The sequence below is a fragment of the Lissotriton vulgaris genome, chromosome 1_2, assembly GCF_964263255.1.
Source record: "Lissotriton vulgaris chromosome 1_2, aLisVul1.2, whole genome shotgun sequence".
NCBI classification, from domain to species: Eukaryota; Metazoa; Chordata; class Amphibia; order Caudata; family Salamandridae; genus Lissotriton; species Lissotriton vulgaris.
In genome coordinates this window covers 231,449,236-231,521,324 of record NC_141686.1, presented here as the reverse complement: position 1 = coordinate 231,521,324, position 72,089 = coordinate 231,449,236, and positions in this window count along the sequence as shown.

The following is a 72,089-nucleotide window of genomic DNA, read 5'->3' as shown; positions in this document are numbered from 1 at the left end:
CAGGAAATACTGGATCAGTTCCCCCTTTTAGTCCCCAACCTCCCAAAATCATGAAGTTCTGTTCACATTCAGTAGAACCAAAAAATATGTTATTGAGGAAATATAAATTTTTGGTCATGTTATGTTCCCTAGCGCGTACCCCACCGACTCCATGTACCAGCTTAAAGTGCATGTAACTTCCCTCCTGTGTCAGCTATGAAGACGCAAATACATTTGCGTCTAACGTTAACTTGTCCTCTTTCAGATCCACCCTGAATGGATTATATAGTCCGTTCCTTGCCATGCCAACGTCTTTTTGTGGTGTACTTCTACGTTTTTCTGCTCTGGCAAAGTAGGCCCTGAATTTCTGCCATCGAGCCTCTTTTCTGGCTTTCGACTCTGACAGCCTCTGGCCAGGCTGCCTCTGTACCCGTGAACTCTGACTTACTTCTAGCGCGGCCCCTCGTGCTCAGTTCAGCCTGCTTTCTGCCAAGACTGACTATAACCTTCGAGTTATCTGTTCCGCTCCTCGAAAATGCATTCCTGCCTACTAGCTTCAGTAAACATCCTCCCCAGCTGCAGAGCCAAAGGGCCGACCTGTCCCAGTGCAAGTAATTCATAGCTTCTGTTACGATGCTTCCATGGAAGGCCCCGTGCCCCCACGCTACTCATACAGACACTTAGGCGCTTATACACGCATCCACAGTTAGCATGGAATAGCTTCTGCCCTAGAGACCTTTCCGTCCAGATAATATGGTTCCTAAACATCAGATATCAGATATGATAGAAGTACAAGTTGATCTGACATGCCAGACTTCTGTCTCTTTCCGTCAGTGTAAATGTCAAGTCCCCTGCACCCCTCCAATCACACGTCATGCAGCTGCGCGCGCATCCAAGCTTCCGATTTCTGCTGACATTGCCACATTTCTGCTTAGTGCCACCCACCTGTGACACCTATCAGTGACGTTTCTAGCACACACCTCCAGTTCACGCCTCTTGATTACGTACTAGTACCACGTGTATACTGTTATCTTGTCTTCTCTCAGCTGTTACGCCTCCTGCACTGTTGCTTATGATATGAATTAAGTATATAAGCTATGTATTGTCAATAAAATGTAGCGCTCTATCCCTTCTGACACCCCTGTGGTGGTCAGAATCCGATATCCTGGTCATGACCATTCCTTTTTAAGGAATAAAACCCCTAAGAACTCTAACACCACGGACTCTGGTTTTTTCTTTCCGAGTTGAGTTATTATTGATTAAGTACTTACCTGCATAGAAATTAAGAGAGTAAATTAATTATTTACGTCATTTTGGCGCCCGAATAGGGACCCCTCCCCCACCTCACGCGCCGGTTGGCGCATTGCAAGCTCTGTCCCCTGCCATCAGTTAGATGGAACCTACGCGTACCGGCAGGATTTCCTGCATCTCCCTCTGACCCACGGAGGTGACGAAGACTGCGATCAGTGCCCAGACGAGGCGGTGAGGAGTGCGGAGGATCCCGACCAGAGCCTAGCCGAAAGAAGCAAGGTCCGAGGTGTCAAGAGGCCCACCAGGTTTCCGAAGTTTTCCGAAGTTTTCCGAAGTGTCGAATCGAGTCCAGTCGAGTTTTCTGAGGCCTTCTGTTTCCGTGCTTCCCGGTGAGTACCATTGCTGGGTCGTATCTAGACGGGTTTGGGTACACAAGTCCGGTCTGCACTGTTTTTAGGCAGTGTATCTGTACTGTTTAGCAGTATATCTAGTATTCTGAATTTCTGCACTGTTACACCAGTGTATCTGTACTGTTGAGCAGTACATCCAGTATAGGGGATAGTCATCTATGTCTCAAATGTCTTTTTATGTGATTAATGTCGTGGTATGAATGTGACCGTTTAATGTGCATTATTGTGTTTCTCGTATAAACTAGCTGTAACCAGTATTAAGGAGTAAGGATTGAGTATTCAGTAACAAGTAAACAAGATGCCGTTTTTCAACAAGTTAAAGCAGATAGGAACTAGGAAAGGGATACTGGAGGAAGAAATTCCTATTCCCCCTAGGGACACTCCAGGTAACTTTATGTATCATAAACATGGCATAGATGCCATATTGTATCTAGACTTATGGGCCGACTATACCAAGCATCTAGACGAAAGACACAGATGGCCCACTACCGGAACATGGGATGCCGAGTGCATCATGAAAGTAGAAGAAGCATTATGGAAAAAGAAAGCTAGACAATCTCAGAAAGACGCCATAGAATTTTGGCGTAAGGAATCCCATAAGCGTGCTGAGAAAGTACTCCGTAGAGAAGACAGACTTAAAGAATCAGAAAAAGCCCAAGAAAACAAATTAGTTATTGAAGGGATCCGAGTAAAAACAGAACAAATAGACCGTGCCCGAAACAATCTCGTAAACGGTATGTATCTCGCGGCCGAGGGCACATCTGAAGCACTATCAGAAATACCGAAAAACTTACCACCGCCATTAGTTCCAACTAAAGTAATACATAAGACTACTAAAGACATATTCCTAAATTCTTATCTAGAGGATGTAGCACCAGCTTACGCTTACGCCAATCTGCCTGTTCGTGCCCTGCCTACTGACAGGGACGGGGGTGGCACTCCGCCCCCAGATCATGTTCCGCCGGTACCGCGACAGACCTCCCCCGCTCCGCCAGCTCCGCCACTTCCCGCACCCAAAACTGGCCTACCGAAACAAAGTCTACCTGATCCTACTAAACGACAAATTCAAGTTCAGATACAGACTCCGCAGGGAGATAATGCCCAAGCATCCGCTTCAGGAGGTGCGACCGCGGGTCTCCGGACCCCGCCATTAACACGCAGATTCAATATCAGGGATACGCAGAGTCCTCTCACGTTCCAGTCTCCCCGCCTTGACGCACTCAGAGAAAACATTTCCGTTTGTAGATATGATCCAGTACCCGGTAAAGACGATCTAATGATATTGGCATCACTACGGTTGAGATCTGCTACTGATATCTTGCTATGCTATGTAGGAATGAAGGACCGTCTAGATAGAATATATGAGTTTCTTCAGACAGGGAAAGACCCTGACAGTATCAAGGATGCAATGGAGAAACAGAAAGTTGACATTCAAGCACAGATACTACGATTTTTCATAAATTGTCTAATAAGAGAACGAGACAGGCCTGGAACAGATCAGAGTGAATTAGATGCACTGAACAAGTGGGGTCAAAATATAGCCGAAGGAAAACATGACAAGGGGACTTGCATAGCCAGTATGTATAAGAAAATTAGAAAAGCAGTGATAACGGTACACCAGAAAGGGAAAGACAAAGCTTCCTCCGAGGAGGAAGAAGAACTTGAAGAACCAGAACGAGCTACAGATACTATAGCATATGTGGGTAAGGGAATTTACCTTAGGAAGGGCATCCGTCCGGAAAACAAGAGAGTTTTTCTCTCTGCTTTAACAAACCCGAATTCTTCTGAACATCAGTTCCAGGAGACTGATAAAAGACTACGAGAAAGAATGGGGTACCATGTACTCAATTCGATGGATGAACAAGAACTAGCCCGATCGGCCATCTTATGGGCCGAAAATCCAGACATATATAATGATGATACCTTAGCACAGACGTTTCTAAACCTTTCCCCAGATGAACAGAAATTAGCAGGTGTATACATGATTCAGCACCTCCTCACGAAATACAGAAATCAACATTCCGATCCAGGTCTCTTACACGAAACATTAGAAGCACTACTCATGGATAGATGGAGAGGTTTCAGTACCAAGTTGATACAAATAATTCTAGAACAACGACATAAATATAACACCTTCATAAGCTCTGAATATGTTCCCGCCCCGCCTCCAGAAAGAAAAACGTACCACATGCAATGCGGAAGTGGCATTGAAAGCCAGAACCCTTTACGAGAAGTACACCCAGTTATGGGTACGGATCATGTCTTGAAACGTGTATATGTACACACGCCACTGACTAAGTTAGAACTGTTAGAAATGAAGAAACTAGTTCCGTGTCATGATAAAGACCCTGCAGGTTTTCACAGAGAACTTAAAGACATGTTACTAATGGGGGATTACACGTATGATGATATCATGAAAATGTTGAAGGTGCTGTTGCCCACGGGCATTTACGAGAAATTAAAGGAAAAAGAATGGGAGGTGGGGGACACAAAGATTGCATGGGCAGAAATAGAAGATGAAGAAAGCAAACGGGTTCCAGGGGTAGGCCTTGGGGACAAGACTAAAGCATTACCCGGATTAATAGTACAGGTTCTGCCAAGATTATTGACAACTAGAAAGGAAGATTGGGACGCCATCTCGTCCTGTAAACAGAAACATGATGAAGACACTAGTGACTTCTATTCAAGATTCGAGAAATGTTTCATTATAAATAGTGGCCTACAACCAAGCAGCGAGTCATATCCACACCTTTTCGTATCAAAACTAGTCGAGAACTCCCTACCATTAGTTAAAAACCGAGTGTACAAAGTTGAAAGTACTTGGCAGGCAAATACGCCATCCCAGATGTTACAGATGCTGCAATATCACCAGAACAGAATTAGAGAAGAACAAGATCAGGAACAGAAGCGCATGAAAGACACCAAGATGAAAATGTTAGTAGCTCAGACGGTCCCAGCCGACGGTCAGAGAAAGGGTGGGGCCCAGACAAGTCACACTACAGCTCTCGTTAAAGGAACGTGCAATTATTGTAAACAACCAGGTCACTACGTACATGAATGCCCAGTCCTGAAACATAACATTTTAACAGGTAAAACTAAAGAAAGACCGCATCCACCTAGACAAGATCAGGCCCAGCAACAGACCTCGCAAAATGTACAGCCAATGCAGAATACACAGCCTATGCATGCTCCATCTCCATCTCATACAGCACAGACAGTAGCAGGACCACAGCCCATTGCCGCGACTCAGCAAGTCTCACAACAGATGTACCAGTATGCCCAATCTGCATATCCAGATTACCCCCGATATACATGAAACAGCCTAGAGAGGGAAGGTGGCGTGCCTCTTATTGAAATTCCTGTAGATCAAGAAGGTCCTTATGTACACAGTCACGTATTGGGAAAAGACAGAAAGTTTTTAATTGATACAGGGGCCAGCCGCACCACAATCAGTCATAATGAAGTCCCAGGGGCACCCCTCTCAGGCTCACAGAATGTTTCCCTTGGTTTTTCAGGACAGCCTATTGTAAATGAAGTATCGGAACCAGTACCCTTGGCTGTGGGTCCATTATCACGAGTTACAGATTTATTACTTACGAACTCATGCCCAGAAAACTTGTTAGGAATTAAAACTCTGAAGGCTCTAGGAGCTATAATATGCTGTTCCCCGGAGGGAGTTAGACTCTTTCTACGGGATTTCAAGGGTCATTATGTTTTGCGAGAATTTGATGTCAGATTGAAAAATGTACCAGATCACCTATGGGCAAAAGGCCCAGCTGACGTAGGTTGTATGCATATCACTCCATACCGTGTTACACTCAAGACAGGAGTTGTTCTACCCAGAATCAGACAATACAAGTTACCACCCGATGCTGTAGTGGCTTTACTGAAAATCATTGAAGAGCTCATTGCCCAGGGAGTGGTCGTAGAGACCGACTCCAATATCTGTAATTCACCCATCATTCCAATTCTTAAACGTACTGACCCCAATGCACCGCCAGTATATCGGCTGGTGATTGATTTAAAAGAATTGAATAAATGTATTGTACCACAGTACCCTGTGGTCCCCGATATCTCTTCCCTATTGACTGCTATTGATTCAGAAGCAACGTTCTTTACCGTAATTGACCTTAAGAACGCTTTCTTCAGTGTACCTATTGATCCGGAGAGCCAATATCTCTTCGGATTCAGTTTGAATGGACGAAGCTTCAAATTTTCCCGCGCACCTCAAGGATTCACAGAAAGCCTCAGCATCTATAGTCAAGCACTGAAAAGACAACTAGATTGTATTCAAATGCCAGTTAACACCGCTTTACTGCAATACGTCGATGATCTACTGATCACCGCACGAAGTGAGCCCGAATGTGAACAAGCATCACTGACAGTTTTACATTTCCTGGCCGACAAGGGACACAAGGTGTCTCCTTCGAAGCTACAATTATGTGTTCAGCAAGTTGTGTACTTGGGTCACTTGCTGTCCAAAGTGGGGAGACAGCTCACTCCCGATCGCATTCAGTTAATTGTACATATGCCACAACCTCAGACACAAAAGGAAGTGCGGGCCTTCATAGGCCTCACCTCGTACTGCAGACAATGGATTCCTCAATATGCATTTCTAGCTAAACCACTCATCCAGTTAACGACGCAGGAGGCAGCCACTTCGACTGCCTTCCCTTGGACTCAGGAACACACACAAGCCTTTGAGGAATTAAAGAAAGCATTATGTCAAGCACCAGTTTTAGCGACACCATGTTACAACAAACCGTTTACACTTTTTGTTACAGAACGTGACGGTACAGCATTGTCTGTCCTCACTCAAGATCAGGCAGGTTCACATAAGCCTTGCGCTTATTTTTCAAGTACATTGGATTCCGTAGCCCAGGCACTCCCTGCATGCTTAAAGTCAGTAGCAGCAACAGCACTAGCAATTAGACAGAGCGATTCAATTGTTTTAGGACACCAGTTAACAGTACAAGTTCCACACTCTGTAGAGGTTCTTTTAAACAGAACCCAAACTCAGCACCTGACTATAGCACGACTGACAGGTTACGAATTAACACTATTCCAGCCACACATAGAAATCAGACGCTGCAGCATCCTGAACCCAGCAACATTGTTACCTACAATTACGACAGATCCAGCCCCGCACGATTGCATAGAGATCATTAATGCAGTAACAAAGCCTCGACGAGACTTAACAGATGTTCCATTGACAAATCCAGACCTGACACTTTATGTGGATGGTTCATGTATGAGAACAAGTACAGGAGAATTAGTGGCCGCGTATGCCGTGACCACTGAAAATGAAGTTAAAGAAACACATCGTATTGATACACTGTCTGCTCAAGCGGCAGAGCTCATCGCTCTGACCCGAGCCTGTATTCTAGCCAAGAACAGAAATGTCAACATATACACTGATTCCCGTTATGCGTTCGGAGTTGTACACGACTTCGGCATGTTATGGCAAGAACGAGGTTTCCTGACTCTCATGGTGCCAAGATCCAACATGGTCCCCTCATTCAAGCACTGTTAGAAGCAATACATCTACCTTCAGGCATATCCGTCATGAAGTGTAAAGCACATACTAAGGTCACAGATTCTGTTTCCCAGGGTAACGACCTGGCAGACCAGACAGCAAAACATACAGCACTGACTCACACTCAGACAACTGATATGACAAAGACAACAGGACCGACACACTGTATGACAGTCAGGGATCCCACACTAGATGTTATCGATATTCAGACACATGCTACCCCAGAGGAAATAAAGAAATGGATTGAACTAGGAGGGATCCAAACAGATCAAGGTTGGGTGACGAAGGGAAAATCTACATGGTTTCTCCCTGACTCTATGGTTCAAGTCATGATAAATACAGCACATAGCCCAGCACACCTAGGAGAGAAAGCGATGTTAGACAGTTTACAAAATCTTTGGAACAATAAACACTTACGAGCAGCAGCGAAACAGAAAGTGCGTACTTGCATGATCTGTTGTCAGTTCAATCCAGGTAAAAGCGTCCCTGTAGAGCAAGGTGGATTTCATCCTCCCGATCACCCTTTTGAAGTCCTCCAGATGGATTATATCCAGATGGACCGTTGTCGAGGATTTAAATATGTTCTCGTAGTTGTCTGTGCTCTGTCCCGCTGGACCGAAGCATACCCAGTCCCAGATTACACTGCTCCGACCACTGCCAAGCAGCTGGTTCGTGAATTCTTCCCACGATACGGCTTGCCTCGTGTCGTGTACTCAGATAACGGTCAGCCATTCTCATCAGCATTAATGAAAGAAGTTTCTTTATTGCTGGGATACCAGTGGAAATTCCATTGTGTCCGACATCCTGAAGCCGCAGGCCTGGTAGAAAGGCATAACCAGACACTAAAGATACGCCTTGCAAAAATATGTCAGGAGAAAGGGGTCGACTGGATAGTCGCCCTGCCAGTGGCACTATTCTACATGAGAATGGTTGCCCATTCGAGATCAGGGCTATCCCCGTACGAGGTGGTCTTTGGCAGACCACCGAATATGTGGGGGACGCCCATTCCGAAGAAGATTACTGATGTTGATTGTAACATGTTGACAGATTACCTTGCCTCCTTGATGTCTGCACTCCAATCATGTCGTTCACAGGTTGCCGCAGCCTTCCCTGACAACACTGATGTAAAGCCACATGATGTCCGTCCTGGGGACCTCGTATTAGTGCGCAATTTTGATAGAAAGAGTCCGTTGGAGCCCCGCTGGAAATCACCGAAGACCGTCCTTCTCACCACGAGGACCACCGTGAAGATCGAAGGGAGAAAGGGGTGGGTTCACACGAGTCATGTGAAAAAATGTTTTGAACTGAAACCTGATCGAGACTCGTCCACCCCCACCAAAGACTGTGTCGAGCCAAAAGACTTTACAGAATCTGAACGAGAAAGAACTCCCCAAGAGGAGTATCGTATGAAACTCCGATCTAGCAAGTCAGACAGTTTAATTGTTTAAGTCCTCCCCTAGGTGAATCGGTTAAATAGTTTCTGACATGTATCCCCTAGATCGAGATAGAGAGAGAGAATACAAGAAACGTACATATTGTAAATCACTTCGTAGTCACTGTATAGTGACACTATTAATCATGTTTATTTTGAGTATTCTAATTATTGTTGCTAGCATCTTATTACCTATCTACTACCCTATTTTCAAGCGTGAACAATCTGCCTACAATGTATCTGCTGAACACACTTTTAGTGAGTTACCTCCACATGAACTTTCCTACAGACTTGCGCTGCGCAACAACACATTCATTAGTATGCTACACCATTCTCATCAAACTAACAATGCTACAGATTGCTGGATATGTGGCCGACTCCCTCCCTACCAGAATTACAAGGGAGCTCTGCCCCTCTTTCCGTACCCGTTCACTCACAATGGCTCTTGCGGTGCATGGTTTAAAATAATGAATTCCTTAGATCCTGATATTGCTGTTTTCGATGGGGGCTGGGTTTGGGGAAACCTGAACTTAGTCCTGCTCGACGTCTGTTACCCTGATAAGGAGGGACTCCCCACTAGAATAGGAACTGATCTAGAAAATGAAGTGTATGGATTAGGTAACTATACAATTAGCCTTATGATTCTTACTGTTGAATACGAAGCCGCACCTGTTATACCCACTATGTCAGTACTGCCAGTTACTGGTGAATTATGTATCAAGAAGAAAGGTTCAGTACACTTAGGTCATAGTAAATGTACTACTGTGATCGAATTCAGTGATCATGGAAAATCGTCCTTTAAAGCTATTCGTCATTCTTACTTTGTTTGTGGTCATACCGCATACATACGTCTACCTTCAGATTGGGATGGTACCTGTTACATTGCATTCCTTCTGCCACCTGTTTTCCTAGCTCCCCCTGATTACCATAGAAATACCAATCTAGTAAAGAATAGACCCAGAAGAGATATCCCACTTGTCGACTACACAGAAACAGCATGGGAGCAGTACACCGATTTTAATAAAGGATTCTTTTTCTTTTTAGGACCTGTTCAGAATAGTAAATTAATACGTAGATTAACTAGAACACTTGAAGCAGTAGTGAATGAAACTGCCTCCGCCTTAGGTAACCTAACAGAAGAGCAGTCCGCCATGCGGGTTGTTGTCCTTCAGAACCGTCTTGTTATTGACGTCATCTTGGCAGATAGAGGTGGAGCCTGTAAGGTCATCGGGTCAAGTTGCTGTGTTTTCATACCACAAAACGCACCATCTGTATATCAAGCTATTACACGTCTCCATAAAATTGCAAATCAGATACATCAGAATCCAGGCACCTGGACTTGGTCCGGTTGGTTCTGGACAACGTTAACCGCTTGGGGATGGAAGATCCTATCCTTCCTAGGCATTGGCCTAGTCCTAGTATTCAGTTGCTGCCTGTGCCTGCAGTGTGGGCCAGCGATTTGTGGACTGTGTGCCACCTCTTGTATTGAACATTCCAGTTTCCTCTCAAAACGTAAACGAAAGAAAGAAGAACAAATGATGTTACAAGAACAAACTGATCGATTCATGAGGATCGATATATCATGAAGGGTCCGTAGGGAACAAGGAGGGAATGAGGAAATATAAATTTTTGGTCATGTTATGTTCCCTAGCGCGTACCCCACCGACTCCATGTACCAGCTTAAAGTGCATGTAACTTCCCTCCTGTGTCAGCTATGAAGACGCAAATACATTTGCGTCTAACGTTAACTTGTCCTCTTTCAGATCCACCCTGAATGGATTATATAGTCCGTTCCTAAGTATGCCATGCCAACGTCTTTTTGTGGTGTACTTCTACGTTTTTCTGCTCTGGCAAAGTAGGCCCTGAATTTCTGCCATCGAGCCTCTTTTCTGGCTTTCGACTCTGACAGCCTCTGGCCAGGCTGCCTCTGTACCCGTGAACTCTGACTTACTTCTAGCGCGGCCCCTCGTGCTCAGCTCAGCCTGCTTTCTGCCAAGACTGACTATAACCTTCGAGTTATCTGTTCCGCTCCTCGAAAATGCATTCCTGCCTACTAGCTTCAGTAAACATCCTCCCCAGCTGCAGAGCCAAAGGGCCGACCTGTCCCAGTGCAAGTAATTCATAGCTTCTGTTACCATGCTTCCATGGAAGGCCCCATGCCCCCACGCTACTCATACAGACACTTAGGCGCTTATACACGCATCCACAGTTAGCATAGAATAGCTTCTGCCCTAGAGACCTTTCCGTCCAGATAATATGGTTCCTAAACATCAGATATCAGATATGATAGAAGTACAAGTTGATCTGACATGCCAGACTTCTGTCTCTTTCCGTCAGTGTAAATGTCAAGTCCCCTGCACCCCTCCAATCACACGTCATGCAGCTGCGCGCGCATCCAAGCTTCCAATTTCTGCTGACATTGCCACATTTCTGCTTAGTGCCACCCACCTGTGACACCTATCAGTGACGTTTCTAGCACACACCTCCAGTTCACGCCTCTTGATTACGTACTAGTACCACGTGTATACTGTTATCTTGTCTTCTCTCAGCTGTTACGCCTCCTGCACTGTTGCTTATGATATGAATTAAGTATATAAGCTATGTATTGTCAATAAAATGTAGCGCTCTATCCCTTCTGACACCCCTGTGGTGGTCAGAATCCGATATCCTGGTCATGACCATTCCTTTTTAAGGAATAAAACCCCTAAGAACTCTAACACCACGGACTCTGGTTTTTTCTTTCCGAGTTGAGTTATTATTGATTAAGTACTTACCTGCATAGAAATTAAGAGAGTAAATTAATTATTTACGTCATTTTGGCGCCCGAATAGGGACCCCTCCCCCACCTCACGCGCCGGTTGGCGCATTGCAAGCTCTGTCCCCTGCCATCAGTTAGATGGAACCTACGCGTACCGGCAGGATTTCCTGCATCTCCCTCTGACCCACGGAGGTGACAAAGACTGCGATCAGTGCCCAGACGAGGCGGTGAGGAGTGCGGAGGATCCCGACCAGAGCCTAGCCGAAAGAAGCAAGGTCACAGAAGCAAGGTCACAGAAGTGGTCACACTGTATACCACCCTCCTCTACTCTATTCCTCCTTACTTATTAATACTCTTCCCCCATTAACGTTAGTAAAATAGCTTGTTTTCTTTTCAGCAAAGCAGATGCCATCCACTTGAGCCATATTAGTGCCTTTTGCTCAAGCGCAAGAATTTCCCTCCAAGCGATAGCTCGTCATACTACGTAGATGCAGTTGACACATGAGCAGTAAAGATTCCCCATTTAGAACGGTTTTAAAATTTCATTCATGTCAGTTACGTTAGTAAACACATAAACAAGCTATACTAACCCGCGTGTGGTGCACATTAATTTTAAACAAATGTATTAACTGGTTAGTGAGTTAAAGGAGCGGATTGCATACAAGCACGTCTCTTATCTATGAGTCCTTGCTCCATCAATCCCCTCTCGGATGGCATTTTAAAGCCATCCTAAAATTCCCCATACCGAACCAGATGCCAACTTTCAGCACTTCTCATTATCTTCCTTTGCTTTCTCATTTTCATCTTCTAAATCTCTAATTTTCTTAGATATCCTTCCTTTCATTTCCTCCATCTGTATCTCATTGTATTCCCTCTTTCTTTTCTTTCCCTTTCCATTAACTTCATATTTCCTTCCTCTTCCTATGTTTCTGCCACATTTATACCAAATCATTATTGTTAAAAGCATTAATGATCTTCAACCCCCCGAGGCACACCCGCCCAAACCCCTCATTGAATGGAACCCCGTAGAGCGAGTCAAGACCTTTATATACCTGGGGGTGACTTTGACTGAGCACTTTACATGGGACCATCGAGTCTCTAAATCCTCCCTGAGACTTGCACAGATTATGGGTGGCGTAGGCAGACTCCATAGTGCCTCAACCTTCAAACCTGCTACCCCTGCCCTAGAGATATACATAACACAGGTTAGGTCTGCAGCTTTGTATGCTGCGAACTCTGGGGACACACTAATGCATGTAATTTAATGAAAGTCGAGCAGTCCTTTATGCGACATCTGTTTGGTCTTCCACAAAGTACGCCCCTCGTACCATTACGTTTGGATCTGGGCCTGGAACCTATTATTGACTTGGTGGCTGCACGACCCCTGCTCTATTGGAGAAGGCTCTGGTCTGTGCCGGAGCTTGAACCCTTTAGAGCAGAATTCAATACTATTTGGGGGCAGCTAAAGAACAAGAATATACCTTGTCTGGTACATGTTAAGACTCTCCTTTATCAAATTGGCCTTCCCCAACTTTGGGACACACCAGAGGACAGCTGCATGAGGATGCAAAGGACTGTACTGGTGGCAGCTGTAAAATCGCATAATCTTAAATTGCTACATTGTTCTACTTCCCTGGGCAGACTGTCCACTGAGTTCCTCTCAACAAAACTCGAATACAGGACGGAGGTGTTCCTGGAACTGGTGCAGCCTCCATTAGCAAGAAAACTATATATCCAATTGAGGCACGGCTCTCTATCGATTAGGGCATTGACATCCAGATGGGTAAAAACGACGAAGGCCAACTGCCCTGCCTGCAATTTACGCCAGGGAAGACATTGTTCATATCCTCTTTTTTTGTCCAGCATACAATGAAATTCGGAAATGCTGGATCATCCCATTATGCAAAAAACCTGGGCTTCAGACACTGTGTAGACGCTTGTAGAGTGCTAACTTATGACACCGCCCCTCTCATTGTTTTTGCCGTCTCCCGGTTTTTACTTGGCATGTGGCGGAGAAGAACTGTTTTTATTCACAAGAAATTATGGACTATTGCTTTTCCCTCTACCATTTCTTTGATTACCAAAGTTTAATAACTTTTTAACTCCAATGTAGTTATGTTTTATCATTGTGCCTGTATATATTTTTTTTCACTTTTATGGTCTTTGACCGAAATAAAGTTATCAAATGAATGAATGAATGTTATTCCAACTATTGGAAGAATTATTTATGTGACCTAAAATACTTTTCCCTAAATTAGAAAACCAAGTTCCTATTGAAGAAATACTTTTTGTTAGTCTTTCCCATACATTGTCAATCTCCAGTTGTTTCAAATATTCATGAAGTTTTTTAATATTCTTAAGATACCCTCTAATTTCCTTACTTTTATCAGGTATGTAAGTGCACTTTCAACATTCTACAGACTCCACCCTCTTTTGCTAGTAAGAGATCCAGCGCAAGTCGCAAAACCATAGATCTAATTGCAACCATCTCTTTATTAATCATCAAGAAACCTCCAGCAGTAACAGTCGAGAGACGATCAACTACTGTCGACAATTTACAAATTCTGTGTGAATTCAGAATGACTCCCAATGAAGGTACCAATGCACCAAACATATCACCTATTTTTTCTGTAAAACTAGCTCTCTTTCTTCGTGTTAGTCTATTAGTGTTTTCATTGCTTCCAGTGATTCTTTTTACATGATAAATTTTTGGAAATACTATCCCAAAGTAGCAGCTTCCGTACCACCATGCAGGTAATGTATAGTAAGCATTATTCCCACACACGTAGTAAACCCCAGGAAATACTGGATCAGTTCCCCCTTTTAGTCCCCAACCTCCCAAAATCATGAAGTTCTGTTCACATTCAGTAGAACCAAAAAATATGTTATTATAATTTGTTTTTAACCTATGGAGGCAGGTTTTCCCTTTCTTCACAAAGTCTAGGGACATTGCAGCATGAGCTTTGCAGCTGTAAAAATTTCCTCTTTTTCAGCCCATGGCGGTACATGAGTTTACTGTTCAGCAGCTTTCTTTTAGAAATCATGTCTCCTTTCCTCAACTAAATAAAAAAAAATACCTTCTCTTCTTCGCATGATATACATGTTAAATTATTCTTGTGTGCTTTTACAATATCTATTGATTTCATTGTTTAGACGAATTCACCCATAACTTGTGCATCTTGACTACTAAGTACTGGATTCATATTCTTTTGAATCGGAAGTTCTGAAAATACTACATCTAAGTTTGAATAATAATACTGTAGTTTTTCTGTTCTATAAAACAGACTTGTGAGAAAAACTACTTGATATAACATAATGTAAAGGTGAATGAGGATATGTAACTCCCTCTGACACTGACGCTGGTAATTTCCTACAAACATAACAATCACTAATCTCCATTGTATCTACATACTGAAATAACCGTTTTGTAAATGCATTTGAAGATGTATCATTCATTATCTAATGCCGTGTGATGTCAATCTGCCTCATCTGGTGCTTCTAATTCTACTCTGTCTCCTTTTACTGTATCTGCTTTTCCATTAGTAACTGCTACATTCTTCTTACTTATTAACATAAAATAAGGCATGCTACTGTTAGTAATAACCCTCCTGAAATCACTAATAAGGTACTACATATACAAGCTCCACAGCATTTTTGCTTTAAACTTCGTTTCGGTTGCTCAGTGACTTCATTTTGATCTAAGAAGATTTCTCTTCTTTTCCTTTCTTCACTTGGAATTTCAAACTCTTGTTTTTCAAGGGGGCCTCACTTTTCCCTCATCAATCTGTGCAGCATCTACTTCTTCAGACTCTTTATGCAAGTCTAAATTTTCAAACTCTGCCAATATTATATAGGTCCACTCCGGGGTCTTGTATTTGTTGTTCAAAATTCTCAGTCTTGGGTTTCTTTGTGTGTTTCTCACAATTGACTGTGACAAAATAACTCCAGAGCCAGTGTTAGACTCTGAATTACTAACATTGACATGTGTGAGATGCTAGGCATAAATAAATGGTGTTAGAGAGATTAATTACATCAATACATCTATGCATCTGTGCAATTAGCCATGTCTGAATTGCTCTTGGCCAGCTGTTCTCCAGAACGGCTCCTGCTGGAGCCTCGTACGAAGAGTAGCGACGAGAGGGACCTCCCCCACATGCTTCTCTGCAAATCTTGGAGAGTCTGAACAGTTCACTTTGGACCATTGTTCTGGCAACGCTTCACTTTTATAGTTTTCAGAATCTGGCTCTCCCATTTGCTAACCATTAGCCTAATTTTGTCATGTCAACAAATGAAATATATATGTACAGAGTTCTTGTTTGGTTGTGACACCCATTTATAATCAAGACAGCAATAAGAAAGGAACGAACAGCCTTATATATTAAAGGGTTTGCCCATTCAGTGAAGGAATGCATTGATACATCATGCATCGAAAAAAAACTCTGTCGCCACAGACCGAGCCAAAAACTCAACACAGCAAATATCTTAAAAAAACAGCCAAGGTTATTCACAACATTTCACAAATGTAGCTTCTAAGAACAAGAGATCCGTTGCACAAGCAGTGGGAGGAGCTGGGGAGGGGGGTTCTTGGTAGGCCAATTGTGGGACAGGAAGAACTCTTTGCGATGGACACCCAAAAGCATTACTAGGCTAATACTGCAGGGGAGGAGCAAGACACATCTGCCACTCCCACCCAAACACACTAGCCTATGCCCAACAATCACAAATTTGCTAGCATTCGCGACAAGAATTTGCAATTCTATTAAGGACACGGAGGCGAGGATTATGCTTCTCAATCTTTACTAGAAGCTCACAGCAGCCAATGAAAATGCTTGCTTTTCATTCAAAAATAACGTTAAACTACATATCCCATTATGTCTCACACATAGGCACGCCCCCCTAGTCCATAAGAGGCCTCAGCCTGCCGCCATCTTCCTCTTTCTTTCGGCGAACAGCTCCAATGAAAACTTGGAAAAACTTCTTAACTCTTCCAACGGGAAGTAACAACATCTTCAGGCGAAATATCCTGGCATTCTTAGAGTGTCAGTCGCTCTTTTTATCAGAACCTGAAAGAAAGGATATGAGACCGTAACCACCGTAACCACTGGGTGGGCAAGCATTTATATATACATATACATGCCGGTGGGATAATCCTCGCCTCCGTGTCCTTAATAGAATTGCAAATTCTTGTCGCGAATGCTAGCAAATTTGTGATTCAATGTCAGGACCGGAGGCTTCTGATTATGCTAGTTTAACGCTTATTAAAAACTACAGAGGTAATATCCTCCACCGGCTTATAATAAAATGTTTTGAAGGTCGATTCCGACGACCAATCTGCACTATGCATGATATCATGAATGCTGGAACCCAACATGAACGACTTTGATGCCATGGCACCCCTGACAGAATGCGCACCAAACATGGTGATGTCAATGCCTGCTTCTTTCATAACATAACGAAGCCATCTGGCAATGGTGGCCGCAGCCACTGCTTTGACAGGCTTTTGTAAGGCGATCAAGAGCTGCGAACAGCCTTGAGGCCTAATAGCCGCTGTACATTCCTCATAAGTCTTTAGACATTGCACAACACACAACCTTTCATTCTCCTGAAATGCATTATAAGAAACATGAGTAGATAATGTCTTAGTGCGTCTACCAATTTGAAAAGAAACTCCTTCCGGAGTAAATACTCTACCTGTTATGTCCAGCGCGCGCACATCCGATGACCTCCTGCAAGCCGACAGGCAAAGTAACATGGCCAGCTTGGCCGACAACTGCTTTCTGGATAGAAGCGAATTTGCTGGCCATTTGTCAAATAGGTCCAAAACCCGAGTAACGTCCCACAAACCGGAATATTTTGGTTTAGGAGGATTTTCCACCCTAATGCCTTTTAACAATTTGCAAACGACAGGGTGCATACCAATTGGCTTCCCATCCAGCTGGACATGGCCCGCTGAAATGGCAGATCTGAAGTTGTTGACCGACCTATAGGCCAAACCCTGTGATGCCTTATCCGTCAGGAAATTCAGCACATGGGGTAAGTCGGCCCCCACGGGATCCAGATGTCGTTCCACGCACCAATCCACCCAACCTTTCCAGGCCGAGGAGTATCGTTTCCTCGTGGAAGGTGCCCAGGCCTGCTTGATGAAATCTGCAGCCTTGCTCGAAATCCCTGGCACTTGCCACTGTTGCCTGAAAGCCTCCAGGCCATCAGCCGAAGTCTGCCCTCCATTATCAGAGGGTGCCTCTCCTGATGAGGGCCCAGCAACAGCGTCGTCGACTCCGGGAGGAGTCTGGGTAGGTCGCAGCTCCACTGCATCAGCTTGGGGAACCAAGATTGCGACGTCCACCAAGGCGTCACCATGACCACCTCTGCTTTCTGCCTGATCACCTGCGACATCGCTCTGGGGATCAGCAAGAAGGGGGGAAAGGCATTTCTCCAGGACTGTGACCAGTCCTGGAGAAATGCGTCCGTCGCTTGCGCCAACGGATCCGGCCTCCAACTGAAGAAGCGAGGGATTTGGAACGTCAGTCTCGACGCAAATAAATCCGTCTCAAACGGACCCCAAATCTCCTCCAGCCACTTGAACATCCTCGGGAGCAACTTCCAGTCGCTGAAGTCCCTTAGGTACCTCGAGTTCCAGTCCGCTACCTGATTGGACTGACCCGGGAGATATTCCGCAATGATTGATATCTGGTTGCGAAGGCAGTAATGCCAAAAGTCCTTTTTTTTTTTTTTTTTTTTTTTTTTTTTTTTTTTTTTTGGTGTTCAAAACTGCTTTATTGATAAGAGCACATTAGGATACACAGCTTGAGGTGCCTACAACCCGGAGGCCGGCAGCGATAGTGGAGCAACAATACACAGCCTTATAGCCGGCATCCCGGGGGCCCGGCGGCACGTTACTATGAGAAGGCTTCGTACAGCGCTGACCAGCGGGGCAGGCCAAGGAAGGATGTGCTGCAGCCGAACAGGTTTTGTTTGAGCAAGATGAGAATCTCGCTCCTAATTTTTTGTAACGTGTAGAACAAGAAAAAGAAAAAAGAAAAAAAGAAAACCCCAACTTTTTAACGAGGTTACGCGCGTGTAGTGGTGTATGACAATGCGATGAAGATGTATGACAGTGGTGCAGTGTGGTGGTGCCGCCAGTTGTTGGTGCGTGGGGCAGTGAACGTCCAGAATGCAAGGGCCTAGGGTAGTGGTAGTCCATGGGGCTAAGGTGCAGAGTTGTCAGTGGTATGTAGGACAGCTCCCTCCGGTGGAGGGGGGGGGCGTCCGGCGGCGCGTCGGAAGGGGATGTCGGTCATAGGAGGGGGGAGGCGAGGGGGGCTGTACCGTGAAGGTCAGTGCCACATCTTCCACGAGGAGACTGCAGGGGCATAGAGATCCCATAGGTGGAGGAAAGCAGTGCGTGTCATGTAGCGCCAGATGGCAATAAGGCGACCAATAGTCTTAATGGGATTGGGAGGCAGTGAGCCCATCATCTGGCGCAGTGTCATCATCCGAGCGCCTGAGCAGGTAGTGTACCAGTGGGTCCCAGATATTCCTAGGCCTGCTTGTGAGAGGTAATAATTCCGAAAAAGTGTTATGCTGATCCTGGCAATATGTGAAATCAGTGAGCCAATCCTTGAACTTAGGCGCTCTGCCTCTGCTCCAGCGGCAGGCGACACGTCGCTTGGCCAGGAGGAATGCCATATCGACGAATTTCCTACTTCCCCTGGATATGTGCTTCGTGTATCCAAGGATGGCTACCAAGGGGTCTGCGGGGATCTCCTCATCCACCATCTGCACAACGGCCTCGATGACTTGTCGCCAGTAGTCTGCAATCTGGGGGCAGGACCATGCTAAGTGGAGAAAGTCAGCGTGTTCTGCGCGGCAGCGCTCACAGCGGTCATTGTCGGCCAGCCCGAACCTGTGTTTTCGGGCCGGAGTGTAGTAGACCCTCTGCAAGTATTTATAATGTATTATTTTCAATCTGCAACTGGCAGTGATGCGAGAAGTCAATGCACAGCAGTAGTGCCATTGATCGTCCGAAACCTCTGTATCCAGTTCCGCCGACCAGCGCAATCTGGCAGTAGAGACCGATAGGGGGGCAGCTCCACGACATTGGCGGTAGAGCCTAGAGACTAGATGGGCCCCATCTGGAGATTCTAGGAGATGGTGTAGAGGAGGCAAAGGCACAGGTTCAGTAGGGTAATCCGGAAGGATGTCTCGCATCCCCGCGCGCAATCGAATATAGTAAAACAATTCGAGGGGCGAGTGGGCATGCGATTGGAAAAAAAGATCTGCTGTCTTGAACGTTCCGTTGTGGAACAGGTCACCCCAAGTGGAGATATGCAGTTTGGCGCAGAGCTGGTGAAACCCAATTTCCGACAGCAAGGTAAGGTTTGGGTGGTAGGTCAGAGGGAGCTTAGGAGAGTAGGGCATTGCGCAGAGGAGTCGCTGGGCGATGCGTCGCCACGCGTCTAGGGTGCAGGAGACCGAGGTGTTTGCTGTAGGGATGGAAGACTCGGGACAATGCATCAGACCGTTCAATGGAAGTGGGTGTGCTATCCAATCCTCCACTGCTACGTGAGGCATGAAGGGGGTAGGAGCCATCCAATGATAAGCAAAATGCGCTTGTGCGCATAGGTAGTATGCCTCGAAATCTGGGATGTCAAAGCCACCCTGGTCGTAGGGAAGGGTCAACGTGGACCACTTTAGCCGGGGAGATTTGCCACCCCAGAAAAGTCTGCGTAGCTCGGCGCGAAGTGTCCTGAAGAAGAAAGCCCCTGGATAATATGGGATGTTTAGGAAAAAATACAAAAAACGGGGCAATATCACCATTTTAATAAGGGAGGCTCTGCCAGCCATGGAGAGTGGCATCGTGATCCACCTGTCGACAGAAGCGGTCAGTTTGGTGATAGCCACGCCATAATTGGAGCGAAGCGTCTCATCTTTGTCCCGTGCGATGCGGATCCCCAAATAACGAAGATCGTCTTTGCACCACACCAATGGATAATCTAATGGGAAGTCAGTCACCGCATCGGTTAGGGGAAAAAATTGTGACTTGGCCCAATTAATATGAACGCCCGATAGCCCCCCGAACAGGACGAATTCGCGGAGCAGGGGGTTGAGGTGTAGTTCCGGGAATTTGACATACAGCGTGATGTCATCCGCATAGAGGGATACATCAATTTGCCGCTGCAGGCATTGAAACGCTCCCTCCCGGTGTAATTGGCGGAGGCGGCACGCTAGTGGTTCGACCGCGATTGCAAACAGCAGGGGTGAGAGCGGGCATCCCTGACGAGTGCCTCTAGTAATACTGATGGGTGGCGATTGCTTCCCGTTGATCAGTACCTTCGCCGTGGGATCCGTGTATAGGAGGCGTACCCAGGCCAGGAACAGTTTAGGGAACCCCATGCGTCCCAGAACCGAAAAGAGGTAAGGCCACTCGACGGAGTCGAACGCCTTGGTGGCGTCAAGGAACACAGCCGCCACTGGGACATCAGGATGGACAGAGCGTAGTAGAGAAAACAGGGTGCGCAGATTATGGGAGGTGGACCTGCCTGCTACGAAGCCAGATTGGTCGGGCAGGACGATTCTAGTCATCAGGAGTGACAGTCTCGTGGCGAGAACCTTAGCAAGGATCTTCACATCACAATTTAGAAGGGAGAGTGGGCGGTAAGAGTCACAGGAAGTAGGGGCCTTGCCAGGTTTCAGAAGGGAGGTGATAACCACTTCACGCATAGATCGAGGTAGTCTACCATCAGCTAACGACTCAGTGAATACTTCGTTAAGCACTGGTGCCATAATATCAATATAAGTTTTGTAAAATTCGGCTGGGATGCCATCGAGCCCTGGGGCCTTCCCATTCTGTAGGGACATAATGGCCTCGCGAACTTCCTCGAGTTCAAAAGGAGCCGCTAGGAACTCCCTGTCTCCGTCGCTAAGCCAGCATAGCGCCACGTCGTTCATATATTCAGCGTATGGAGCATCAGTTTCTGCCTTTGAGGTATATAGTGTCGAGTAGTGCGTTGTAAATGCAGTCAGTATCCCATCTGAGTCTCTAGTGACAATGCCATCCTCATCAATAAGTTCTAATATCGTGGTGTGTTCACGTGGCGCGCGCGTGAGTGAGGCAAGCACTTTACCAGGCCTATCTCCCTCGCAGTATTTCCGGGCCACCCAGTGTTTGCCCCGATATTTCGCCTCTCTTGCAGCCTCCTCCTCATACTTGGATAGTGTGTCCCTAAAGGTCACCCGCAGGAGTGGGTCATCGCTCGCCACCATTTGGAGCTCTAGTGTATGCAACTCTTTTTCCAAAGTGGTGATGGTACGCAGAATATCCCGCAGGACCCCATGGCTCTTAGAGATGCAGAATCCCCGAATAGTGACTTTGAAGGCCTCCCATATGTGTTCCACTGATTCTACGGAGCCCTTGTTTCTAGGAAAGAAGTCCCTGATCTCCTCGCCCAACTCCGTGCGAAAGAGCTCATCAAGGAGCGTATCGGGGCTTAGCCTCCAGTGCGGTCTTGGATTATCCCACCCAGGGGTCCGGAACCGTAGTTTAACAGGGCTGTGATCTGAATAGGTCCGGGGCAAATGATCGGCCTCTAACAGCTCCCTAGTGACGCCCCGATCCACCAAAAAGTAATCCAGGCGCGCCCAGGTCCCGGTGTGATGTGTAAAGTGCGTGCCTTCCCGCCCGTGGGGATGTAGCTGTCGCCAAGCGTCAAATAGTCCACCCTCCTCCATCACCCCCTCCAAAACCTCCCTAGCTCGGGGCTTGTAAGAATTAACACCATCCGCCCTATCCAGGGAAGGTACCAAGGCCAGATTAAAATCACCTCCCCAAATGACGTGTCGTGCCCCGATGGACACAATTTCGCCCCACAGTGTGGAAAAAAAACCAGGTGAGTCAACATTCGGTGCGTACATTGAGACAAATAAATAAATGTCATGCCCCAGTCTCCCCCACAACAATACATATCTCCCCTCCCTGTCCGCCAATTCCCCCATATGAAAGAAAGGTACACCTCGAGCAACTAGTATCGCCACTCCTCTAGCATAAGACGAATAGGAGGAAAAAACACGGGTACCCGCCCATTTCTGTCCAAACGGGGCGTCCCTGCGCACGGGCAAGTGTGTCTCTTGTAGCAGAGCTATTTGCACATGGTGCCTTTTCAAGTAAGCGATAACATTCCTGCATTTCCGAGCATCGTTCAACCCCCGAACATTCCATGAAAGACATGTTAATCGCACAGGCAAGTTCACCGCAGCCATAAGCGCATTGACAGTAAAGAAGAGGGCGCCCAAGCGGACCAAAGCATGGAATTACAGCCGCAACAGGAGCGCCAAGCCCCACACCACATCAGCATAAGCAAACACCTTCTATGCAATAGTAACCTCTTAACGTCTGAACCCCCCCCGCCCACCCCAGCATCCCAAACATGCCAGTAGCCATAAAATCCCCTAGAACACCCCCCCCTCACATCCCTCCCCCCCAACTTCAGTGTGGCAAAAAGCCAAACAAACAATTGTTCAGTGGGGAACACCCAATTAGGGAACATCTAAAGGTGCGCGCTGCCACTATCCGGCCCATAGCTCCAGTCTGTACCGCCCTCGGTGGAGGCTAGGGCCAAGAGAGCGGTCCTTGGTATACGTTACCACAGGGGGTGCGATGTCCATTAAGTCCGATCCATATGATGCTGCCTATCCACCGAGTGATGAGTTAACACCACCCAGTAGATGATTACGTGCTTGCCAAGTGTCGAAGGTCGTGAAGGCAGTTAATCCTCCTGGCGTTCAGGTGGTAGGGCATCGTTCTCCAGGTCGTCCTCAGGCGCCCGTTCTCCCCTGCGTGCCCTTCGGATGGATTTGAAGTAATCTTCAGCTTTCTGCGGGTTTGTGAAGAAGCGTTGTGTGCCCTGATGAGTAACCCTCAGCTTTGCCGGATACAAAAGTGCATAGTCTATCTGGGCTTCACGCAGTTTCTTTTTAATTGGAAGGAATTTGCGCCTCTCATCCTGAACCATTGGTGTAAAATCAGGATAAATGGAAAAGGTGATGCCTTCATACCTCAGCGATCTCTGTGTCCGGGCCGCTCGAAGGGCCGTGTCGCGGTCTCGGTAATTCAGTAGTCGAGCGATTATGGGTCGCGGTGGTAGGCCAGGCTGGGGCACAGGTGCTAGTGATCGGTGAGCCCTCTCCACTATGAATTGTGAGGAGAAGGCGTCCTCCCCGATTGAGCCCTTGAGCAAATTCTCCACATAGAGTTCCATCCTGCCTGTGGCAGTGGATTCCGGCACATTGGTAATGCGAATGTTATTGCGGCGGCTTCGCGCTTCTAAGTCCTCATTCTTGGCCGCAATGACACGGAGGAGGTTATCCATTCTCGCTAACTGTGTTGCGTGGGTCGCGGCGGCGTCGGTGTTGTCGGAAATCCTTTGCTCCGCAGCCGTGAGGCGCTCCTCATGGCAATCCACTTTGTGGACCAAGGCGTCCAGCCGAGCCGTGACTCCATCCACTTTCTCTACCACGGTGGCAAAGCCCTGCCGCATTTCCTGTAGAAGGCTGGCGATGTCCGCAGCAGGGGCATCAGGCTGGGTAGGCTGCTGGGGTGGCTCACCGGGACTCTGGCGTGTCTGCGTCGATGTGTGGCCCTTGCGAGTACTATCAAAGCTTAGCTTGGGTTGGCGAGCGTCGGGGCGCCCCATGCTGGTATCTCCAAACTAGTGAGGGTCCAAACAGAATAGCAAGGATAGCAGTGGCCAAGCGGGCGGTCAGCAACCGGCTGTGTATCAGGGGTGATTCAAAGGTTGGGGCCCAGCAGCGGGTCGAAGCGCGCGCAGTGACACAGGCAGCGCCACGTGTCCGGTCGTTGTTCTATGGCAGCAGACGTCCGCCGCTCATCCAGCAGCAGCCCCAGCCAGACAGCGTGGGCGCCGAAGCGCCAGTCTTTGCGCCAAACCCCCGGGCCAAGTCCCCTTCACCAGCCGTTGTAGCGCGCAATGCAGTGCACTAGGTAGTCCTTTGGGGGAAGGGCACTCAGGCCTCCTGATCGCTGTTGTCCCCTCCGCTGTTGCCCCCTCCGCTCGTGGCTGAAGGATCCGTGGTGATCCGTGAGCAAGGAGCGCTATCCGCAGCACGGGGGCTTCGCTCCGTGGGAACGGCAGGCAACGCACAGAGCTCCGGGTCCGTCGCGGCTCCGGGGACAGGCTCGGCCGCCGGCCGGGCACCAAGCACCACGTTGAGAGCAGGTCGCGTAGCGCACTGGTAGCGCCGCGTTCAGGATGAAGGCGGGTGCAGGGTGAGAAGCGCCGCTTTCCCTTTCAGCCCACACCGGGGTTCGGCTCGGAGGAGCAATGTAGGCAAGATGTCCGCGCGGCCTGGTGGCCTCGTGGCGGTCCCCGAGGTCGCGTAGCTGCGGTGGCCGGGGTCTCTCCCCAGTGCGCTCCAGGGCTGACGTCGGGCAATCTTTGGGAGCCCGTATCTCCGGCTCTGAGTCTCCCAGCCGCTTCAAACTTCGGTCGAGTGTAGGGAACACTCTCGTGATGTGGGGACCGGGCTTCTGGGGATCACACGGTCCCCGTGGCAGTAGATCGATGCAGGATCAATATCCAAGGAGCGGGAGCTGCAGGTCTAGGCAGCCATTCCGCAAGCGCGCCCTCTAGCGCCCCCAGTAATGCCAAAAGTCCTTGGCTATCTGCACAAGCATGGACGATCTTGTGCATCCCAACTTGTTGATGTACCTCACTGCCGAAATATTGTCCAGACGCAGGAGGATACAACAGGATGTCTGCTTCGGGGACAACATTCTCACCGCGAACGACCCCGCGAGCAGCTCCAGACAGTTGATATGAAGGGAAAGCTCTTCCGGGGACCATCTCCCTCCTGTGGAAATGTCTCCACAACGCGCGACCCAGCCCCAACGGCTGGCGTCGGATTCTGTCATGATTTCTGGAAGGCAACCGAAGATCGCTCAGCCGTTCCAAGCGTCGATGTGTCCCAACCACCATTGCAATTCTGTCCTCACATCCTGCGTCAGGGGAATGCTGTCCGAATACGAGAGACCTTTCTGAAGATGCCTGATCTTCAATTGCTGCAGAGCCCTGTAATGCAACGGGCCTGGGAAAATCGCCTGTACTGAAGACGCTAGAATCCCTACCATTCTTGCCAGTGCCCTGAGAGAGACAGTCTGGCTGTTCAGCAGCTTCCTGATCTCTCTCTTCAGATCCTTCAGTTTGTCTTTCGGAAGAGACAACGGGGCTAACACCGAGTTCACCGTGAACCCTAGGAAATCTATAACCTGCGAGGGGGCCATGACCGACTTTTTGGAATTTATCACAAAACCCAGATCCTGCAAAATAGTCATGGTCATCTGGAGGTGCCGCAAAAGAGTCTGCTGGCACTGGTCCACAATCAGTATATCGTCGAGGTATATGATGAGGCGAATACCCCTCTCTCTGAGGTATGCCACTACCGGCTTCATCACCTTGGTGAAGCACCAAGGAGCCGAGGAGAGCCCGAAAGGCAGAACCAAATATTTGATCCAACGGTATCTCCACCTGAACTGCAGAAACCTGCGATGCGGGGGAAAAATCGGAATAGAGAGATACGCATCTTTCAGGTCCAGCCGGACCATCCAGTCCCCCACCTGCAGAAGATCTGTTAAGAGATGGATGCCCTCCATCTTGAAATGATTGTACGTCAGAAACTAATTGAAGTCCCTGAGATTCAAAACCAGTCTGTTTCCGCCCCCTTTTTTCTGAATAACAAAGATATTGCTGCAGAAACCGTGAGGGCTTTAAAGACTTGGCGCTATCGCGTGTTTCTGCAGCAAGGTCGCAATCTCTTCGTCTATAAAACTGGCCTCTAGTTGGGAAAAACGGAGAGCTGATGGTATGTTTGTCTGAACAGGACGTGAGTAAAACTCCAAGTGAAAACCCTGAACCGTCTGCAAGACCCAGGCGTCCTGTGTAAGTTCTCTCCACCTCCCCAGACAATGCTGAGTCCTACCCCCCAACGGAAGAAGGGAAATATCCGTAAGTCTCACCTGAGCTTTGCTGGTGCTTGAAGTTCCCCCTTCCATTGCCAGATTGGTATCTGTTCTTGCTGAACCTTCTACGGGAAGGGTAGAAGGTCCCTCCACGGGTGGAGTCGAAGTCACTCCTGCCCCTTCCGAAGTCGCCTCTATGGGAGCCTGGAGGACCTCCACGGCCTGACGAGCGACCCCCGCCTCGTCCGGCCCTGTGAAAAACACCTTTGTTCAACGCGCGTTTGATGCCCGATTGGGCTTTGTCCAAAGTCGTAAAGGTACCCACGTACTTGGATATATCTTTGACGAACTTTTCACCAAACAAAAGGCCTTCTGCAAGGGGCCCTGGCTCTGCGTCCGCGAGCTCTGTGAGATTGGAGTCCATTTTCATGAGCAACGACTTTCTCCTCTCCGCCGAGACGGCACAATTAGCGTTGCCCAAAAAACAGATGGCCCTCTGGGTCCATCCGGCCAGCACGTCAGGATCAACGGGGACAGAGGTCTCCTTGGCCGCCCAGGCCATCTCCAAAATCTTTGCCAAGGGGCCGATGGCATCCAGCATCTGGTTATGACACCCCTTCCAAGCCCTGTCTAAGCCTCTCTTAGGATCCTTCTTGAACTTCTTTAAGAACGTTAGAAGGTTGGGGTCTATTTCTGGCGTTTCCGCCACCTGGTCCGGTATGTCGGGTCTAGGGCATTCTGACCGCAAACGATTCCTTACATCCCTGGGGAATCCCTTGCGTAAGTTCTCATGAATATAGGCCGTAACCGCCACAGGCGGCACCCAGTCCTGCGACCTGGGGTGAATTATCTCTGACGGGTCAAAGGTGAAGGGGGTCTGAGCAGGCGCAAGGCTCTTGGGTTGCGCCGATTTAGCCTTCTTCGGAGGGTTGTGATCTTCAGAGGTGTCCGTACCCGTATCCGTGTCGGTACCTGTGTTTGTGTCTGTGTCGGTATCATGGACCCTACGCTTAGCTGTGGCTTTGCCTCCTGCGTATGAACGGTCCGCCATGTCCGGCAGGGTAGCTAAGGCCTGAGTATGAGGCCACGTGGCAGAGTCACCTGAAGGTTGACTCGAGGCCGAAGTCTCGGCTTTCTTTTTCTGAGGTTTGGTGAAGCCATGTTGTTTGGCGAAACCTTCCAGTTGTCGTCGTATGGGACTAAGGGCTGAAGCCAGGGCTTGTTGCACCGTCTGCGGGACCGTAGTCTCCATAGCCCTATTGACGGAGGACTGGACCGAAGCGTCCAAGGCCCTAACCAGGTTGTCCTCCAAGGCAGCCGTCTGCCTGGTCTCAAAGCTCTCCTCCTCATTATATCCTGTAGGAACTAACAAAAATAGCCCAGGATGCAGAAAGTAGCATAGACTGTGACACTTTCCAGAAATATTTTCTGGATAAGGTTGACATTATCATGCGCGATATAAAAAGCACGGGGTGCAGCCTAACTGAGCAGCATATCGCTCTAAATCCAACTGCCAGCTGCTTATCATCATTTCCCCCCATGGACTCACTAACCCTTGAGTCATTGATGAGAAAGACAAAATCTGGCTCCCCAGCGGATCCATGCCCCCCAAGCATTTTCTGCTTGGCAGGTCCAATTCTAGAGGACCATATCCTAGCTACACTGAATAAATACCTGAGTTCTGGCAGGCTCCCCACTAGCTTCAAAGAAGCTCGTGTAAGACCGCTGCTAAAAAAAGTGGGGGCAGATCCCAATGCCTTAAAAAATTATCGACCCATATCCCAGCTGCCCTTCCTGTCCAAAGTACTCGAGCAACATGTACTAAAATCTATGTCAAGCTATCTGGAGTCTAACCATCTACTCCATGAGAGGCAGGCAGGCTTCCGTGCACACCACAGCACCGAGTTGGTCATGCTCTCGGTGCTGGACGAGCTCAGAAGGATGGCTGACAGTAAAAGACCGAGCGCCCTGATTTTGTTAGACCTATCAGCGGCGTTCGATACTGTCAGCCATTCCATTCTGCTGAATAGGCTGGCAGGGTTTGGGATTCAGGGTCTAGCCCTTCGGTGGCTGGAATCATTTCTATCTGGGAGAACCCAGAGAATCCAGATGGGAGATAGTGTATCAGGAGTGGGAAGGCTGACTTGTGGCGTCCCCCAGGGCTCAGCACTATCCCCACTCCTGTTTAACATATATCTACAGCCCCTGATTAACACACTAGCGGGTATGGGCTGTCGGGTGTTTAACTATGCTGATGACACACAGCTGCTGCTGGGCATAGATGACACAGCACAAGCCCAGTCACACGCGCAGGATATACTTAGATATACGGTCCACTGGATGTCCACCAACCAGCTTAAAATTAACCCGGAAAAGACAGAGGTGCTGATAGTACCACCTAAGTGCTCCTCCTGGAGTGACATGTACTGGCCCCAGGAGCTGGGCCCAACCCCACCCAGCAGCCACTGTTAAAAGCCTGGGCATTAAATTGGACAGTGCCCTCTCAATGACCAACCAGGTTTCCACCGTGGTTGGCACTTGTACAGGTCTTCTAAGACAGTTGCGCAAACTAGTCCCTCTCCTCTCCCAGTCGATGCTACGCACAGTGGTCTCGGCAACCATAGTGTCAAGGCTCGACTATGGCAATGCGCTCTACTTAGGCCTGCCAAAAATGCTAACAAACAGACTTCAGGTAGTCCTAAACTACGCCGCTAGACTTATTTTCAACCTTCCGCGGAGAACGCATGCCTCTCCACTATTAAAAAGTCTACACTGGCTACCAATTGGACAGAGGTCCGTTTTTAAAAGCCTCTGTATAGCCCATAAAGCCATCTATGGGAAGGCCCCGACCTACATCAAGGAACGGATTGAGATATATAGACCGGAAAGAAATCTCAGGTCCTCTGATGCCAAACTCCTTGTATGTCCTCGTTTTAAGCTGGCCACAATGGGAGGGAGATCCTTCTCGGTTTTATTACCGAACCTTTGGAACGCCCTGCCTGAAACACTCCGAAAGGAGGGGAATCTACTCCGCTTCAGGAAAGCCTTGAAAACCAACTTGTTCAAAACAGCACTCAGCTTAGCTTAAGCACTCCACCCTTTTATATCCCGGATGTTATGTTCTGTGGTCAAAGCGCCCTGAGACCTGTAGGTGACCCGGCGCTATATAAATCCACAATAACAATAACAATTATACTCTTCATTATACTGATCCTCTGCCATCTTGAAATGATCTCACTAGAGGCTCCTGACAGCGCAGGTTCAGTCACAAGGAGAGTCAAGGGGGGGGTCAGGCCTCACAGCACACTCGATCACTACCACCTTCAACCCCCTCAGCAAAGCTGTAGTCACTAGGGGTCAGGGACCCAGGCCACCACCAATTCCCTGAGCGTGTGCACACTCCAACGGGCCTTCTCTGTATTTTACAGCCTCACCAGGCGATCGAGAGGTAGAGGGACGCCTTCCTAACAACTCCACTGGAGAAACGCAAGTGAAACTACTTTGAGGGTCGCGCCGCGACGTGCAGCCCCAAACACGACTGAATTCTACCAAGAAGGAGCCTAAATTCAGCGCGTTTGGGCGCCGGCCGCGGCCGAGAGCCACCCGGCCTGTAGTCGCGTCAGCAGCTACTAGGGATGCTCGCTGCGCAGGCGCTAGGCGCGCACTCGTGAAGGGGAAAAATCACCAGGAAAACCCACGGGCTCAAATCAAAAAAGGCGTCCGTCTGCCTCCGGTCAGCGACCGAAGCTACCCTCGCGATGCGAAGCGCGCTCTCAGCTACAAAGAGGAAAGAAAAACTACGGCGGGCGCCGAAGCACACCGCCAAAGCATCACTACTCCCCACAAAAGTAGATAATCCTGTAAGGCATACAACCCTGGTAAACAGTGATCAACAGCAATATTTCAAAACCGTGCCAATATAACTATCAGTCATAAACAGCATAACACATCAGAGGGAGTAAACGAAGGTGCACTTAGCTCTGTGAGCAGCAAAGAAAGAGGAAGATGGCGGCAGGCTGAGGCCTCTTATGGACTAGGGGGGCGTGCCTATGTGTGATTTGATTTTGATTTGATTTGATTTGATTTGGGTTTTGTATAGCGCTCTATCACTCCGAGGAGCATCTTGGCGCTGGATGTGATTTGTGTAGACCCAGAAGGAGGGGTAGGAGGTGTAAAGACCCCTAGAGAACGTTTTAGATTTAGACCAGGGTTTTGCAGGAAGCGGCTGTTTGGTTGTAGATCCAGGTTTTGATGGCTTTCCTGAATTTACTCTCACATGAGATTTCCCGGATTTGAGGGGGGAGTTTGTTCCGTGCTCTAGATCCTTTGACCACTAGAGACTTTCCCCCTCTAGTGGCCAGTCGGAACTTTGGGATGATCATAAGGTTGGCCGTGGCAGATCTCAGGTGACGTCCTGGGTGGTAGCGGTTGAATTTGTTAAACACGCAAGTTGGGCCTGTTTTGTGGAATGCCCTGAAGGAAATTATCAATAGTTTGAATAGTATTCTCTTTTGAATGGGAAGCCAGTGGAGAATGTCTAGTGCTGCAGATGCTGAGGACTTTCTTGGCAGTTTTAACACCAATCTTGCTGCGGCGTTTTGTACCATTTGCAACTTATGTAGGAAGGCTTTGTTGGCACCTACATATAGAGCATTACAATAGTCTAGCCTAGATGTGATTAATGCCACCGCTACAGTTTTCCTGGCTGATAGGGGAAGGAAGTCGAAAAATTTCCGAAGGCTCTTGATGACATTGAAACATGAGCCAGCCACTTCACTGGTCTGTTGCTTGAATGATAGTGCCTCATCAAATTTAATTCCTAAGTTTCGGGCACTCTTTATAGTGCTTGGCGGGGCTTCGGCCTTGGGTGGCCAGCAGGTTTGTGAGAACAGATTATTTTGAGACATGATGGGATATGTAGTTTAACGTTATTTTTGAACGAAAAGCAAGCATTTTCATTGGCTGCTGTGAGCTTCTAGTAAAGATTGAGAAGCATAATCAGAAGCCTCCGGTCCTGACATAGAATTTATGGAGAGAAGACATGGCGTAACATCCAAAGCTGGCGACTTTAGAGCTGGGTAACTAGGTTTGAGTCTCAGCGTCCCTGCCAAGCAAAATAATAAAATAAATACATGATCATTATGTATTAACAAAATAAAGGCAAATCGGAAGATAACAGTAGCATGCTAATACAAGTAAGTTTGCTCATCCCATCACTCACTGCCCACAAGAAGCTAAGCTTGTGGGGTCTCTGATAGGTCTTGACAATGTCATGTGAGGCAGAGGATGTCACTCGCAGAATTAATGAAGGGACAACCAGGAGAAACAATGAATAAATACTCCTGAGGAATGAAAAAAGTCAAAAAGAGAAGGGTCAAGAAGACCAATTACCCACTGGCAAGGCAAAAATTTTAAAAGACAACTGAATAAACAAATCCAAATCAATGGGAGGAGTCAGACCGTACAAAGTACATACAGCACATAACCTGACAGTGCAAGCAGTGTCTAGGCCCCACCTAAAAATGAATTGTCTCACTGTTTCTAGACACTCAGGGGCAAATTTACAATCCCCTTGCGTCTCATTTGCATCACTTTTGTGATGCAGCGGCGGCGCAAATCCTGCGTCATGGTGCGGGGTACTTACAACGTGACACATCTGGGAGAAGCGTCACGTTGTAAAACCCTGCTCCAAATGTAGGCGTTCCTGCGGATGGGGGGGCGTTGCGGCGCAGGAACGCCTCCTAAAAGTAGCTGAGTGAAATCTACAAGATTTCACTCAGTCACTTTTGAGCCCATGCTGCGTCCAAACCCTGCACCTGCCTGAAGCAGGCATAAGGATTGACGCAGCATTAACAAGATAGGGCCCCCCAGAGCATTGCTGGAGCTGCGTCGCAATTCCAACAATGCGCCGTCTTTACGGCAAAGATGCGTCACTCATCAGTTCCGTTTTTGCGCCACATTGTAAATGCGGCGCATCCATGCTGGCGGGGCCGTGGTGCACAATAACTGGTGTATCCCTGCTGATATGCAGGGATGCGCCAGTTATTGTCAATCTGCCCCTCACATTTTACCATAGTGCTACCGGCAGTCTATGTTGCCATGCACATTAGATCCTGGCCTCTGAGAGTGTAGCTGGACCAGTGGTCTACCCCCGCAGCTGGGTCACGTAACACTAAATGCAACATAAAATAAACAGCCGTGCCAGATAGATTATGCAACACTTAGATCTTCCTTGGCCTGCTATTTTCTCCTTGCTATTGACTTTACCCCTGTTAATCCACCAAGGAGACCTATTGGCTCAGATGGTGGCCTCAAACACTTGAGTGCAGGGCTGGAGCACCCTTAACACATTAAAGGGTCAGTGAGGCAAGCCTTGGCCTGGGTCTGAAATTCATCAGGTTGAACACTCAAAGCTACAGGATTACTGCTGAGGCACGAACACGTGCTGTGATAAAAGGTACAAAAGCTTGAAGGGTTGCCCTTGTTGTTTTCTGCCTGGAAATATCGAAAATGGAAACGTTCAATAAAAAAGAAATGGGGCATATTATCTAGAACGGCGTTAAAATTATCGCCGCTTTAGCGGCGGGAATCTGGCGCTAAAGCGGCGATAATGGGCTTGATAATATGCCCTTGTGACGACGTCCTTTCAGACCTTGTACGTGCTAAAAGCAGTCTTGTAGAGCAGCTGAGTTTTTTGCGAGGAAGTTAAACATCCATATGGGCAAATTAGACTTGTAGGGACGACATGACATAGCGGTTAGACTGAGCGCAACCCCCTTCACTATTAGAGACACTCATTGATACGCTTCTCTCTCCTCCCAATGTTCCATTCAGGAATCGGGTTTGAAAGGAGACCAGCGATCCAGCGCGTGTCCTATGTGGGAATCAATGATAGATTGGAGAAGGTAATCACCTTTATACTTTCATTGTGTGAGTCTGTTCTATGCACATTAGCTTGCAGAAGACTACATGGTTTTATTATTTTTAAACAGCACATGATGGGTGCCACACTCGATATGAATTTGTGACAATTGATTCAGGATATCTGAAATACGATTCTTGCAAGATTGCCAAGAAGACAAGGTAGCAACGCTGGTTATGCTTGTCCGTTTTAGAGTTGAAGGTTGCATTCAGGAGAGAGGATAGTAAGGATTGTTGATTTATCTTTTACAGGACTGAACCCTCAAGGTCCTGAGGAGAACCCCCACCAATAAGGGGCTTCGAAACGCGTCGACCCTCTCTTTTTTCAAGGCCAATCTTGAGATAATGCTGTTGTAAAATATCTAGATTGCAGAATGGTTCTGATGGCCTTTAAGATGACTTTGGTGTTGTCATTAGAAATAATTTAAAAATGAAAATAGCACCCCACCATTGATAAGAATAGGTTCTGTTGAACCTCGGTGAGGCTATTTCAAGCTTTCTCTCTTTTTTCTATTAAACTTTTTTTACTTTTTATTATTTATTTTGTGTGTATTGACCCCTCATCCAAAACTGGTTTGACTGCAAGATGAATGTGTATGATAGTTTCACAGAATAAATGACAGATGGCAAATGGACTGGATGACTGAAGTACATGGTCTCATTTCAAAATACATTTCGTGTGTGTTTTTGTCTTTAGCTCTTTACACATTATGGATTAACTTCAGCACAATTTCCATTTCTCTTCCCTCCACGTTGTATAATCATCAATTTTTTGAAATAATGTGATATAAAATATTTATGAATTCGAAAAAAATAAAAAGATTAAGTCAGTCACAATTTGTTTTGTGTTTATGCGACAATTGTTTAATATCACTGTGCATTTAAAACGCATTGAATAAAAAGGCAGTACTGGCATCTTGTTTTGTTGAGAATTCTGTTCGGCGCAGCCTTACTGCGCTTTAGCCAAACCCTTTGTTGTTTCCTGTATCCAAACCTAGGCATCAGGAGTAAAGGATAAAGTGCTAACAAGTTCAGGAGCTAGTAAAAAGTGCCCCATACCTTTATGTTTGCGTGGCAATGTACGCACACGAGCACCTCCCTGCCCGAGTCACCCTGCACATATGCAGGGGGTTTGCACTCCAGTGTGAGGCGCTCCTCATTATCCTCGGCCAGCGAGTGCAACATCCGCCTCCATGCGCTCTTTAGCTTTCATTTATTCCGTGGGGTGGAGACGGGCTCAATCCTACTGTTTCATTTCCGAGCCACCTCTGACCCGAGGCGGGAAAGACGGTCCAATTGCAGAAAATGCTGGCTTCCCTCAGCAGGCGTCTACGTGGGCTCGATTTTCCATCTGTGCAGCTTTTCTGCCAGAGAAACACGGTTAACCCACCCACAGCCCTGCTCTGTCATTGTCCCACAACAACTCCTGGTCTCCTGCACTGCCCTGCTGACTTCGAAAACATAACAATAAACCGCCTGTGCAGAACTGAATTGACGTTCTTACTAGACCACAACCCACGATGTCTCACACATAGCCGCTGTCCCAAGATATTAAGCAGAACAAGTCCGGGCATCACACCCACCGTTGTTTGCACCCCCTGGGACAGACACACGCTGCACACAGTGTGCATTCCCGCTACCGCTTCGCACCTGGCATGTAATGTGCCTTCTCTGGTGCCCCTTAGCACTGTATGCCCGATGAGCACTTTGCAGCACTGAGCGCTCTATCTGCACTTGGCTCCAACGACACTGCTCGTACTGCACCCCCACTGTCACCAGACTATGGGCGGACTCACCTACTGTGTCAGCCAGCAGGCAGTGTGCTGCAGCATGCCCAGCAGCAGGCAGGAGCCCTGGCCGGTATCCTGGCTCCCCGGCGGCAGCAGCAGGTTCCTCAAGCGCTGGTTCCTTCCTCCTCAGGCCAGCTGTGTTTGACGGGACTGCAGGGTGAACCTTACGTGGGATGTCAATGTGCAAGAGGCAGAGAAAGATGCTTAATGGCACAGGCGGGATGCTCAGAACCAAGTAGTGCCACCAAACAAGCATTTGCATTGCAATAGGACTTGCATTCACGCGAGACCTATTGCACTGGAAACAGGAGGGCGGGCTTGCGAGAAGACATGAAAGGGAATGGGGTATGGGGGGCCCTAGAAGTCACGAACAAACTGTGGGAGGGGGCCGGGGGGAGACAGGAAAGAAAATAGTGTTCGGGTAAAGGGGCCACTAGCAGTGGAAGGATACATGGCTGTCATGAGGTGGGACTAACAAGTCTAAAACCAATCAGAAGGCAGCATTTGGGACCTAAACCAATGGACGGAGAGTGGGCGGAGCTTTTACGAAGATTCCAGGCTATAGTGTATACTGCATGCCTGGCAAAGCAATTGCATTCGCGCTGCAACGGTAGGCGAGACCTAAAAAGTACATGGCATTGTTTTTAAGCCCTTTCTGTTGATTTGTGAAATGATACCGCCCTTTCTTGTGCTTGAACACAAATACTGAAGTCCAGGTAGCCGATAATAACTGAGAAGTGAAATGTCCCAGACTTACTTTTATTTCACACGCACCAGTACTGTATCCTCCTGCTGTTAATTAAATAGCTTTGATTTGGGGGCTCGGTGCCTATTTTCGTTTTGTATTTGTTATGTGTGTGTCAGATGCCTCCTCATAAAATGCACACTGCAAGAAGTTGCAAAAACGTTACATGGCTGCTTTAAAACAGGGAGAGCCTGGATGCCTCACTGGACCGGTGCCTGGAGCCTGGATGCCTCACTGGACCTGCGCCTGAAGCCTGAATTGTGGTACTGCAAATTTGGACCCCGCTGTTTTACAGATATCGAGGTCCAACACTCGCGTCATAAAATATCATCGCACCATGACGAATTTGGTATCTACGAACCGGTAATGATCAGGACATTATTCCTATGTATTTGCGTCACGATTGAGTGATGCTAACACCCCTAAATCTTGGTTTCCGTCCCGAACCCTCGAACTCCATTTTGTAAACGGCATCCATCTTAGGACTTGCCCTCATATAAGTCAATTGATTAAAGCCGATCAAAAGGACACGTCCTCTGTAGCTGACTTCCCCATGACCTGGCCGAAGCTGCCTCCACTGCCTCCAGCCAAGCCTGCTCGGGTAGCTCCTCGCCCAGTGGCCGAGCAAGATATCATCAAGGCACAACATGTCATAAACCATTCACCACATATGGACCCTGTTTTCCCATACACACACACACCTGTCCATGATTCTTGTTTATGACCCGTTTATGATGGGAGGGTGCTCGACCTTATTGGCATTTCATCGATATCTGATGGGAGTTCTGGATCTGGCGGTGTAATCCATCACTAACTGGACATCTGAAATATGTGCTGACCAGCATGACTTCGCTCTTTGTATTATTGTGAAAATATTTGTATTGCCATATCGTAAACTTAAGAATTCTTGCCTACAGCTATTATTTATGTATATAAGGAGAAGGCTGGTTCTGTAAAAACGAACAGTCTCCTGAGAACTTACGGCACGTGTTGTCGTACTTCTAGGACGCATGTTACTTGGTTGCAGCCAATAAACCTCGATCATTGACTTCACCTAGAAGACTCTGTGTTTCTGTAAGTCCAGAACAGGGAGAACCTAGAGGTCTTCGGGTGTGATCCCCTGGCACCACCGGGTCTCTAAAAACCCGGCACCTCAGTTGGCGCCCAACTCGAGGCGATATCAAGCGGTGACGGTCCAAGCCAGATGTTCGTGAGGAGCTTCGTGTGAAAATTCCGGAGGACGGCCAGCCACTTCAGCGACCCCTGCATGTCGACATAGTTCCGAAGGTCTTTGCTGCGAGGTTCCCCGCGTCCCGACGGCTACGAAGGACTGCTGCCCTGCATATCGCCCTGTTTTGGACCCAGTGATCCTTGGTAGAGCGAAACGATAGACGAGTCTTCTAGTGACGTCACCGATCTTCAATATTCAGTTAAGTATAAGTGGAGCGTCTCCCAGTTCTTAGTCTAGTCCTTAGTTTGGTTCTTAAGCTTTGGTATCCTAGAGATACGATTTGTATTGGTTCTTGGTTCTTAGTTTGGTATCCCAGCGATAGGGTTTTTGTATTGGTACTTGCAAGCACCAAAACCGAGGGGTTCGTGTATTCACGACAATATCGTAATTAAATAATCCCTTGAAGTTTGAAGCTAGACTAGTGAGCAAAGATGCCTGGTCTCAGCAGACTTGGAAACTTGTTTTGTCTTGGTTGTAGTAAAGACTCCCGATTAGAGGATTCGTGTCCGGTTCCTCCGATTGGGACTCCAACATATGAGTTATATATAAAACATGGAGTAGGTCCTATCACGTATAACGAGGTATGGATAAAATACACCCGCAAGGATGTGTTCTAAAATGGCCCCAATATGGTAGTTTTGACTCAGAAATATTAGACAACCTCGAGGTCAAATTGTTCAAGAAGAAAGCCCGGCCGGCGATGTTTGACTCTTTTCGCTTATGGCGCAAAGAAGCCAAACAGAAAGAAATAAAATTAGCAAAGAAAAATAAAAGAGGTATGTCGATGGTACAAGCTGCCATCGCATACAGGGATAATGAGGAAGAGCAGAAAAGTGAACAAATGCTCAGAAGCAAGAAACTAGCAATAGATAAATGCTACCCGGTGTTACCACATGGGGGACAAGACTCAAAGGGAACAACTGAGAAAGATCCATTAATGTCTCATTTATTGAACTCACCACCCCCATACACATCGAGTATTGTTGGACCCCCGAGACGTATTGTTATACCACGCCCTAGCGCACGAAAAGCAGCTCTTGCACAAGCACCAGCTCCTCTTCAGCTGGTTCCTACTTCTCCGGCGCAGCCTTCTCAAGGGCCGCCGCCTTTGCTACATACTCCTTCTACTTCCATGACTTTGCCTACTGCTCCAACTATTCACTATGATACTACGTCTGCTACTGCCTCGACTTCCTCTGCTGTTGCCTCGACTTCCTCTTTACATCAGCCTGTCTTTTCTGGCGCATCTGCTTCGCCGCAAGCTTCTCCTTCTGTCAGACAGAGAGTGACAAGTACCGTCACTGGTCTGTTCTCGCCCTTCTTTGGGTCGCCTAAAACGACCCCTAAACCAGAACGTAGACAGTTGCGTAGTCAACTACCCGACTACGAGGAAAGAGGAGTACTAAATGAGTTAGCACGCAAATGGGTTACTGACACTGCTAAATATGATGTTCAGTCTGTTATGGAAGTTTTCAGTCAATGGGATGCGCCCACTCAAAGATACGTCTTTGAGGAGATGTGTGTATATCTATGTGACGATTTGGAGACAAACGATCCCACACGCAAGATGAATGAGTTATTTCGTATGCGTGCTAGGTTTTATAAGGGAATGATTGTAGGTTCCGATGTCGAAAAAGCCATAGAGGTATTGTTATCTTACAGGAGTAAGGGAAACGTTTCGAGATCGTTGTACGAAGATGATGTGTCAGATAGGAAAAAGGCACGACAGTACCCCATGAGAGCGGTTCCCCCAGTATGGAGGGAAGGCGATGCGAACGCACAACCGCCTGTTCCACCGCATTTCTAGCGTGTATGGGTACATGTCCCCTGGAAAAGATCCGAAGTTTTAGCACTTAAACAGACACTACCCGATCCCCGTAAAAACCCAGCAGGATATTACAAGGAGTTGTCACAGACTGCCAGCTCATGTATAATGAATTTAGCAGATATAGACATGTTGTTTGGGAATGTTGTCCCGCATCCTTTATGGAGTAAAATCCGTCATGCGGATCATGATCAAGAACTAGGTGACTCATGGGCTAACATTACAGCTACTGATGCCAGACAAATTGGTGGCTCTAAACCCGAGCCTTTAATAGCAGACCTTCCCGGTAGAATTATCGCGTACATGAAAACGTTGATGCCTGAATTACGCGTAAATTGGGACAAACTATCGGCATGCAAACAGAAGAAAGATGAGAATGTGTCCGACTTTTTCACGAGGTTCGAGGAGACTTTCACCGATCATAGTGGTCAGGACATGGCTACCGAGGGTGGCCAAAGATTGTTCGTAGACAAATTTGTACATAATCTGCTTCCTGAACTATGCAATAAATTGAAAGATTCAGAGAGTGCTTGGGCTGTCTCCACGTCAGCGCACATTTTAGCCACAGCCCAGTACTATGAAAATAGACGCAAAGACGAGCTAGATAAATCTGAGAAAAAGACTAAAGAACTAAAGACTAAAGTTCTTCTCCAGCAAGCGTATCCGCCTCGCACTCCTAGTCAGCCCAATTATCAGCAACCGCAGCAGTATTCGAGAAACACACAAGGAAACGAGTTTTCCCACCAGCGTTCTCCATATGGCCCGAATCAATGTGCATATTGCAAAGAAGAGGGTCATTTCAAAAGTAATTGCCAAGCTCTTGCACGACGTTTAAACGGCGCCTCCGGCGCAAGAGGTAGAGGTGTTCAACAGGCTACAACTCACCCTTGGTAAGAAAATGATTTCTCCGATGTATTTGTCAAAAGAAAGCATTCCGACTGAATTGTCATCTCTTCCAGATGTACTTTGGGCGAATGGTTCTAATGATGTAGGTCGTTTGGAGATAGCACCGTATGTCATAACATTGAAAAGTGATGTCAGGTTGCCACGCATTCCCCAATATAGAATGTCAAAAGAATGTGAAAAGGCTTTGCTAGAAATAGTCCACGATCTAATTGCGAAAGATGTCATTGAAGAAACTACAGGCAACATTTGTAACAGTCCTGTTTTGCCTGTCTTAAAACGTACCGATCCTTCACAGCCCCCTGTGTACCGATTTGTGATCGATCTAAGGGAAGTGAATAAGATCGTTGTACCGCAGTTTCCAGTCGTCCCCGATATCACTGCCTTATTGACAATGGTTCCAGCATCAGCCAATTGGTTTTCAGTGATCGACCTGAAGAATGCCTTCTTCAGCATCCCGATCGCCGAAGAGAGCCGAGACATTTTCGGCTTCAATTTAGGAGGTCGAAGTTTCCGCTTCAGACGCGCTCCCCAGGGCTACTGCGAGAGTCCATCAATATTCAGTCAAGCCCTGAAAACACAACTAGACACGATTGTTCTACCTGGTGGCGCGACTCTGTTTCAATATGTAGACGATCTACTGATCGCTGCAGACACTGAAGAGATTTGCAAGCAAGCCACGTTGTCCTTGTTGCGTCATTTATGTGACATGAAGCACAAAGTCTCGCTTTCCAAATTACAATTTTGCCGACAAGAAGTAACCTACTTAGGTCACATCTTATCGAAGGAGGGAAGGAGACTGACCCCAGAAAGAATACAGGCAATTGCAGAATTGAATATCCCAAGGACACAAAGAGAAGTGCGTGCTTTCTTGGGCATTACATCATACTGTAGACAATGGATACCGAACTTCTCACTATTGGCCAAACCCTTGCTGGCATTAATGCGTAAGGACACACCCAATCCTTTGCCTTGGTCTGAAGATTGTCAGGCGAGTTTCCATGAATTGCGTGAGGCATTATGTTCGGCTCCTGTATTGGGCAACCCCGACTACAGCAAGCCGTTTACACTATACGTCCATGAGAAGGAAGGGTGCGCATTATCGGTCTTGACACAGCACTTTGGGGGCAAACAACGCCCATGTGCATACTTCTCCGTGACTCTAGATCCCGTAGCTAAAGCATTACCGAGTTGCTTGAGGGCCACTGCCGCAGCGGCTGTCTGTATTCGACAGTCGGCTGGGTTAGTCATGAATAATACTCTGACCGTAATGGTCCCGCATGCAGTAGATATCCTACTGAACAGGACAAAAACACAGCACCTAACTAGTGCTCGACTATCCAGCTACGAATTGACCCTGTTAGCAAGCCACATTCACATAAAAAGGTGTGATACACTCAACCCCGCTACATTATTACCCATTCCAGCAGAGACAGATGAGGTCGACAAACATGATTGCTGCTTTAGGACTGAGGAAGAGACCAAAGGGAGAGTAGATTTGAAAGACACTCCCCTTCCCGAATGTAATGATAACTTATGGGTTGATGGTTCATGTTTCAAGTTGCCGAATGGTGATACGACTGCAGCATATGCCGTGACAACATTACACACGATATGTAGAGACAGCTCGCATCCCCCAGAATTCTGCACAAGCAGCGGAGTTAGTCGCACTCACAAGAGCATGTGTGTTGGCGAAAGGAAAACGAGTAAATGTGTACACTGATAGTCAGTACGCCTTCGGCGTCGCCCACAGTTTTGGAAGATTGTGGCGTGAACGTGGGTTCCTGACGTCGCATGGTGCAAAGATACAACATGGCCAGCTAGTACACGACCTTCTCGAGTCACTGACCTTGCCCCTACAGGTTGCAATTGTGAAATGAAGCGCGCATAGAAAGATCCGAGATGATGTTGGTCGAGGGAATGCATTTGCCGAGGAGGTCGCGAAAGAGACTGCAAGGAACACAATGAGTCGGATGTATGTAGTAGGCCCTGCTAGATGGACCCCTGATGTGGGTATGTGCGAAGACACCATTGAAAGTGTAAAGACTATACAAGCTGATGCTACCGAGAGAGAAGTGAATGAATGGAGAGAAAGCAAAGGTAGGTTAGACGCGAATGGTTGTTGGGTCGAACTGTCAGAACATCAGCGATGGTTGTTACCCGATGCTTATGTGCTCGCAGTGGTAACGATGGCTCATGGAATGGCACACATTAGCGTAAAAGGAATATGTAAGCTGTTGGCCCCAGTATGGCAGAATAGTGGTATCCCAAAATGTGCAGAGAATCTGGTCAGAAACTGTATGGTATGTTTGAAACACAATCCCGGTAGGGGAACCCCAACCCCAGCTGGTCATTTCGCCCCTCCAACATATCCGTTCGAGGTCTTGCAACTCGATTTCATTCACATGGAGAGGTGCAACAACCTGAAATATGTCCTTGTCGTTGTTTGCGCTTTCTCCAGGTGGGTAGAAGCATACCCCCTTAAGAACAACACTGCCTTGTCAACTGCTAAAGTCCTTGTCAAGGAATTCTTCCCTAGATTTGGCATGCCTAGGATTGTCTGGAGTGATAACGGAAGTGAATCTGTGGGACGACTGATGAGGAGAGTGTGTGAGTGTCTAGGCATCCACCAGAAGTTCCACGCTGCAAATCACCCCCAATCAGCAGGATTAGTAGAGTGCTACAACGGCACGTTAAAACTGAAATTAGCCAAGATCCAAGCCAGCTCAGGTCTTAAATGGCCTGACGCCCTGCCTTTAGCACTCCTGTCTACCAGAATGATTGTCCATTCTAGATTAGGACTTAGCCCCCATGAAATAGTGTTTGGCCGCCCAGCTAACATTTGGGGCATGCCAAGGCCCAAAAAGCTCAATGAGATAGAGCATCCTGTACTGCTTGACTATTTACACGAATTGACAACTAAATTGCGTGTTTTACACCAACAGGTTCACAGTTCCTCTCCGCCAGCCTCTGATGATCCAGGTCACTCCATTGAACCCGGCACCTGGGTTTTGGTGCGGAATTTTCAGCGCACAAACAACGAACAGCCCAGGTGGACCGGACCGTACCTCGTCCTTCTTTCCACAAGATCAGCCGTTCGGGTGGAAGGAAAGAAGAACTGGATCCACAGGACCCACTGTAAACGGGTCCCTCTGCCTCTTCCATATGACCGGTGGGTCCAAGACGGAATCGCTGACTCTGAGACCGAAGCTGTACCACGTTTTGTCCCCTTCATTACATTACAGAACCAGAAACACTGTTTGAAGATCACACCGTGCCTGGAAAAGAACGATATAATCTAAGGTCAAGACCAAAGAACTGACATACTCGAACTAGTGCGATCTTCCCTCTTCCCATGAACTATTTTTGATTCCACAGGTCTCTCGCCCAGGGAACTAGCTCATTTTTGATTTTCGAACCGCCATCCGGTTCTGCTGCTAAGGCCGCGGTTGAAGTCTGAGGAGTGCAGCCGGGGACGCCTAGGTCAACGGTTCTGGTCAGTCTGAGGGAGTCACCCCAGACTGGACAGAGCGCACATCTTGGCAGAAGCAACCACCCACCGCGGGCAGCAACCAGAGGATGGAGTTTCCAGGGGTCGAGAGACCTGCTAGACACATGACCTTTGAAAAGAAAATATGCACTATAATGGCAAGAAGACGAACTCTAGTGTTGAGCATCTTAATGTTGTGTAGTATAATAATGTTTTTGAATGGTTTTGCTCTGTTCATCTTTCGAGTTCCATTCATACACAACACACAACCCGCACCTTCTCCCACTGACCCTACACACTCCTTTCACCCCCTACCTGAACACGAGTCTGCCAGAAGACTGGAATTCACAAATAACTCCTTTGTCCAGCTCCTACACCAGCACCAGTCTATTATGAACACATCGAACTGTTGGATATGCGGACTCATGCCACACACTGCAGATAAGGGCATCCCTTATTTTGTCCTGCCATTTAGTTATTTCGGTTTCCTGTGGGCTTTCCAGACTATGTTCCTGTATTCCCTTGAACCCTACATTCGAGGGGAGAACTCAAACAATAAGGCACTAGTGGCAGGGATCTGAAATATGAGTAGAGATATTGACACGGTTAGAGCAACTCCCAAGGATGAGTTTACCCCATACAGCAGGTGGAACATCACCAAGTATGGGATTTCCTTAAGTGAAGTCCGGAAATCAACGAAATCCTCCCCAGTCTGGATAGTACCCCACCGAGGTCACTTATGTCTGCAAGGTATTGGCAGGGATCCCAAAGCACAGTTGGGGAAGAGCATATGTACGGAGACGTATGTGTTCGCCTCCCGAACTTCCCCTCCATTCTTGGCGGCTAAAGGCACCTATTTCGTCTGCCATGACAAAGCCTACACATGGTTGCCCCCTGACTTCTCGGGCACATGTTTTATTTCGTTTCTGCTGCCACCCACCTACACGGCCGGGGCAGATTACCATCGGACAAGGATAGTTAGGGGTGTTGTGAGTCAAGACGACACCGCGGCTCAGGAGTTTGGAGACTTCGCAAAGGGTTTTCTGCCATTTGGGGGCCCATGGTGGACAGCAGGAACATTAGACAACTGACGAGAATAGTTGAATCCGCCGTGACTGAAACGGCCGGTGCCCTTAGCAACTTAACAGCTGAGCTTCAGCTGGATCGACTTATGACCCTTCAGAACCGGGTTGCCCTAGATGTCATACTTGCAGACCGTGGTGGTGTATGTAGAGTGATCCAATCTAGTTGCTGCATTTTCATCCCCGATAATGCTCCGACAGTGTACCAGGCCATCTCCAAATTACACAAAATATCTGATTCCCTTCACACAGAAAAAGGGGATTGGTCTCTGCTAGGGTGGTTCTGGGAATTGATCTCTGCCTGGGGATAGAAAACCCTGATCTTCATTGGGATGATCTTAGCCGTTCTGTTTACATTCTGCCTGTTTGTGCAGTGCGCTCCTGCAATATGTGGTCTCTGCGCCACTTCATGTGTAAGGAAGCCTGTGTCAAGGGACGAATTGAGCAACAGAATGATGCTACAACAGCATCTCCGTGAATTCATCAATACAGACTTGGACTCAGATTAGTGTGAGTTATTGCCTAATATGAGGGCAAAAGGAGGGTCTGTGGTACTGCAAATTTGGACCCCGCTGTTTTACAGATATCGAGGTCCAACACTCGCGTCATAAAATATCATCGTACCATGACGAATTTGGTATCTACGAACCGGTAATGATCAGGACATTATTCCTATGTATTTGCGTCATGATTGAGTGATGCTAACACCCCTAAATCTTGGTTTCCGTCCCGAACCCTCGAACTCCCTTTTGTAAACGGAATCCATCTTAGGACTTGCCCTCATATAAGTCAATTGATTAAAGCCGATCTAAAGGACACGTCCTCTGTAGCTGACTTCCCCATGACCTGGCTGAAGCTGCCTCCACTGCCTCCAGCCAAGCCTGCTCGGGCAGCTCCTCGCCCAGTGGCCGAGCAAGATATCATCAAGGCACAACATGTCATAAACTATTCACCACATATGGACCCTGTTTTCCCATACACACACACACACCTGTCCATGATTCTTGTTTATGACCCGTTTATGATGGGAGGGTGCTCGACCTTATTGGCATTTCATCGATATCTGATGGGAGTTCTGGATCTGGCGGAGTAATCCATCACTAACTGGACATCTGAAATATGTGCTGACCAGCATGACTTCGCTCTTTGTATTATTGTGAAAATATTTGTATTGCCATATCGTAAACTTAAGAATTCTTGCCAACAGCTATTATTTATGTATATAAGGAGAAGGCTGGTTCTGTAAAAACGAACAGTCTCCTGAGAACTTACGGCCCGTGTTGTCGTACTTCTAGGACGCATGTTACTTGGTTGCAGCCAATGAACCTCGATCATTGACTTCACCTAGAAGACTCTGTGTTTCTGTAAGTCCAGAACAGGGAGAACCTACCTGGATGCCTCGCTGAACCTGCGCCTGGAGCCTGAATGCCTCGTTGGACCTGCGCCTGGAGCCTGGATGCCTTGCTGGACCTACGTCTGGAGCCTGGATACCTCACTGGATCTGCGTCTGGAGCCTGGATGCCTTGCTGGACCTACGTCTGGAGCCTGGATATTTCGCTGGTCCTGTGTCTGGAGCCTGGATGCGTCACTGGACCTGCGTCTGGAGCTGTATGCTTTGCTGGACATGCGGCTGGAGCCTGGATGCGTCGCTGGACCTTTGTCTGGAGCCTGGATTGGGATGCGGAGGAGCTGTGGAGTCGATGAGCCATGGCGGTAGACCGTGATGTGCGGCGATCGCCCATACCTGGTGGTGAAGTCTGGCTGGTCGCATGGAGTCACGTTGCTGACCTGTGTGAAAAGACTGCCTTGCACCCCTTGGAGCTGCAAATGGTAGAGGCACTCCTGCACAACAACGTAGGATGGTCTGAATCGCATACTATGTTCCACCACTACACCTGGGTGCACAGAGAGGATTACGAACAGTGGGCGGCACCTTTCTGCATCACAAGCCGGATGAGGTTGAGCTGGCCGGACGCTGTGGACGATGAGGCCCCTGATCTGCGCCAAACTTGTGTTGCGGGAGCACTGCGAGTTCACGCCTAAGGGGGTCCTACTGCATCAACTGCACCAGGAGTTTCACCAGCGGACGTTCCGGTGACTGCTGTACCCACGCTTGTGAAATCCCACCTGGCTGTGGCCCTTGCTGGCTGAGTCACAGATTTAGAGAGAGTTTAGCGGATTGCACCATGGTGTCAATGTCCAGGTAAGGAGAAGGTGAGCACGTCGTGCAGGAAGCTCAGGGGTCGAGTCGTCCTGTCCTAGCACCTGTAGATGACGCACCCCCAGAGTCGGCTCATCCACTATGGTGGAAGAGCGTCGCCTCCAAGCAGTGCAAGAAGAGGAACAATCATCACATGGTGATAACTTCCTGATGTTATCGTGCCATGTTACCTTTGCGGGCGGGAGAGTGGGTAGGGCTGCTCCACTCATGGAGCAGGGCAGGAGCGGAGTGGCCTACCCACTCAAGTGGCAGTGAGAGGTTGGTTGGCCTGCTCAGGCCACAAAAGCAGTCATGCACACTGTCCTGTTTGCAATGCAGGCTGCATTACAACCTGCATGGAGAACATGCCCACACCTCCAGCCCCTGGCTGAACGCCTCGGACCGGTGCCTATGACCAACTCCAACACCACATTGCAGCATTGTGATTGGCTTAGGAGAGTGAGCCTGGCTGCCTACTTACTGTTCCTGCGTGCAGTCTCAGGAGAGCAGGAGCAAAGAAGTCACAGGACCCGGCCTCGAGGTAAGATTTCTCTCATCTAAATATTTACAACACTTGCTCACGCCCCCGTGTCCATGACCCATCCAGTGTTCTTTCCGTCATTCTCACCTCCCAGCTGTCAAGTCTCCCGCGCAGCACTTCTCAATGGCGGCTGCTGTGCGGCCATGTGTAGCGGGCATAATACTGGTGTGCCAAAGGTATATATGGAGTTACAATGCATACCATTATATTGCATTCCATTACAATGCATACTAATACTAGGCATATTGCAACAGTAGGGAAGGTGTTGGATTGCGCAGATGTAAACATTACTATTCCCACTTCAGCGAGTGCAACCCTAAGACTACCCCTTGCATCCCATAACAAACCCTGAACCCTAAAATTCATCTTTGGGCCCCCAAAACACACCCTAAAAATCATATTTGACCCAAATGCACACCCCAATGTTCATGATTGACCACAAAACACACCCCAAATTCCAAATTTTACCCCATAATACGCCCCACATTTCATCTCCAACACCCGAAACCCATATCCATCCTAAAAATGAAAAATAGCCCATTACTGACCTCACAATACGTTGTAATATTATGGAATGTAATGTAAAGGCACCTGCATTGTTGGATTTGCATTCTAGAGGCATTACAATGTAATACCTGCACTGTAATGGATGTCTCCTGTGCCAAAGTCAAGCCATGAGCAAGCCCGTCTGCGTCCATCTGCCCCTGGACCGCGCTCACCAAAGACCCTTCCTCTCTGACACTCTACCCCTACGGTGCAAGCACCCTCCTCACTATTAACCCTGGATGCCACATCGCCTGGCAGGACCAATAACTGCTCCAAACCGGACATCGCCATCACTGACGGCTACTAAATCACCCGCAAGGACCACCCCAACCGTCCAGGAGGAGGCATTGCCATCACCTACAGAAGCACACTCTGACTGACCATGCACTCTAACGGTGACCTGGAACACCTCAACTTCCAGATCTGGCCCAACTCCAACCCCATCCTCTGCGGCACCCTCATCTGCAGGCCCCCCGGGCCAGGGACACCCATTCTCCGATACCATTTTAGACCTCATTGCACACAAGGCTCTCCCATCCACCAAAGACATCCTACTTGGCAAACTCAAGTTCCACCTGGACAACCTCAGTGACCAGAACACTACCCCCTCCTGGGGTAGCTCCCCAACATCAGACTCAAGCAGCAATTCTCTGCAGCAAGCCACACAGCAGAACACACGGTTGAGCACATCTCCTCCACCATTGGGACCTTCAACTACAGCCACAACACCAGACTTTCCTGGATCCACCATCATTGTATACATCACGTCTTCGCCATGCCCACCATACACCACTGCCATCATCACACCCCTCGCAGCTCGATCAAGGCCACCGAAGTACGTCTCGTCAATTACCTCCACCAATGCTTACAGACGATGACACCTTAGCGCGAAACCGTCACTGATGGATCTCCAACTGCGCTGACACCCGGACACTCCTCAAGAACGGCACTGCATCAGTACTTTACGTCTGCATGATGGCAGGCGTAAGGGTGACGCAGTGCCATAGGTATAGGCTGGCCCCATTCATTGCTGGAGTTGTGTCATGGTTGTGACACGACAGCAGCAAGGGGATACTTTTGCGCAGTCAGATACGTCAGGATTCAAGATGTGTCGGTCAATACTTGCGTCATGGAGCGCTGTCCAGTAAATACAGCATACCCGTGGTGTCGCAAGAAGGGGGTAGTGAAAACTGTTGCAACGCTGTCTTGTCGCAGCGCTGCAATGCTTTTCATGAGAGTCTTATTGATGGTGCTCAGTCCTGCCCTGTAGTTTTGTCGCAGGGAGCGCAGCAACATTGCTTGCAGCCTGGTCCAGCAACAAAACCAGTTGAAATGAGGCCCCAAGGGTTATCTCCATTTTTAAGACTAGCTATTTTCTGGTCTTAAAAAGCTGCCTCTTGCTGCAGTTAGAGGCAGTTTTTTTGGTCCTCCAAACTTGAGGAATCCCCTTGTAAATATTGCTAAGTGGGGTTAGCGGCCTTTTTTGCATGGGAACGCCTCCCTTGAATGCCATTATCACTAACAGAAGTGGTGATCTTTATTCTGGACGTTTTAACAGGAAATCTGCAGCTAACAGTGGTTAGCAGCAGCTTGTACATAAAAATCTCACTGCAAAACCGTTTGAAAAGTGCTGCTAATGCGGCATTAACTCCTTGTACATATGCCCCAGGATGTTCCCAGGGAGCAGACAACCAAGAGTGGAGGGGCTCCGTGCACTCCTACCTCCCCCCGTTACAGACCTATTTGGAAGAAGTTCCGCTGCAGGCATGGTAGGTGCTTTACAATTATTTTTCTGTGTTTTTGCGCTTTGGGAAGGCCCTGGGTAAGGGGTACATTTTAGTTGCACTCTAATTACAGGAGGTGGTCATGGTGATTATTTTTTTTTTTTATTTGTTACGTTTGTAGAGCGCGACAACTACCCACAAGGGTTTCCCGGCGCTAAAAAGACTGTAAGCCAGAAAGGCAAAGGGATAATGACAGCTGAAGAATTATTGGTTGAAGAGCCAGGTCTTAATATCTCTACGGAAACGGACATAGCAGGTCTCTGAGCGGATGCTAAGGGGAAGGGAATTCCAAAGTCTAGGCCCCAAAAAGGAAAAGGACCTGCCACCCCTTCTTGCAAGTCTGTATTTTGGCACACAAAAGAAGCCTTGTGATGAAGAACGGAGACAGCCTGCAGGTATGAAGGTTTTAACAAGAGATTGTAAATAGCTAGGTGCATTGCCTGTTTTTATTTTATACATGTAACTCAAGGCTTTAAATTTGACTTGATTTCCACTCTAAGCCAGTGAAGATCACAAAGGCACCCCGTGATGCGATCAGTTCTATGACTGCTGCATAGCAAGCGTGCAGCAGCATTTTGAACTAGTTGGAGACGTCCTGTAACTGCCTTGGTTGCCCCTAAGTAAAGTACATTTCCATAATCCAACCGAGAAGTTATCAAGGCATTAATTACGGATTTCTGGGTGTCAGGTGGCAGCATCCAGAAAATTTTCTTCAAGCAACGCAGAATGGTGAAACAGATCGCTGCCACTTCCTTTACTTGGCATTGCATTGTTAGGCCGTTATCCACGGTCACTCCCAGATTGCGCACATGTTTAGATGGTGAAGGAAAGGCGCCCAACTCTGATGGCCAATGTTTAGGGCTCCAGAGGTCTTCTTTTTGACCAGGGACCAGGACTTCAGTCTGCCCTCCATTCAATTTAAGTAGGTTAAGGTTCATCCAATTGGAAATTTCCCTAAGACCTGACTGGAGGGGGGAGGTAGAGGCTTGGTCAGAATGTGATAGAGAGAAAACAATCTGGGAGTCAACGGCGTAAGAGAACAGAGTGAGGCCTGCCTTTTCTACAATAAGGGCCAGAGGTATAACGTATATATTGAAAAGAAGCGGGCTGAGGATCGAGCCCTGGTGAACTCCGTAAGGGGAAGAATGGGTTTTAGAGGTGGCCATATTGGAATAAAATTGAAATGTCCGATCAATCAGAAAGGATGTCAGCCAATCTAGGGCCTGACCACCTATGCCCATAGAAGCGAGGGATCTGAGGAGTATGTTGTGGGAAATGGTGTCAAAAGCTGCGCTGTGGTCGAGTAGAATCAGAACAGCTGTGTCTCTGCAATCTAAAAGATGTCGGAGATTTTCTGTGACACCAAGGAGAGTGGTTTCGGTAGAAAACCCTAGAGAGAAATGAAGTATATCATTGGTGGCAATAAAGTGTGCTAGATGGGAATAAATATGTCTTTCCAAAATTTTGGAGAAGGCCGGCAACAAAGAAATCGGACAAAAATTTGAATGAACTTTAGGGTCCGCAGTGGGCTTTTTTAACAGGGGAGTCACCATGGCCTGTTTCCAACAGGTCGGGACTATGGCATTTTTTAATGAAAGATTAAGCGTTTTGCATAATGTGGAGAGCTGTGGGTGTCCAATAATCAAGCTAAGTATGAAGATGGGAAGAGGGTCGGTAGGTGAGCCAGATTTTACTTTACTCAAAATCTCAAGGAGTGTTTCTGGATTGAGTTCAGGTCATGAAAGTAAAGGATCATAAGCGGGAATTGAAAGATGATTAATATTACTCAGGCCAGTGACTGAATGTGGAGGAGAGCTATTACAGCTCTGATCCAATATATCTAAATAGATATTTTCAATTTTCTTCCTGAAAAACGGAGCAATTTCTTCACATTGATCATTGTTCAAGGGAGGGGGTTTGGCTGAGGTCTGAGAGCCCGCAAGATCTTTCACTAGACCGAAGAGTACTTTGGATTTGTTGGAGGCTTCTGCAATGGTCCTGGCGACTTAGTTGGTCCTAGTCTGGGCACAAGCCTTATGATAGAACTTCAGTTCTTTTTTATAGGCAGCACCGGCTGTAGGGGAATAATCCTTTCTCCAAATACGTTCAAATTTTTTACATCTGGACTTATTATTTAAAGATTCATTGAACCAAAGTGCAGGTGGTTTATGGGATTTCAGTTTTTTATGAGATAGTGGAAGGCAGGTGTTTAAACCTCAGTGAGCCAGGTATTTGTTTTAGTAGATGCAACTTCCACATCATTTAACACATTCAGATCAGTAGGAAAATGTGTATCTAGGGCATTCTTAAGTGAGGCAATATCTAACTTTTTCCAGTCTCTTTTGCTGGTAGTTAAAGGCATGCTGGGATGGGATGAGGCAACAGTAACAGTGAGATTAAATTTGATTAAAAAATGGTCAGACCAATGAAGGGGAAGTGCAGGGGAACAGTGTAAGTGAGGGAAATTAAAAAATATAGGGTCAAGAATGTGACCTCTCTTATGTGTGGGGCCATCATTATGTAAAGTAATGTTCATGGACGCAAAATCGGCAATGAGATTTTTTCCTGCTGTGTTTTTAGAGTCCTCCAAATGTATATTAAGATCTCCCACAATCAAAAAATTGCTGGAGATCATAAATGTGGAGGCCATGTAGTCTGATAGTTAAGTCGTCCAAATATTAGCAGGACCGGGAGGGCGGTAGATCAGTAAACCTTTGAGGGTGAACTTCGGGTGAATGGGTCCCAGGGGGACTTGGCACGAGCCGGTGTCCCACTGGGAGAATTCGCGCGGTGGAATAATCCACCTAGCACGATTGGTTACGGGGAGGAAAGGGGGGGGTTTAGGGAGGTGACGTGGGGAGAGGGGCGGGAATGACATCATAGCCAGAGGCGGTTATTGTCTTTTTACTTTATTTTCTTTTATTCAAAGAATTTAAAAAAATTTAAAAATCTGTCACGTTAAGACAGTTGTTACAGTTATCCGTTCTTGGTTTTTAAGATCTTTAGGCGTTCTGTTGGGGGGGTCAGGAGAGTCAAAAGCGGTCTTATTCTTTCCCTGTGGGTATGGGGGGAGGTTAGGGGAAAATGGATAAGGAAAAAAGATTGAGGAGAAAAACAATGGTTTGGAATGGTGCAGTATTGGGGATTATCAATTGATACATTTTTGGGAAAGGTTTTGGTTTTAAAGTCATTAGGGGGAAATGTTTGGGGAAATGTAACAATGTTTTTTCTTTCTGTAGCAATAAATGCAAAGAATTGGATATTCTGTTTTTGACTGTCTAAATAAAAGTGACCTTTTTTGCTAGTAAAGAGTTAAGTGTGGATTGTTCTTATTGCGCGAGGGCGAGTTTGAAGAGCGCTGCCTCCCAGTTGCTCAATGTGATGGGTTCAAGTATACATTGAAAGTTTTTCTTGAAAATTATAACAATGTCCCCCGGTTTTCTTAGGTCTATCAAGCCTAACAATTGCGTAATTGGAGGGCAGAGCTTCAGCGACATCAGGGCCAGAGCTGTCGTAAAGCCATGTCTCTGTAATGATAAGAGCTTCAGGTAGTTCATTATCAAGAAGATCAAAGATCTCTCTTTTATGTTTTGGTAATGAACGGCAGTTGAGGCTGAGAAATGTAAAGATGGAATAAGGGGAAGATATAGTGTGAGGTGCAAGGAGTTGACACAATTGGGGGGCATCCAGGGAAAAAGTACAGTAGGTGCAAGATCTTGGATCTTGTGCACTCATATCGAGAATGTTACAGTCCTGCTTCACCCTAGGTCTAAGAGCATAAAGTTGTGAAGTGGAGTAAGTGTGACACCTCCTGGATATAGAACCAGGGGGTATGACCCCTGGGCCCGGACGGGCGCGGACGGGCACAGACGGGCTTGCCTTTGGTGCGCCCGCTGCGCGCGGCCATTGCACGGCCGGGTAATGATGGTCATTTATATTAATGTTACTATCATTAAGGGTAGGAGGGACCAAGCGACTGTACCGCAACCCGGACACTACCCCCAAGATGACGGCTTATCACCCAAGTATCCCGCATCAGCGCCAAATCGGTTGCGAGAGATCAAAGGTGGTGATGCAGTAAGTAAGTGCAAGGAATAGTGCAAGTTTCAATAATTTTAAAAACCGAGATAAAATTAGTGCCTACCTTTCCCGGCTTCCGCCTCAGGAAAGTGCTCACGATCTAATCTGCGCGCGAGGATCTGGCGCGACTTAAATGCAAATGAGGGCGGGAGGGACCAAGGGACTGTACCCACAACCTGGACACTACCCTCAAGATGGTGGCTTGCCCCCGAAGTATCCCGCGTCAGCGCCAAATCGGCTGCGAGGGATCAAAGGTGGTGATGCAGTAAGTAGGTGCAAGGAATAGTGCAAGTTTCATTAATTTTAAAAACAGTGATTGTTGTATTGTTGCTAGAAGTGCCCTCCTACCAGGAAATGCAAGGGTTGCCAGCGATGGCCTGGGTAAGGGTTGTACATGACAGGCAGGGCACTGCTGTCAGCGGTGGCCAGGGTAAGAGTTGTACATTACGGGCAGGGCCCTGCTGCCAGCGGTGGCCTGGGTAAGGCTTGTGCATCACTGAAGCTTTCTTCCTGACATTTTCCTTCAAACTCCCAAACCTTGTCCCTCTGGAAGGGCTTTACTTCAGTGCCTCTTCTGCTGGGTTCTGTGATGTATAGGCAACAGGGTTGTGTCAGTGTACTACTACATAGTCGTGCAAATATCTCCACAACTACTTTCTTACCACTGCATTCATAAGGCCTTTATTTCTGAAACGTTAAGCGGCGGGAGAGAATGGGGCAACCAGTGCCAAGCTGGGGTGGACAATGCAGCACCGGACACAGCAGACAGTTGTTAGTCGGGGGGAATGCGGAGGAATCCTTCTCTTCACCCCTATCTGTAATACCGAGGACATAAACGCCATTGTGTCCCTGTGCTCTCTGTTCATCTCCTTCATTGCAACAATGCCAGCAGGCCAGACGCAGAAATGGCTTGTGGGGCACTACCAGAGTGCTGGGACCAGGCCCAGCAGACACCAGAACCCTCTTCTGCACCTCCTTTTTATGTAATGTAAATGTATAGGCATTTATATAGCGCACTACTTACCCGGAGGGTCCCAAGGCGCTTCGACCGCTGCGAAACCCTTCCTGGCTTCCATGAGAGATGGTCCCTTAATGGGTATCTCCAGGGTGAGACCAGGCATCCCCGGCGGTCTGGTGGGGCCGTTAGTGAGGATGAGGCAAGCTAATGCCCAGAGTTGCCGAGTGTGATCGCTGATCAGAGTGGGCACCGAGGCGAGAGAATTATCGAGTCCGCTGACCCTGGTCCAGAAACCTGCCGCGCCGGGAATCGAACCCTGGTCCCGGGCCGTCCTCTGCTCTCGGGTCTGCCGCCTCTAACCAGTGAGCCACTTATTGCATGGCTCTTCCACTTTGGCATTTGCCTGACCCTTCCAGGGCCAGGCACTGTCAGCTTCTGGGTTCCTTATCCAATGTCTTGGTGTCAGCATGCAGCCAGTCCGAAGCTCGCGAACGGAGGTGCATGAGAGAGAGAGGGAAGGCCTGCACCTCGGACACTGCGCCATCAGGCTCCTCCATAAAGCCAAGCGGTGGTTTGATGGATCGTCATTACGTTTTCTTAAAACTGGTAGGCAGATCTTTTGTTACTGGGAACCTCAGACTACCACAGCAGTAGGCAAGTACTATGCTGCAAACAAACAAAAAATATATATATGCTTTACAATGGCAACAGCTCTAACTGTCACAAATGCGACACCTGTTCCATTGCAAGTGCTTGTTTCCCGTACGCGACGCTGTTAGGATGCACGTCCGTTCAATGTGACAAACCTCTGAAGAACATCCGGTTTGACCATAATGCATTGCAAAGATGACAAATCTTTCTTATCTAACAAGAAAAATTATATTTGTCATGAATCAAACTTTAACGTCATCATTCTTTTTACCATACACGCGAAACATACATTCACATTCTTTCGCACGAACTTCGTAGACTTAGTTGCCCGAACATTCACAAGAGTCAAATTGCAAAATACAGTGGATACGCATTGCCTCTCGTTATCAACTGCATGAACTAAATTGTTCGTATCTTGGATTCAGTTGCACTTTGTGTGGCAGCTGAAGAAAAGAATAAACAATTTTTGGGAGATCTCCATCAGTACGGGGATCTTATAAATAGCTGTCAGAAGTAAGAGAGTATATGTGTAGGGGCTGGACAATGGGGATCAATGCTGCTTAGAATGTACGTTGAAACGTGTTTTCGCGGATGCTAAATTTCTATAAGAAATAATGTCAAAGTATAGAACTTGCCTCTCCATAATACGGCCACAGAACCAACGACTTTGCCACTGTCTGCCGAGCTATGTTAAAAGACGAAAATACACTTTGGAGGAAAACCAAGCACATTCAAAACCTCGGTAATCGCTCTATAAATAAAGATCATAATATCTTAAAATGGTGTCTTCAAATGAAGAACCTTTACACAACCTTTACACATAGGGGTAGATTTTCAAACATTCAGCACTGGGTTACGTCACAAAAGTGACGCTACCCAGCACAATTTTTTTTTTTTAATTTTGGGGGGATATTTATAGTAAAATGTTGGAGCGCTGTGTTATTCCAAAATTTGTAACGCTGAGCTCAACATTTTTTAAAAGCAGGAATGCGCTGTATTTACAAAAATACATTGCACCCCTGCGTTTCTTCTTGTGCTGGTGCTAAAAAAGCAGCCTAGCACAGGCGCGAGACACCCTTGTGCCATGTTGCAACGGTGTTGGCGCGCTTGTTTAAGAGCAGGAAGGGACTCCTTCCTGCACATAATAAATCTTTAAAGGTGATTTGCTGTTTCTATGTGTGCTGCAGAAGACATGGAGCAAAATATGAAAATAAATTAAATTAATAATTTCTCCTCGTATAGCCATTCTAAGACCAGGTTTTACCCTGTCTTAGTTTTTGGCGCTGCCCCATCCTTGTAAATATGGGGCATCGTCAAAAAGCAATGGGTGTTACGGTAGAATGTCCACTGCAACACCCACTGCCCGCCCCGTTTGCCGTCAGCGGACAGCTTTGATATGGGGCATATTTACAAGATGGCGTTAAGGCTTGTTAAGGGGGTTAACGCCACCTTGCAAATATGGGGCAGAAAGCAACGCTACCGGAGCTTCAGATATGGTGGCATTAGAGGCTTGCAAATATCTCCCTTCCTTTCCAGCGCAGAACTTGTTTTGCCCTGGATAGTACCCTAAAAGTAGCACAAAGAAACACGAAGCACTGTTTTACTTTACTTAGCTGCAATAGAGCCTTGCATGGGTGGTAGATGGGCGTTCCCATGCAACCACCCTTGCCTTTTGATGCAAAACTCTATCGACAAAGAATTGTAGACAGGGTTTAGCGCCACATTGTTAATGCCACTTCAATAGAAGAAATGTTTTTATTTCTCCTTTTTTTCAGGCTTTGCATTCGTGTTGCACTTTACATCATACACACTAAGTGGGAAAAGTGTTTAAACTTGTGTAGGCAGAGCATTTTGTACAGGAAGGATAACCTTCCTGTACAAAACCCATGCTAAACTCAGGCACTCACCCAAGCAATATGGCGCTATGGTGTGTGCCTGGTTCACAGCAGCTGAAATAAGTGCTGTCGCTAGGGAGAGCGGAAGAGAGAGCCATATTTCTGTAGCTATGACGCTCTCCTGCCCCCTCCCTGTCACCCAATGCAGCGCAACCTCTTTGGGTGTTGAGCTACTTTGCGTGTCTTTTTTGAAAATCTGACTCTTTGTTTGAAAAGAATAAGGAAGTGGCTGAATGTAAAGGGAAACAGTAACCTACATCATCTTTACTTTTCACAGCCTTCAGCCAGTTGCTCCTCTGAAGATTTTTGGCTCTCCAGAAGAAGTGCCATGCTAAGTACACCTTCTGCCCCAGACATCAGCTGAGTGAGTGAAGCTGATATCCCTTCCAGCAGTGTCATGAAACCCTTTGTGTGTGATTTCTTGCAGTTAGTGAAATGCGGAGATTAAACAACGACCTATACAAATTTCACCTTTTCTGCCTGGTTATGTTCAATTTTTTGCCTTTTTGTTGAACCCTATTTTTGCGGATGGTAGGACTCTGCACCTTACCCCTGCTAACCAGTGTAAAGTGCGGTGGTCCCCCTTAAAATAGGGTTGAATAGGTAAACTCATAATTGGCATATTTCACTTACTTATAAAAAGAATCTTACGTGGGTAGAATCCGAAGGACATGGCGTACCCATACTTTTTGAATTTGACAAAAACAAGTCTCCGATTTTTCCGTAAAAGACAATCGTCCTTGGATGGTTCATTTCTAAAGCTGAGGTGCTTCAGCTGAAGTGGAAGGGAGGGAGTCTCCAGTGCGGTGAAGACGAAGGAGGGACAATTGGCGAAACAAAGTACAAGCCTTCTTGCCCAGCCAGGGTATCTGCTGCCTGAAAGAAATGTAAATGTGAGCAATTGGTTAATCAGCTCATGTAAAGGCTGCTTGGAAGTCAGTAGTGGCTTTAATTGATGAACTTCTCTTGAAGCTTCGTAAGAATAAAGATGCTTTCTTTTTGAGCAGTATTGCAAGGGTGTTGGTATTGGCAAGTAACTTAGGGAGTGCATATTTTCTATGGACAGTTGTAAAAATGGTTACATTGGGTCTATTATTAAAAGCAACATTTTGGAAGTATTTTTTTCCAATCTTTTACCTAAACCTTTTTACACAATTGGGCCCAGATTGACTAAGGGCGTGCATTGCCCTTGGTTGTATGATGTAACATTGCATGCCTGAACAACACATGCCTGATTCAAGCGGTTTCAAACACCACTGCGTCTTTACCACTCATGCCTTTACCACGCATGCCTTTACCACTCAATTTCATGGTAAAGACATGATTGGTGAAGGAACATGTGTGTTAAAGATCATACCCCTTCCCCCAGTCCTCAAAATTGTCAATTTTCCCAAGCCTGAGCTTTAAAAATTAACAACACACCCTCAAAACTACCCTAACCCCAGCCCCCAATGCCCTTATCCCTAAAAACCCTCCCCTACGTCTCTAAAGCAACCAAATCAGACCCCCTGACCTGAGGGCTAAAACTGCCCACAACCTTTAAAACTGTCCCTATTCCCCTGCTCAGAGCTATACAAACTGACTGCAATGCTCTAAAAACTGACCCAACCCCAGCCCCCCACTCCCTGAGCCTAAAACCTGTCTCCTACACCTGTAAAGTAGCCCACCCCAGCTCCCCTGCCCTAAGCCCAAAACCTGCTCCCTGCCCCATAAACAACCCGAGCCCTATAAACTACTCCCACCCGAAAAAGTACCCCCAACCCAGATATACTAACAATAATAAACCTGGGAAAGTGTCAACATGCTATGCCTTCCCAGGGGAGGAGTAACAAGGAGAAATGCCTTTATTTCTCTACATTTTTTCAACTTACTGCAGCACACATTGAAGAGGAAAAAATGCAAAGGATTGTTTTTGTGCAGTAAAGTGTACCTTCCTGCATAAAACAATCCCGCCTGTAACACAGTCACCCTGGCACCATAGCCTCTTAGGGGAAGGCATGAAAGTCTGATGCATTCCCAGGACTACCATTATTGGTAAATCTGCGAATTTGTAAGAATACATGGGTGGATTCATGGGAACTCCCATGCCCCACCATTGGGAGGCCCTCACTCCGTAGTGTAATGTAAGGCAGAGACTTACACTGCCTTGTGTTACATCAGATTTGCCAAGCCACACAGAGAGGCCTTGCCTGGCTTGCTAAAACCCATTGCAGGTTTTGCGTCACCCTACGTCACCTGGCATTTTGCAGATCAACGCCAACCCTATACATGTGTTGAATCATAATGATCTGACAGCTGAAAAAGTGCCAATTGAGTTCATGAGATAAATGCGAAAATAATTTCACCTAAAAAGGAACTCACAGCACCATTATAAAAGCTCCTTTCTCCACATCTAAAGATGATGTCAGAGCTTCTGGAGCTATTTCATAATTTCGTGCAAAATTTGTGAAAGACGTTGCTTACAAGACTTTCAAGATCAGACAATTAGTAAAGAATTTGGTGAAATTCCTGTGGAATGAAAAAACGTCAAGAATGTTTAGAAAGTATAAAAAAATCATTTGTGGGGCTGTCCTGTTAAGTGTCTTTGACTCATGTATTATAATTTGAACAGATGCCAGCGGGAAAGGGTTGGGCGCTGGTTTGTCCCAAATATAAAATGATGAAGTGAGGTAACCATGGGGCATATTATCAAGGACCGGTGTTAAAATTATCGCTGTTTTAAACTCCGATAATGGGCTTGATAATATGCCCTTGTTAATTCCCATAGAAGCCCATGTTCTGATGTTAACATGGGCTTCTATGGGAATTAACAAGGGCGTATTATTAAGCCCCTTATCTCCGTTTTATCAGCAGTTTCCTGCCGATAAAACGGTGATAATTTTAACACCGGTCCTTGATAATATACCCCCATATCCTTTGTTTCTCCCTCTCTTTCTCCTGACATAAAAAAATACTCCACAATTGAAAGAGAAGTTTTAGCTTGTGCATGGAAAATGGAGACATCTAGGCAATATGTGTGGGGTTCTGTATTTCTCGTTCGCTCCGATCATAAGCGTCTTAGTAAAATTCCCACAGAAACCAGAGGAGTTAATGCTTCTCCTCGTATTGCCACTATATATGTATGTATGTGTAAATTATGTAGGTATGTTTATTTCATGAGGTTGGGGATGGTGTTCAGGGCGTAACCAAGTGACTTGACCTTCGGTGAAAGCTGGAATTCAAAGCCATCAATGCTTATGTCATTGAGTCAAGTTTGTTCTGCATCTTGTCCAATATTCTTACTGAATGACAGGCATTCTGCATTGGGTGGGTCGAGCTTAAGGTAGATGCTGGAAATCCAGGGGCATACTTACTAGAAAATAACGAAGTATGGAGCTGCATTGAGCAGCATCATTAGGAAAGTGCAGGGATGGTTTGTATTTACAGCAATACAATGCATTCCTGTGCTTTCCTCTGTGCTGGCACACAATTGGCTGCACCAAAGACTTTGCTGATGATGGTATGTAAGTGATGGAACGGTACTTGTTTAGGTTATCGGGCTCTTGTGGAGGTTTCTTCAGGAGTGGGAGGATGTGTCATGTTTGATTTAATGGTTATATTTGTAGGAGAGTAGGGACTGCTTCCTATGGTTACCCCCACTTTTTGCTGTGTTTCACTGGTTTTTCGACTTTAGTCTGGCTGTGGCCCTGCTTATCAGGACGCAGCCTAGCTGTTCTCTCTCTAAATTGATATCTTGTACTTTAGGTACATAACAGATTGGTTACTGAGTTACCTTACAGATGGGCGCGGAGAAGGGGTCAAATAAACTAGAGAGAACTGATGTGGTTCTTCACTCAGACCAGGGCAAGGATCCTTTTATTGCTGTGCTGGTCACGCTAGGGTGGGGGACATTACAATGCAGACTAGGATGGGTTGAGACGACTAGTGCCCCAAATCACTGGAGTACCAGCCCTTCTCCCAACTCACCGGGCACAGCAAACCATTGTGCAAGACACAAATGTCTCCCTTCTCGGTGGCCACACCAGTGGGATGTGCTGCCAGGTGCACTTTTAATTGTGCCACACGTGATGCGCATGACAATCGTCACCAGGCCAGCCCCACCCTAAGGGTGAAGACCGGGCAGCCGCAGAAATGGTGGAGACATCTGCGCACCAATATGAAGAGGCCACGGTGAGGTGCTGTCAGCTGGTTCAACGAACGATGGCGATGCATGTAGGCTGTAGCCTTTTAATTATCAAATAAATACCAAAGAAATCTGTAGTGCCACTGTTTGCATGCTCCGCTGAGGGGGCCCCTGGAGCGCTGGGCCTGTGTTAAGCCCCTGCTTTCCATCCTCCCTTTCTTCCTCCATTCCGTCTAGCCCAGACCTAACTGCATCCTACCTTCCTGCCCAGGAACAGTCTTTATTTCTTCCTTCCTTCCTTCATCCTTCCTTACCATCTACTTTGCCTTCCTTCTCGCCTTCTTTCCTCCCTTCCTCTCTCCCTACCTCTCTGTCAGTGCTCCATCACTTTGTCAGTTCTCCTTTCCAGAAGTCAGTCCTCATTCCCAGAAGTCAGTCCTCCTCGCTTCTATCTTGCCTCCCTTCCTTTTTGTAGGCTGCCTTCTCATCAAGTCCTCCATTTGTAGCACTGTGTTCATTTGTTTGTTTGCTCCTTCCTTCCTTTCTTGGTTTCTTCCTTTATCGAGTCCTCATTCCTCCATTAGGCCAGTTCTTCCTCTGTCCTTTGCTAGCTCAGTCATGCTTCCTATAGTCCAGTCCTCCATTTCAACTTAATGCGTCTAAACATACCTCCCCCAATCCTTCTTTGCATTGCAGTGCTCAATGTCATTGCACCAGTCCCTGAAGCATTATGCTGCAAAAATAGTAAACTACAAACCATCACCGCTGCCATACTCTGGTGAATTCCAAAGAGAATGGTGTCCTAGGGTTGTGATGCAGCAAAATTAAGAAATGTATGGCTGCATGAAAACCTACAAAAATCAATTGCTACCTGAAGCTTAGGCTGTTAAAATTATGACACTATTCCGAAAAGTATAATATACCATTTTAAGACTACATAGAGACTAGGGACTATAAAAGCCCAGGTACACATTTGAAATTCTTTGCTTCTTTTGTTGTTGTGTGGCCACAGTACATGTATTTAGATTCAGTCCTATAATGCAGGAATGTGTGCTTATTCATATGATACACCACTATGCTCCATTTCAATGGGACACCAGGGGGCATATTATCAAGAACAGGAGATAAAATTATCGCCGCTTTATCGGCAGAAAACTGCAGATAAAGCGGCGATGATGGGCTTGATATATGCTCTATGGAATTCCAACCGAAGCCCATGTTAGATGTCTTCACATCTAACATGGGCTTCGATTGGAATTCCATAGAGCATATTATCAAGCCCATTATCGCCGCTTTATCTGCAGTTTTCTGAAGATAAAGCAGCGATAATTTTATCTTCTGTTCTTGATAATATGCCCCCAGGTTCCCAGTCCTACGTCATTATTCAAATAATTGGACTATTCTCGATTTGTAGTATATAGTCAATTCAAATGAACCTGGCCAACTCACTTGACAATAATGATCTGTAAATATTAGGCCAAGATGCAAACATGGGTCCGCTTGACATATTAGATGTGAAGAAAGTTTGTACAGGGGTGAAAGTATGCTTGGCATCAGAAAAAAATGGGTGCCCTTATGTTCCTCATACCATTTCATCACGTCCTTGTAGTATGAGCATCATAGCGATTTTGTGTTTATGCACATTTTATTTATTTATTTATTTATTTGACATCTGTATGGAGCAGCGAATCATCCCCAGGGGGATCTCTCGGCGCCTGGCAGAACAGAGAAAACAGGCCCCTCGGCCATCCTAGGCTCCTAAAACAGCCAGGTCTTTAGACTCTTTTTAAAGAGGCCCAAAGATGTGCAGCCGCGCATTGCTTCCATATGCTTTACATATAGTTATGTGTGACACCTTCTATAATTGTAGGTTTTTTACCAACAGGAAGATGCGTACTGAGATTTTTGAACCCATATATGCAGTGTTAAAAATTAAATTTGAAGTCTCAGAAGGAAACTGGTTTCTAGCTAAAACGCCAGGTATGGGCTGAATGTGTAACACACATAGATGTCGGGACTTGCCTGTGAGATAGCGGAGCGAGCAAATGGTCATTTCTGGCATCACGATTAATGTCATGAGTTTGAACTCAGCCACAGCCAACCCAGCATTGAGTTAAGTAAAAAGAAATAATTGCAAAAATGATTAGTTACAGTGCTTAGGAAAGGCAGAAGTGCGCTATTGAGCGCAATATAAAACACACTAGCATTATCAGTGAAAGCAATGGTTTATTTGTTGGTTCCTTCAGCCTAACTCCTTTCCTTTTCATACATCAAGTACCAGGATAAACCACACGGATTCCATTTCCTCCTCTTCCAAAAAGAGTCCTCGCCGAGCGCGCACCTCTAAGTCAGCGCTGCAGCGGAATCAGCTCAGCACAAAGTGGGCTTCGGGGGGAAGCCGACCGCAGGGCCCCCCCCCCCAAGGTTAGTTTGGAAGGGGCGGGGGAGCGGGTTTGCAGGCAGCGAGCGTGCATTTGGAATTTGGTCTTGGACCTGCGCCTGGAGCCTGTATACCTCACTAGACCTGCGCCTGGAGCCTGTATGCCTCACTGGACCTGCGTCTGAAGCCTGAATGCCTCGCTGAAACTCCAACTAGAGCCTAGATGCCTCACTGGACCGGTGCCTGGAGCCTGGATGCCTCACTGGACCTGCGCCTGCAGCCTGAATGCCTCGCTGAACCTGCAACTGGAACCTGGATGCCTCGCTGGACCTGCGCCTGGAGCCTGGATGCCTCGTTGGACCTGCGCCTGGAGCCTGGATGCCTTGCTGGACCTACGTCTGGAGCCTGGATACCTCACTGGATCTTCGTCTGGAGCCTGGATGCCTTGCTGGACCTATGTCTGGAGCCTGGATATTTCGCTGGTCCTGTGTCTGGAGCCTGGATGCGTCACTGGACCTGCGTCTGGAGCTGCATGCTTTGCTGGACATGCGGCTGGAGCCTGGATGCGTCGCTGGACCTTTGTCTGGAGCCTGAATTGGGATGCGGAGGAGCTGTGGAGTCGATGAGCCATGGCAGTAGACCATGATGTGCGGCGATCGCCCATACCTGGTGGTGAAGTATGGCTGGTCGCATGGAGTCACGTTGCTGACCTGTGTGAAAAGACCACCTTGCACCCCTTGGAGCTGCAAATGGTAGAGGAACTCCTGCACAACAACGTAGGATGGTCTGCATCGCATACTATGATCCACCACTACACCTGGGTGCACAGAGAGGATTACGAACAGTGGGCGGCACCTTTCTGCATCACAGGCCGGATGAGGTGGCGCTGGCCGGACGCTGTGGACGATGAGGCCCCTGATCTGCGCCAAACTTGTGTTGCGGGAGCGTTGCGAGTTCACGCCTAAGGGGGTCCTACTGCATCAACTGCACCAGGAGTTTCACCAGCGGACGCTCCAGTGACTGCTGTACCCACGCTTGTGAAATCCCACCTGGCTGTGGCCCTTGCTGGCTGAGTCACAGATTTAGAGAGAGTTTAGCGGATTGCACCATGGTGTCAATGTCCAGGTAAGAAAAGGTGAGCACATCGTGCAGGAAGCCCAGGGGTCGAGTCGCCCTGTCCTAGCACCTGTAGATGATGCACCCCCAGAGTCGGCTCATCCACTATGGTGGAAGAGCGTCGCCTCCAAGCAGTGCAAGAAGAGGAACAATCATCACATGGTGATAACTTCCTGATGTTATCGTGCCATGTTACCTTTGCGGGCGGGAGAGTGGGTAGGGCTGCTCCACTCATGGAGCAGGGCAGGAGCGGAGTGGCCTACCCACTCAAGTGGCAGTGAGCGGTTGGTTGGCCTGCTCAGGCCACAAAAGCAGTCATGCACAATGTCCTGTTTGCAATGCAGGCTGCAATACAGCCTGCATGGAGAACATGCCCACACCTCAAGCCCCTGGCTGAACGCCTCGGACCGGTGCCAATGACCAACTCCAACACCACATTGCAGCATTGTGATTGGCTTAGGGGAGTGAGCCTGGCTGCCTACTTCCTGTTCCTGTGTGCAGTCTCAGGAGAGCAGGAGCAAAGAAGACACAGGACCCGGCTCGAGGTAAGATTTCTCTCATCTAAATATTTACAACACTTGCTCACGCCCCCGTGTCCATGACCCATCCAGTGTTCTTTCCGTCATTCCCACCTCCCAGCTGTCAAGTCTCCTGCCAGCACTTCTCAATGGCGGCTGCTGTGTGGCCATGCGTAGCGGGCATAATACTGGTGTGCCAAAGGTATATATGGAGTTACAATGCATACCATTATATTGCATTCCATTACAATGCATACTAATACTAGGCATATTGCAACAGTAGGGAAGGTGTTGGATTGCGCAGATGTAAACATTACTATTCCCACTTCAGTGAGTGCAACCCTAAGACTACCCCTTGCATCCCATAACAATCCCTGAACCCTAAAATTCATCTTTGGGCCCCCAAAACACACCCTTAAAATCATATTTGACCAAAATGCACACCCCAATTTTCATGATTGACCACAAAACACACCCCAAATTCCAAATTTTAACTCATAATACGCCCCGCATTTCATCTCCAACACCCGAAACCCATACCGACCCTAAAAATTAAAAATAGACCATTACTGACCTCACAATGCGTTGTAATCTTATGGAATGTAATGTAAAGGTACCTGTGTTATTGGATTTGCTTTCTAGAGGCATTACAGTGTAATACCTGCACTGTAATGGATGTCTCCTGTGCCAAAGGCAAGCCATGAGCAAGCCCGTCTGCGTCCATCTGCCCCTGGACCGCGCTCACCAAGGACCCTTCCTCTCTGACACTTCACCCCTACGGTGCGAGCACCCTCCTCGCTATTAACCCTGGATGCCACATCGCCTGGCAGGACCAATAACTGCTCCAGACCGGACATCGCCATCACTGACGGCTACTAAATCACCTGCAAGGACCACCCCATCCGTCCAGGAGGAGGCATTGCCATCAGAAGCACACTCCGACTGACCATGCACTCTAATGACCCAATGGTGACCTGGAACACCTCAACTTCCAGATCTGGCCCAACTCCAACCCCATCCTCTGCGGCACCCTCATCTGCAGGCCCCCCGGGCCAGGGACACGCATTCTCCAATACCATTTTAGACCTCATTGCACACAAGGCTCACCCATCCACCGAGGACATCCTACTTGGTGAACTCAAGTTCCACCTGGACAACCTCAGTGACCAGAATACTACCCCCTCCTGGGGTAGCTCCCCAACATCAGACTCAAGCAGCAATTCTCTGCAGCAAGCCACACAGCAGGACACACGGTTTAGCACGTCTCCTCCACCATTGGGACCTTCAACTACAGCCACACCAACGGACTTTCCTGGATCGACCATCATTGTATACATCACGTCTTCGCCATGCCCACCATACACCACTGCCATCATCGCACCCCTCGCAGCTCGATCAAGGACACCGAAGTACGTCTCGTCAATTACGTCCGCCAATGCTTACAGACGATGACACTGCAGCGCGAAACCGTCACTGATGGATCTCCAACTGCGCTGACACCCAGACACTCCTCAAGAACGGCACTGCGTCAGTACTTTACGTCTGCATGACGGCAGGCGTAAGGGTGACGCAGTGCCACAGGTATAGGCTGGCCCCATTCATTGCTGGAGTTGTGTCATGGTTGTGACACGACTGCAGCAATGAGATACTTTTGAGCAGTCAGATACGTCAGGATTCAAGATGTGTCGGTCAATACTTGCGTCATGGAGCGCTGTCCAGTAAATACAGCATATCCGTGGTGTCGCAAGAAGGGGGTAGTGAAAACTGTTGCAACGCTGTCTTGTCGCAGCGCTGCAACGCTTTTCATGAGTGAGGCCCAGGAATGCGCACTATCTTATTGATGGTGCGCAGTCCTGCCCTGTAGTTTTGTCGCAGGGAGCGCTGCAACATTGCTTGCAGCCTGGCCCAGCAACAAAACCAGTTGAAATGTGGCCCCAAGGGTTATCTCCATTTTTAAGACTAGCTATTTTCTGGTCTCAAAAAGCTGCCTCTTGCTGCAGTTAGAGGCAGTTGTTTTTGTCCTCCAAACTTGAGGAATCCCCTTGTAAATATTGCTAAGTGGGGTTAGCGGCCCTTTTTGCACGGGAACGCCTCCCTTGCATGTCATTATCGCTAACAGAAGTGGTGATCTTTATTCTGGACGTTTTAATAGGAAATCTGCAGGTAACAGTGGTTAGCACCAGCTTGTACATAAAAATCTCACTGCAAAACCGTTTGAAAAGTGCCGCTAATGCGGCATTAACTTCTTGTACATATGCCCCAGGATGTTCCCAGGGAGCAGACAACCGAGAGTGGAGGGGCTCCGTGCACTCCTACCTCCCCCCGTTAAAGACCTATTTGGAAGAGGTTCCGCTGCAGGCATGGTAGGTGCTTATTTTTCTGTGTTTTTGCGCTTTGGGAAGGCCCTTGGTAAGGGGTACATTTTAGTTGCACTCTAATTACAGGAGGTGGTCATGGTGATTATTTATTTTTATTTATTTGTTAAGCTTGTAGAGCGCGACAGCTTCCCACAAGGGTTTCCCGGCGCTAAAAATACTGTAAGTCAGAAAGGCAAAGGGATAATGACAGCTGAGGAATTATTGGTTGAAGAGCCAGGTCTTAATAGCTCTACGGAAACTGACTTAGCTGGTCTCTGAGCGGATGTTAAGGGGAAGGGAATTCCAAAGTCTAGGCCCCAAAAAGGAAAAGGACCTGCCACCCCTTCTTGCAAGTCTGTATTTTGGCACACAAAAGAAGCCTTGTGATGAAGAATGGAGACATCGTGCAGGTATGTTGGTTTTAACAAGAAATTGCAAATAGCTAGGTGCAATGCCTGTTTTTATTTTATACATGTAACTCAAGGCTTTAAATTTGACTTGATTTTCCACTCTAAGCCAGTGAAGATCACAAAGGCTCCCCGTGATGTGATCAGTTCTATGACTGCTGCATAGCAAGCGTGCAGCAGCGTTTTGAACTAGTTGGAGACGTCCTGTAACTGCCTTGGTTGCCCCTAAGTAAAGTACATTTCCATAATCCAACCGAGAAGTTATCAAGGCATTAATTACGGATTTCTGGGTGTCAGGTGGCAGCATCCAGAACATTTTCTTCAACCAACGCAGAATGGTGAAACAGATAGCTGCCACTTTGTTTACTTGGCATTGCATTGTTAGGCCGTTATCCACGGTCACTCCGAGATTGCGCACATGTTTAGATGGTGAAAAAAGGCGCCCAACTCTGATGGCCAATGTTTAGGGCTCCAGAGGTCTTGTTTTTGACCAAGGACCAGGACTTCAGTCTTCCCTCCATTCAGTTTAAGTAGGTTAAGGTTCATTCAATTGGAAACTTCCCTAAGACCTGACTGGAGAGGGGAGGTAGAGGCTTGGTCAGAATGTGATAGAGAGAAAACAATCTGGGAGTCATCGGCGTAAGAGAACAGGGTGAGTCCTGCCTTTTCTGCAATAAGGGCCAGAGGTATAACATATATATTGAAAAGAAGCGGGCTGAGGATCGAGCCCTGGGGAACTCCGTAAGGGGAAGAATGGATTTTAGAGGTAGCCATATTGGAAGAAATTTGAAATTTCCGATCAGTCAGAAAGGATGTCAGCCAATCTAGGGCCTGACCACCTATGCCCATAGAAGCGAGGGATCTGAGGAGTATGTTGTGGGAAATGGTGTCAAAAGCTGCGCTGAGGTCGAGTAGAATCAGAACAGCTGTGTCTCTGCAATCTAAAAGATGTCGGAGATTTTCTGTGACACCAAGGAGAGTGGTTTCGGTAGAAAACCCTAGAGAGAAATGAAGTATATCATTGGTGGCAATAAAGTGTGCTAGATGGGAATAAATATGTCTTTCCAAAATTTTGGAGAAGGCCGGCAACAAAGAAATCGGACAAAAATTTGAATGAACTTTAGGGTCCGCAGTGGGCTTTTTTAACAGGGGAGTCACCATGGCCTGTTTCCAACAGGTCGGGACTATGGCATTTTTTAATGAAAGATTAAGCGTTTTGCATAATGTGGAGAGCTGTGGGTGTCCAATAATCTAAGTATGAAGATGGGAAGAGGGTCGGTAGGTGAGCCAGATTTTACTTTACTCAAAATCTCAAGGAGTGTTTCTGGATTGAGGTCAGGCCATGAAAGTAAAGGATCATAAGCGGGAATTGAAAGATGATTAATATTACTCAGGCCAGTGACTGAATGTGGAGGAGAGCTATTACAGCTCTGATCCGATATATCTAAATAGATATTTTCAATTTTCTTCCTGAAAAACGGAGCAATTTCTTCACATTGATCATTGTTCAAGGGAGGGGGTTTGGCTGAGGTCTGAGAGCCCGCAAGATCTTTCACTAGACCGAAGAGTACTTTGGATTTGTTGGAGGCTTCTGCAATGGTCCTGGCGACTTAGTTGGTCCTAGTCTGGGCACAAGCCTTATGATAGAACTTCAGTTCTTTTTTATAGGCAGCACCGGCTGTAGGGGAATAATCCTTTCTCCAAATACGTTCAAATTTTTTACATCTGGACTTATTATTTAAAGATTCATTGAACCAAAGTGCAGGTGGTTTATGGGATTTCAGTTTTTTATGAGATAGTGGAAGGCAGGTGTTTAAACCTCAGTGAGCCAGGTATTTGTTTTAGTAGATGCAACTTCCACATCATTTAACACATTCAGATCAGTAGGAAAATGTGTATCTAGGGCATTCTTAAGTGAGGCAATATCTAACTTTTTCCAGTCTCTTTTGCTGGTAGTTAAAGGCATGCTGGGATGGGATGAGGCAACAGTAACAGTGAGATTAAATTTGATTAAAAAATGGTCAGACCAATGAAGGGGAAGTGCAGGGGAACAGTGTAAGTGAGGGAAATTAAAAAATATAGGGTCAAGAATGTGACCTCTCTTATGTGTGGGGCCATCATTATGTAAAGTAATGTTCATGGACGCAAAATCGGCAATGAGATTTTTTCCTGCTGTGTTTTTAGAGTCCTCCAAATGTATATTAAGATCTCCCACAATCAAAAAATTGCTGGAGATCATAAATGTGGAGGCCATGTAGTCTGATAGTTAAGTCGTCCAAATATTAGCAGGACCGGGAGGGCGGTAGATCAATAAACCTTTGAGGGTGAACTTCGGGTGAATGGGTCCCAGGGGGACTTGGCACGAGCCGGTGTCCCACTGGGAGAATTCACGCGGTGGAATAATCCACCTAGCGCGATTGGTTACGGGGAGGAAAGGGGGGGGTTTAGGGAGGTGACGTGGGGAGAGGGGCGGGAATGACATCATAGCCAGAGGCGGTTATTGTCTTTTTACTTTATTTTCTTTTATTCAAAGAATTAAAAAAAAAAATTCTGTCACGTTAAGACAGTTGTTACAGTTATCCGTTCTTGGTTTTTAAGATCTTTAGGCGTTCTTTTGGGGGGGTCAGGAGAGTCTAAAGCGGGCTTATCCTTTCCCTGTGGGGGTGGGGGGAGGTTAGGGGGAAATGGATAAGGAAAAAAGATTGAGGAGAAAAACAGTGGTTTGGAATTGTGCAGTATTGGGGATTAACAATTGATACATTTTTGGGAAAGGTTTTGGTTTTCAAGTCATTAGGGGGAAATGTTTGGGGAAATGTAACACTTTTTTTTCTTTCTGTAGCAATAAATGCAAATAATTGGATATTCTGTTTTTGACTGTCTTAAATAAAAGTGACCTTTTTTGCTAGTAAAGAGTTAAGTGTGGATTTTTCTTATTGTGCGAGGGGGAATTTGAAGAGCGCTGCCGCCCAGTTGCTCAATGTGATGGGTTCAAGTATACATTGAAAGTTTTTCTTGTCATGGAATCATGGAGTCATGGAATAATGCCTCTATAACCCTAATTCTGAAACCTGGTAAACCCGCCTCTGATTGTGGCTCATACAGGCCCATTTCTATACTAAATGCCGATTATAAAATTTTTACATCTATTTTAGCTAATCGGCTAGGTCGGGTTGTTTCGGATATTATAGCTCCGAACCAAAAGGGTTTTATAAAAGGGAGACAGCTCTGTGAGCTTACATATGAATTGATTGGTTCAATGGACATTGCTATAAAGGAAGAAATTCCACTGGTTGTTCTCACTCTGGACGCCACCAAGGCCTTCGATAGGGTGAATTGGCTGTACCTATCGGAGGCCTTGAAGAGGTTTGGCATTGGGGAGAGATTTCGGAGGACGATAGAGCTTTTATATCATAATCCTTCTGCTTCACTGCTAATTAATGGAGGTTTGACAGAACCTTTTAAGGTCATGAGAGGAACCAGACAGGGTTGCCCCCTGTCCCCCCTTCTTTTTGACATATATATAGAGCCATTCGCTCAGACTCTTAGGGACAACACACTCATTAAACCTTTTGTTTATGGTGGCTGGGATAAGAAGGTGGCACTTAATGCAGACGATATTATGATTTTTTCCACAGATTATGAAGAGGCATACCCAGAAATAATTGAACAGGCCCATACATTTGGGAAAGTCTCTGGGTATGAAATCAATGCTCTCAAGACAGAGTCAATGTCCTGGAATTGTAACAGAACTAACAATAATGGGACATTTAAAAGTCAAATCCGTTATCTGGGGGTGAACATAGTTGAGGATATCAATGCAATTGCTTCTCTTAACTTTAATAAAGTAGCTGCAGAGTGTAGGAAACTCATGAGAGATTGGTCTCATCTCCCGCTTTCTGTTCTGGGTAAGCTTAATTTGGTGAAGATGAGCATTTTACCGAAAGTTTCTTTCTTATTTAATTCAATTCCACTTTATTTTGATCCAAAATTAATTTCTAAACTACAGAGTGCTATTACCAGCTTTATTTGGAATAATAAAAGTGCCAGAATCTCGTGGAAAAAAATTAGACGACGGAGGGAGAAGGGAGGGCTGGCTGGACCAGACCTTCAAATATACGCATGGGCGTTCCAGCTATCGCACATGCATATGTTGCTTAAAACTCCGATATCTACTGGGATGGGCCCTCTTTTTTCTACTTTATTGGA